Below are 72089 nucleotides of genomic sequence, written 5' to 3' on the forward strand. Positions count from 1 at the left end.
TTTCCCTGGTGTTGGGTCAGCAACAAATATCGTGGTGGGTTCAGATTTAATGGTGAGAGCCTCATCTATGAACGACAAAGTGGCGAAGCCGACGGAGGCCTTCGGGCCATGGATGCTTGTTGAATGAAAATCTTGGCATAACTCAAAAAAATGATAATAGCCGAAATTGATGCCTTGAACTCTAATGGAAATAAAATCCCCATAAATGAAGCCAAGATAATGGATTTAGTAGGAGTGAGATTTAAAAGGGTGATTTATTAAAGGAGAAAAGTCAGGGTTTCCTTAAAGAGAGAAAAATATTAATGGGGCAACAACATGGGTCTTCAATGTTTTAGCATTTTGAGAAAAGAAAATTTGACCAAGGTAGGGCCTTTAACTAGGGCTGACAACATGGCTGAATTTGGGTCTGGTTCAAATTTTAATGAAAAATAGATTGGCTCATCGATGGAAGACTTAAATAGGGTCGAGAATATGGCTCACTTTGGGCTTGGTTTTAATTTTAAAGAAAAGTAGATTGGGCCATCAATGGAAGCTCCAAATTCAGGGATTGTAGTCGCTGGGAATATTAGAAATGTTGTTTTAATTAGGTTTGAAATTTTAGTTCCAGGAGATAGGGTTTTAAAGGCTTCGAGTGTTTTGGTTAATACAGTACAAGGGGATACCATAACTAATTCTTCCAACTTGGGGACGTTGGCCAATAAGGAGGATTTATCCATCTTAGGTGTTAATGCCCATTTTAATCCAACTTTCAATGACCCAGTGGAGTCTATGGTGGAACTTAATAGTGTGGTTCTTGATCCTGAGAGGCATTCAGTTGTTATTTTCAAAGAGAATAAGGTCCCCAAACTTGCTAAGTCCAATAGTGGTGTTGACTCATGTGGACGAGGTAAAGGGATCCTAGTCTCGAGAGGAAGGGGATCAGGGGTTAAGGGTGGTAATGCCTGTTGTGGCAGCACTTTAGAAAAATAATAAAGGGTTGCAGGGGACGTTTTAAGAACCCTGGTAATGTAAGGGTTCCTTTGTTAAATTCCATAATTCCATGGCCAAGCTTATCAATTCATAGATTGATAATGAGGCTGAAAAGGGAATAATGAAAAGCAGTGATAGTAACTATGAAGGAGGTTGTTGAGCATTTTTTTACGGTATGTTTTTTGCTTATCTCTGTTATTTATTTTTTATGAATTTATTTATTTTTTCCTAGAATTTTTAAGGGTATGCTAGTAGCAAGTTTCCGTAGATTTTTCAGAAGTATAATCGGGAATATAAATCAAATATTGCTGGGCTCTTAGAAATAAGAGTTAGTGGTGGTAAAGTTGATTTGATTATCGCTAGCCTTGGTTTCCAACACTCCTATCGGGTAAAAGTAATTGGTTTCTCTAGAGGTATTTGGGTTGGACGGAAGGAGTCGGTTCAGGTTAAAATTCTTCAAAGTCATTCATAATTTGTTTTGACACGGATCTTTAATAGTTCTTTACAACAATCTATTCTCATCATCTTTGTTTATGGTAGCCTTGATAGTTGTAAACAGAAGTGGCTCTAGGATGCTCTAAAGACCACTATTCTGGTTAATAAATCCCCTTTGGGTGGCAGTTGGTGATTTCAATGCATTTTAAGCCTCCAACGAGAAGAAGGGTGGGAGAGCTAGAGGCAAAAGATGTCATTTCTTTAGGGACTTTATGGATTTGGCTGAGGTTCATGATTTAGGGTTCCGATGTGCTCCCTTCACATGGCGTAGAGGCGGAGTTTATGAGCAACTTAATAGAGTTATTGGGAATGATAAGTGGCTTGTGTCTTTTCTAAATTTTTCAGTGACTCATCTTTCGAGGCTCAAATCTGGTCACAAGCCTCTTTTAATGTCTCTACGACCTACGTTTCATACTATTTTAGGTCGACCTTTTCATTTTCTAGCAGGATGGGTACACAGATTTCTCTGACTTCTTTACGGAGAATTGGAAATTTAATGGTTCTATGTCCAATACAGTGTCCAACTTTATGAGTCAACTCAAAGAGTGGAACAAGAAGGTGTATGGTCATATTGGATTTCGTAAAAAAAAAGGCTACTACAGAAGCTTGATATTGTTCATAGAAGTTTGGATTATTCTTAGTCAAACTCTTTACTAACGTTGGATTTGGAGGTTAGCGAGGAGTTGGAGCAGGTTCTCTTTCATGAAGAACTCTTGTGATTAGCTTTCTTTGGGAGACTAAAACACTAAATTTTTTTCATATGCGTACACTTAAAAAGATAAAGTAGGATTGGATTACTACAATGAAAAATGAGGTAGGGGAGTAGATTTTTTATGATGAAAATTTAAAGCATGAGGCGATTCATTTCTTCAAGAATCTATATAGTGAAGACCCGAGGCCGATGAGAGGACTTCCCATTAGCTCATTCCCGCATCTAAAGGATGACGAGATCCAGTTTCTAAGCAAGCCTGTATCTGATAAGGATATTAAGTCTGTTATGTTTAATATGAGACCTATATAGGCTTTGGGGAGTGACGACTTCCATGCCCTCTTTTATCAAAGTTAGTGGGATCATATTGGGGATTCGGTTTGTGCATGGGTCAAAAGTATTTTTGCAGGTGGAAAAATCGACCCAGAATTAAATAACACTTTAATTGTTCTCATTCCAAAGATTTTGAGCCCTGAATGCTTTTCTCAGTTTTGTCCCATTAATCTGTGTTCGGTTCTTTACAAGTTGGTGATAAAGATCATTGCTAATTGATTCAAGATGGTCTTTCCTCAAATTATTGGCCAACAGTAGACTGGGTTTATTGCGGGGAGAAACACTACTGATAACATTATTATTGCTCAGGAAGTGTTTCATTCCATGAGAATTAAGCGGAAGTCTAGCAATTGGATAGCTGCCAAAATTGATCTGGAGAAAGCATATGATTGAGTACGATGGGATTTTATCAAGGCATCTTTTCATGTTATAGGTATTCCAAACTTTATTAATAATATTATTTTCTGCTATAAAAAATTTCACTATGTAGATTCTTTGGAATGACACACTTACCCAAAAGTTTCAATCGACTAGAGGTGTTCGTCAAGGTAGCCCTCTATCTCCCTATCTTTCATCTTGTGCATGGAATGGCTCGATCACAGTATCCATTCTAATAACAAGTTTGGGTATTAAAGTCCTATTCACTTGTCTTGTTCAACTCCTCCACTTTCTTATCTTTTTTTTTACAGATGATTTGATTTTGTTTGGTCAAGAAGAAGAGGGTCAAGCCACAATTATGAAGAAAGTGTTGGATAGTTTCTGTGAGCATTCTGGACTCAAGATTAATGCTAATAAAACTAATATTTACTTCTCAGAAAGAGTAAATAAGACCTTTGGAAGGTAGCTTATGTAGCTTCTTTGGATTTCGAAGAGTTCAGAATCTTAGGAGCTATCTAGGGGTGCCTTTGTTTCATGAAAAAATAGCTAATAACACATTGTGGTTTATAGTGGATAAGGTTTTAAACAAATTACAGAGTTGGGATGCTAGGTCGTTGTCATTAGCTAGCAGGGCTACTTTGGCCCAGTCAGTCTTGTTGGCAATTCTCAGTTATTTTATGCAGTCAATGATGAAACCCAGAGGCCTTTGTGAGGAAATTGAATGCATGGTGCGTCAGTTTGTGTGGGGATATTCGAGCAGTAGGTAAAAAGTGGCTTTGGTTAGTTGGGAAGATTTTTGCCAGCCTAGGGATCATGGAGGTCTCAGGTTTCGGAAGTTGCAGACCATAACACTTCCTTCATGATGAAACTAGGCTTCAAACTTGTAGTTGATGCTAAACTTCTTTGAACTCAAGTTCTCCGAGCTAAGTATGGGGTTGCAAAAGGTTTGCCCGATACCCTATTGCATAGTAAATATCTGTTCTTGTGGAGAGCCCTCTCAAAGGTTTGGCCACTTGTTCGGGAAAATCTGTTTTGGTCAGTAGGGGATGGGAGAAGTGTCAGATGTTGGTGTGATCCTTGGGTACCAGAGGTAGGGCCTCTCGTTAGTATAATTCCTGGTTATTCAAATCTTGATTTAGGGTGTGTTCTGAGTGATATGGTTTTAGACGATGGCACTTAGAATCTTGAACTATTCCATTTGGTTACCTGAGGTGGTTATTGGTAAGATTATAGGGGTACCCCCACCACATTCAGCCGCTGGTGTCGATAGAATTATCTGGAGAGGTACCTCGACAGGATCCTTCTATTTTAAAAGTGCATATGGGAAACTTTGTGAAACATCTCGGAAGTCGAATGAGGATATGTGGCAGTTTCTTTGGAAGTTTCAATGTCCTCAACGGATTAGATTTTTTATTTGGCTCGCGTTCAAGCACAGGTTGTTGATTAACATGAGAGAGTACGTCGAAGCTTTGGGTACAATTTGGTGTGTAGAGTCTGTGGGCATAATTTTGAAAATGTGTTGTATGCTTTTAGGGATAGCGCTCCAGCGAGAAGCATTTGGAATATTTTAATCCATATGGATCGACATGATAGGTTATATTCGGATAATCTGCAAGATTGGCTCATTTCAAACCTACAAAATTGTCATGATTTTTGCTTCAACGAGGTTAATTGGAAATGTCTTTTTAGGATCATTATTTGGCGTATTTGGAAAAATCAAAATCTCTTCATCTTTCAAGGTACTTCATGGAGTAATGAGGATACTATTAAAGTGTCCTATAGCTGGCCCAAGCAATTTGTTTTGTCTAGACGAGGCAAATTGAGGATGTCTCAGATCCCTTATCTTTGCACACACCTATTTGGAAATTTGGCTTGTTTGAATACTGATGGCTTTGTTAGACACGAAGATGGTCCCGCTGTTGCAGGAGGAATTGTGAGAAACCGAAATAGGGAATAGATCATTGGGTATAATAGATTCTTGGGGAGTTGCTTAGTGTTTGAAGCTGAATTATGAGGTATCTTAAACATGTTAGGGATTTTAATTGATCAAGGCTATGGTGCTGTGGCAATCCAAACTGATAATCTTGAGGTGATTAAACCCATTCAGGATAAACCTATAGGAGGATCCAACTTGGCTTTGATTAGAAGGATTCATCATTTGCTGGCCCAACTTGATCATTGGAGTATTTCATATATTTCTAGAATGGATAATCAGGAGGCAGATACTTTGGCCAAGCTGGCACAAGAGGGAAGACATGGTTTGCAAGTTTTTTAAACATTCTCGATTAAGGGGCTTGGGCTAGCTTATGTAGTCTAGATGTATCTCTTCTTTCTTTTTCATAAAAAAAAAAGCAAACCTAATGACACTAGGAGTCTAAAATCAACTAGATATCAAAGAATTGTGTTGCACGGAGGAAGAAATGTACAACGTGCTTTAACCTACTAACACAAGAAACAATAAAGTATTAGAATGCATAAAGGAATAATGAAAAACAAAAACAAATGAAAACCTAAGGCTAATAGTTAATAAAAATTGCTAAAACCCAAAAATTACGAAGCAACTTGACAAATTTTGTTCGAGGTTTTCTTAATTTCCAAAAATTACAAAATTTAAACTGGAGCCTCCTTAAAAAATGTAGATCTTATCTGGAAAGTTTGACATAAAATTCAACCCACAATTTTTTTTAATTTTCTTTCTTTTTTATATTTCTATTTTTTATTTTTTTGATTACTTTTAAAAAAATATATATATTTTAATATTCTAGGAGAGTGCTAAGAAGCAGTATGTAAAATTTCAAATCACTTGGAAAATGCTTAGCCACTAATTTTTTTTTTCAAAAAAATTATGGGTAAAAAAATTATTTTGAGACTGTTTTGTTGGAAATCAATTTATAAAAACACAAAAAAGGCCCAAAACGCCTAAGAAACTAATACAAATTGATATGGATGCGTGCAAAATAGGATTTTAAGTTTGTCTAAGTCGCGGATTTGGCTTAGAGCTCTAGACGAATGAAGGAGAACTTGAAGCTTGACACAATCTAAAACGCAAAACAAATCCAAGTCAGATCTAAGAATTAAAAATGGAAACAATTAAAATAAGTAATAAAATATAGAAAAAGAACAAGGAATCCAAATTAAAATTAGAAACAATTAAACAAAAATAGAACAAAATAATAAAGAAACAGAACAAGATAGATGAAAAAGATGGAATGTGGCGTGTAAAAATCCTAAGGAGCCTTGGAAACAAGATGAGTCTACAACCCCCTTTAAATAACTTTAATTTCCCAAAAAAAAAAAACTTGGCAAGAAAAAACTTAAAATGATTCTCTCAATAAAAGATTATTAAAACTCTTTTAAAAGAAAACTTAAGAAAAATTCTTGAAGATAGAAACTCAAAGAGAATTTTATTAACTCAAAAGAGAAAAGTTGATGAATGAATATTGAATTATGCAAAATGAAGAGGCATTTGTATAGGCTAACTAAGTATATTGAAACTCTCAAGTATATTGAAACTCTAATTAATGTAAACAAGAATTAATTTTAAATTAAATTTTTTTGTTGACATAAAACTCCTAAATAACTTAAAATATCCAAAATTTGAAATAAATAAATAAATAAATAATAAAACTTAATCAATACAATATTGTGCTTACAAATAATAAAAATTAAGTCTAAAAATCAGAACCAATATGATTTAAACTCAAATTAAAGCTCAAAATTCATAAGTATTAACTCTGCTCGCGCGGTCTCACTAAAACGGTCATAACTTGAGTTCCCGAACTCATAATCGAATGATTTAAAGTGCGTTTTGAATCTAACCGATAGATCTTCAAACGCTGTACAAACATTTCAATCTAGAAATGTGTGGATCCCATCCAAAAAGCCATTGCAAGCCAATTTATTTTCTAAACTTGAAAATCAGTAGCTTCGGTGAATGAAATTTAATAAATTTATCTCATATGAAAAATGGGTCTTAAATTTTATCTAAACCCAATTTTTAATCCTCATATTTTATCCAAACCCTTTTATTTTTTAAGTAAATTTTCTACCCTGTACAGATCACCAACGAACACATTTACTTAAAAAGTAAACCTCTATATAATTATCATCGATCATATTGTTAACTTACGCTAGCATCTTCCCAGCCATCCCGCCTTTTACGATTGATCATGATGTTTTATTTATAATAATTGGTCATGGCAGATATTTTTTTGGAAACAAAGAAAATATGGTAATTTCATTAACCGATGAATTAAGGAGTGTAAAATAATAATCTAGAGAGTCTGTTTACATATACATTGGGTAAAGCTTTTATTTCCTATTGATTTCGTCTCCAACTTGGCAAGCAGTTTGTCCAAACCCTATACAATTCAAAACATGAATCTGGATAAAGGTTGATGAACAACAACAACAAATCACATTTCCAAATCCCAAGTACTCTCTGCAAATACTTTAGGAATCTTCGATTCTCCAACCATGTTGATGGTTGCTGATATCTGGAAAACAAAAAACACTAATCATGGTCAGAAATCATCTCACTCAAGGATTAAACTACCTTATATATAGTAGTTAGATCACTAAGAAAGCATCCATCATCTCAAAAACTCATATTAACTCTTCAAACCTACAAATTAACGTAGTAAGTTAAACAATTTTAACATGTGCCAACAATCCAATGTAAAACTATAGCTATTAGTTGAGGTGGTAGCGGCCTCACCCCTGTGATGGTGAGAACACAAGTTTGAACCTTGAGAAATGCATAACCAAATGTAAAGCAGTGAAAACCCGAGTTATCTAAAAGCTTTTCTTCCCCTTAATTGCTCCACTGTTTCTCTTTCTTCACAATAACCACATGGAGACATCAAATATACAGCTTTTCTCCCATTTGTATGGAAAGGAACAATTTTCCAAGCCTCTATCTGTTGAAGCAACCTGTCATTGCTATATCTAAAATTGCATAACGCCGAGCTATATGACAAATGCAAGTAAGAAAATGACTACGGTTTGATTCCGGAGCTGTTTTATTTAGAACATTGTTAAAGTAGGCAGAATTTGGTCCTGTCAGCATCTAATTTTGCTTCCAAAGCAAAGAGTATCCCATCACTGCAAAGGGTCCTCTTATATACTTCCATAATGGCACTGCCTTGAAGCAAAATCACCTATCTTCATCTTTGATATCATTACCTACTGAAAATTAATGAGACAACTGGCGTTTTATCTTATTCTACTCAGCTCATCCAATAAAAAGCCTTGTCTTAAACAAATAGAGATAACGTGCACATCAACAAAGATATCAAACAATTCAAAGCCTTGCTTGCTTCAAGCTCTCCTCAGCACTTCAAGCCTAACGCTTCAATCTTCTGAAAATATTGTCTCACTTCGATGGGCACCCGTACATGAATCCCGAGATACAACTTTTTAAAGGACCCTTCCAATACATCAAAGAACTTCAAAATATTGATTCTAGCTAACATAGTTTCAGCTTTCAAGCAGCAAGTTGCAATCGACACATTCAAACACTTAAAATTGAATAAAGAAAATAAAAAAAACAGATAAAAGGAAGGAATGTGGATGTGGGTTACCTTAAATGTCCCATTAAACTTGGAATTTCGGGACCACTCCAGGGCAAAGTCCCGACTCCATGACTCATAAGTCGCCTTAAAAACATCGTCATATAATCTCCTCGAAGCTGAAAAATCCCACGCATTCTTCCCCAAATCATAACATGGCTCGTAAGTCGTAACCCCTCCGTGCACGTAACTATATTTCAGCTTAAAGTTCCTCGTTCCGAACATGTAATTAACCGACACTTTGTTCGCCGAATCCAACACCAGTGACCCGTCCATCACCGTTCGGTTTTCCCCATGGCCGTGATTGTAAGTGAGCTTCAACGGTTTCTCCGCAACCTTGATTGAGTTCATAAACTGAAACCGAAAATCCTAATCCCCCAAAAGGAAAAAATAATTCAATCGGTGATTCATGAAAGGAAAAATGGTTTTCAAGTTAAAGTGTACCTTCTTGGGGACATCATAGTCGAAGATGAAGAAGGCTGGTTTTTCAACGGTTAAAGTAAGATTGTTGAGCCTGGGACCTTTGACGACGGTGACATCACTCATGGAGGCGAGTAACTTGACATCGCCGGCCTTGACGGCAAGAGTAACGACGGCGGTGCTCTTGTCGTTTGTGTATCGGCCTTTCAGAGACGCCTTCATTTCTCTCGGAAGATACAAGGAAGGGAGATAAAGAGGGAGAAGTTGGCGGAATTCGGTTTTGTATGTTTGCATGGAAAAGTTTTCAGATTTCAGGTGGACGACGAGCCTAGCTTACCCTCCACTCTTCAATTGAAATTTGGGCTTTCTCGCATATTATGGAACTTCGACCCCGAAATTCAAGCTTTAAAATCTTTTTGTCTTGTATTCAAATATAAATTATTGGTTTAAATTCTTCTATTACTCCTTGTGCTTTGCAAAAATTATAGTTTTAGTCTCTATACTTTTTGAATTAGTCAATTTTAGTGCTTGTGCTTTTTAAGTTTTGAAACTTCAGTCCTGACCCAATGTTTAAATTCAATCATTAGTCTTGTATTATATGTACAGTTGTAGATTTAATCCATAATTTTTAATTTTAGTTAAATCATTCTATCTTGACATGGCATTACACATATAATAATATTTTGGGTGCATCGATTTTGAAAATAACAAAATTTAACTTAATGAATTTAACAATTATCATGTGATGAAAACTAAAATTTTAAAAATTGAGAAGTACCGAGACTAAAAATAACCAAATTAAAATACAAATACTAAATCCACCTAACATAATTTAACCGAAGCTATTTCCTATATTTTCATCTATAAAATTAAATAATTACAGTAAGTATATTCAGGTAGAGTTTGAGAATTTAAATTTTAAAATAAATTTAAAAATGGTTGGATTCAAGAAATTCATATTTTATGCCAAAAGATTATTCACAATGCAATCTAAATTTAAATTCTGAGGTTGAGGTTGCCAAATATAACATAAGAATTGATAAATTAATATGATAAATGGTTATAATCTAATTTCCAATTTATTAAATACAATTTTAAACATAAGTTCTTAATTCTGGCATCATAAAATAGTAATTTTAATAATTTAAAAGGAATAATTAAGTTGGAAATAAATGTTTTGTTTAAACAAACCAATTAAAAAATTACGATTTAATAAAGTTAGATAAGAAAATTAAAAATTGACTATAAAATACGTTAATCAAAACTAATATTGTTCATACAATCAATGCTAGGAATTATTAAAACATTCCAATAATTCTGTTTAAATAATTTATGGTTTAATGGTGTAAAATCCTTTAATTTTTTAAGAGAAGCAATTAAGCCCCTTTTTTTTCACTCAATTGGATAGTTGAATTTTCAAAATGCATCAAAAAAGCTCTCAAACTTTTTCAAAAAAAAAACAATTAAGCCTTTATTTTTTTTTACACTCAATTAGGTACTTGAACTGTCAAAATGCATAAAAAAAGTTCTCAAAGTTTTTCAAAAAAACAATTAAGCTCATGCTTTGTTTTTTGCACTCAATTGCTAAAATGCATCAAGAATGCCCTTTGATCATTAAAGCTAATCGCCCCTAATTTTTTTCCAGTTAAAGCCATCACATGTCACAACCACAGCTGACATGTGGCAAAAATGATAAAAATAAAAATCAAGAAAATTTGTAAAAATTAATAAATTTTAATAAAATTAGAAAAATTTATAAAAATCATAAAAAATATTAAATTTTATAAAAATCATAAAATATATAGAAATGTATAGAAATATAGAAAAGAATATATAAAATTTTATAAAGTCGTAAGAAAATGATAAAAAAATGTAAAAAAATATAAAATACGTAAAAAAATTATAAAAATTATCATACCAAAAGAAGATTATAAATTTTTCATAACTTTTATTGATTTTTATTTTTTATCATTTTTTGCCACATGTTACGCTGCGTTGCGACACGTAATAGCTTTAACTGAGAAAAGAACTGGGGATCGTTAACTTTAACAATCAATGGTTAAAGTTAATGGTTAAAGGTCTTTTTGATGCATTCTATAATTTTTTATGATTTTCATAAAATTTTACAACTTTTTATATATTTTTACAATTGATATATATTCTAATTTTTTAATTTTTTATTAAAATTTAATAATTTTTATAAATTTTATTGATTATTATTATTTTTTATAATTTTTGTTACACGTGACATAGAGGTCATGACATGTGGTGACTTTAATTTTAAAAAATAGGGATAGTTAATTTTAACACCAATTGTTAAAGTTTACGATCAAATGACATTTTGGCAATTGAGTGTAAAAAAAGTAGGGGTTTAATTGTTTTTTTTAAATTTGAGAATTTTTTGATACATTTTAACCGTTCAAAATTTAAATACCTAATTGAGTGAAGAAAATGTGGGCACTTAATTATTTTTTTTGAAAAAGTTTGAGAGAATTTTATTTTATATATTTTGAAAGTTTAAATACATAGTAGCTTCAAATAAAATCCAAAGACTTAAATTTTATTTTATTTTTTTAAAGTTTGAGCTTTTTGCACCCGTCATAATTTATTCCTCTAGCACATTTCGAAAATAGAAAAGAATATCAACGGTACTTCACAATATCACACGCGCGCGTCGAACGCAAACTCAGCTCTTTTCCGCTTCCTTTGAGTTCCCGCCACAAACGCGCGAGTTCCTAAAACCCCCAATTTTTCATCAGCAAGCCCTAAATCATCCCCCGCATTCCTAATACAGACCTGGAATTCCTCGACCTTATCGTCATTTTCCCTGTTGCAGATAGCTCTTCAATCTTCAGGCGAGTTCCACTTTCAAATTTGTTCTTTTTTAGTTTTGGGTAGGATTGGAGAAATGGGAGTTTCTAGTTTCATGCGCTGATGTTAAACTAGTTACTTCTAAACTTAGTGTTTTTGCTTAATAGTGAATAGTTTCTCAGACACTGAAAATTCAAGCCTCGTTTTGAATTTATGTTAGTTACTATCTAATGTAGCTGGAGAGGCTTGACCCATTTGCACTGTCCAGGAATGTGGACACTTGTGGGCGATTGGCACTCAAGTTCCTAAAATTTATCTGAGGGATAATTAGAAGAGCTCGCCTATCCAAATATCATGTTATTGGAGTAGAGATCTCAGATTCTTTCATGAACGTAATGAAAGTTAAGAGTGAAACTGAAGATTTTGACTGCAACAGTGATGATTTTGGCTTAGACAATGTGGTGTTGAAATGGATTAAGGATAGATGCGAAACAAAGAAAAGGAAACGCTTCAACTTTGTTGGTTTAAATAAAGAAACGCTGGAAACCTGCTCTTCTGTGAAACTCGAGTCTCCAAACTTTCAGCACAATGGCGACATACACGATGAACTTGAAGATCCTCTTATCGGTTGGAAATCTGAACTTTTCAAGAATATCAAGAGTAGCGATGAAGATTTGCTTGAACTAAATCGGGATTGGCCTGCGCCTATTGATGTTAAAGTTGAGGTTCCTGAAAGTGAAACCGCTAATGTAAATATTTTGAAGACTGACGTGCCTTATCCTACAACGGAACCCCAATACTGTTCTCTTAATGAAGTGTCCTATGAATACACGGAAGATTCTGAGACCAGGCTTGACGTGGGGCTTTCTGGTTGTGAAACAAAGGAACCTCAGTATTGTTCTCTTAATGAAGTGTCCTATGAATACACGGAAGATTCTGAGACCAGGCTTGACATGGGGCTTTCTGGTTGTGAAACAAAGGAACCTCAGTATTGTTCTCTTAATGAAGTGTCCTATGAATACATGGAAGATTCTGAGACCAGGCTTGACGTGGGGCTTTCTGGCGCTGAAACAAAGGAACGTCAGTATTGTTCTCTTAATGAAGTGTCCTATGAATATAGGGAAAATTTTGAGACCAAGTTTGATGTAGGGGTTTCTAGTTGGGAGATTGTTCAGGTACACAGTCCAGAAAATAATGCGTATTTTGGCTTGTCTGGATATAGGAAAGAAGATTATACCATCCATCCTCTTTCCTATGATGTCTCCTCGGAACAGATGTCTCCAATAAAGGATTATAGCTGTGATGTTTGTGATAGCTGCCAAAATGAGTCTCCCAAGCCAGAGATGCCATGGCAGACAAGCAGGGACAGTTTAATTCTAATTCTTGAGACAAATATTGCTTCTGATACAGAAACGGGGGTCTCATTGTCCCCCATAAAATGCAGTGTTTCAAATGGGGTGTCTTTTGAATCTACTGAAGATGTTGCTCCTAAATCTGGTGCTAGTTTTTCTAGTTGTGAGACTGTAAAGGTAGATAGGCCGGAAATGATCAGCTATCTATGTTCAGACTTGCAAGAATTTGGGAAAGACAGTTATACTGTAGATCCGCTAACCTATGCTGTTCCCTCTGAATTAGTATCTCCTACCAAGGATCATTGTACTGATTTGCATGATAGCTTTAATTTTTCAGAGCACAAGATGTCTTCACAGACCAGCAATCGTGGCCGAGCTGAAATGCCTGAGATGGACACTGATAATTGCTTCCAATGCTTGGAAACTAACAATGAAGATAGTGCGTGCTCCTTTGAGAGCAGAAGTACACATTACTGGTCTTCTAATATTAGAAACATTGTGGTCAGTCCTTCCACTGACAATGGCTTGTATTGGAGTTCATCATGCTTGAAACATGAGAAACATTCAGGCCTTGTTTCTGCTGATTCTTCTTCATCAAAGAAGCAACCCCAGTCACCAGCGCTTATAGCTCGTAATTACTTTGATGCTTCTGGTAAGCCTTTAGCATCACCAGCACCTCAGGATTATCATCAAATGAAGCATCAGCATAGTGCTGAAAGGGTTCTCTCAGGCAGAAAGGTCTGTCAAAATAAGTTGCATGTTGTTTAAGTGACACTAGTTTTGTTCTATTGAAGTGTTTTCTAACTAAATGCTTTGACTTTCAGGCCATTTCTCCAACTTCTCGAGAGAGACTTTGTCGGGCTATGAGATTAACTGGGTTGGATGAAAACGAGTGTCATCGTAAGTTAAAACAGTTATTACACTTGGGTGTTAACTTACTTTTATGCACTGCCTTTTAAATTGGTTTTTATGATATTGAAACTTTCTTATTACTATTATTTGATTGCTTCATCAAAATATATTGAACATGTAAGTGGTAGCCTGGTAGAATTCCAGGAGAATCATATGTTATTTGAGCAAAAATTGAGCTGGGAAAAAGTATTATCAGAATGAAATTGGTCTAATAAAACTGAAATTTCTATGTCTCTTCCATGGTTTATGCAATCAACTTGCAAGTGTTTGGAGCAAAAAAAGTTATTGTGGCTAATAGACAGAATGATATTTTCTTGATATTATGTCCAATTAGTTCTTTCCATATAATGCATGTTGATTCTCGAACAGCTAACATCTCTTTGGTTTAAAATTATAAAAGCATCTGAAAGTGCTAGAAAGTTTCTAGTTGAAGCTTTTCATGATTTGCAACGTGACCTTAGCTAAAGTAAGTATTTTGCGTTAAAATGCTGTAGATATATTATGGATCACCAATCTTGTTTACGGAGACATGTCAGTTTTTTCCTTGTGCATTCCAATCTACTTGATACTCATTGGGTTGTTATACTATCAGAATATAAAGGAAAGCAGAGCCATCATAGGACTTTAAGAGCTCAAGGGCTTGACCATATCTGGAAGGATGGAGTAGCTATCAAGCCAACGTCAACCATGAGAAAAGCAAAACAAGATAAGAAAGAGTCCCCAATGAAGGGCAGTCTAAAGGGTACTTATCCTCCCCAGTGTCGTTCACAAAGCGTGATAGCATTTACACAGCGACAAATGCAGGATTTCCAATCTTTAGCTATGAAACTCACGACAGAGTTGAAGTCAATGAAAAACCTTGTTAAGGGAAAATTTCAGTCGGAGTCGGAGGCCTCTGTAGCTACATCTGCAAATGAAAATGCTGATGAAGTAAGTTATTTTACAACATTCTTGGTTATCACTGAACTAGTTTTAACACATAATTTGTCACGGTTCTCTTTTTAGAGGCTTCTTTCTTTTTGAAGTTCATACATATAATGTATATGTATATTTAGATGGATGGAGTTTATACATCTAATACACTTTACTACCATGGCAGGTCAGGGTAGCCATTGAAAACGCAACAAGAGCTGAAGAATATGCAAGAAGATGGCTTTCTATTTTGACAAGAGATTGCAACCGCTTTTGTAAAATCATGGTATGTTTAGTTTTCTTGATTCTATTGAATTGAAAGCAGAACAAAACTAAAAGGAACAGTCAGTGGATTGGGATTAGGAAATGGAGAGGAAGCAGGAAGAGAGTATGCTTACGAGTTTGCTGATTACTTAGATGGTTTCATTGCAGAGTTTGACGGAGGATAACACTGCTGCATCTGACCGTGAAATCAAAAAAGAAAGGAAGGTTTCTTTTGCTGATGAAGCTGGTGGCATGCCAATGTATTTTAAGAATGACAGGCACAGCCCTTGGAATTAGCTCACATTTTTTGAGAGGTTTAAAAACGTAGATTACCGGTTGAGTAGGCTCAATCATCTTTTACTTGTATATTTACATCTTCAAATTAAATCACCATGGCCAGGTAAATTACTCACAGAACTTCCACTTTTCCACAATCAAGATTCCTAGAAGCGCCATTGATTGAACTATAGATGAAGTGGTAAAAGAATTTTCTTCAAATCTTAAATGGACATCAATATCTACATAATCCTAGTTGAAATAATTGACCAAGTAAAGGAAATTCATACTCAATATCTGAATTTTTGGTAAATAAGATCATTTCGATCAATTCTTTTTATCAACCATAAGCACGAAAATGAAAAATATAAGTATCCAATACATCATAACTCATCGTCAAAATATTGTTTCATCGTAAAGAAAAACAACAAAAACTAAAGCAAATATATAATAATCAAACAGTTTTATTATCCCTTCATATAATAACATATTTGACCCCGGTAGTTGACCTGTAATCATGTCAGCAATTAATTATTTTTAAAATTAAAAAAAGAATTAATTTTTATAATATTTATATTTTTTAATAATTTTTAAAATTTTAAAAATTAATTAATTGATGACATGCATTCACATAATAATCTACGTCAACAAAGTTAAAAACTAAAAAGCCGAACAAAATTAAATAGAAAATTAAAATAAATTTTTTTTGTAAAAATTAAAAATGTCAAATAAATCATTATGTCTAATTCATGAATAGAAAGTTTTACCGGACCTAGAAGGTCCATGAACGTCGAAGGGTTTGAGGCCCGTCATTAAAATTGTGAAATTTTGAGCTATTTGGTCCTGTTATCGAATATATAATTGGCCCTTTATTTGATCAAAGCCCTCGAAAGGCCCAAATTCAAGGCGCCGCTCCCGCTAACTCAGACATTACGCACTTTCCCCACTAAAATAGAATGCCGCCAACTACTAAACCCTAATTCCTTTACTCCCTATTTAAACCACTCAACTCCTCTTCTCTTCCTCAGATTTCCGCCTCCAAAGCTTTCCTTATCATCTGTCCCTGGTTTTCCGCTTCTCTTCTCCTTCTATACTAATACATTTTTAATTTGCTGCGCCTGTTCAATTGATTCTTTTGATCATCTCTAAATAGCTCCTGCAAATTTCCATGTTATGTTATGCTTTTATTTTGGTTGCATCTGTTTACCCTCTCCTTTTGTAGCAAAAATAGGAAAAAATGCCAAAGGAGATATAACAGATGCAAACAATAAAAGGTTAGCTTACCAGCCCGTTGCATTTCATTTCTTTGCCTTGGTGTTAAATGGACTTACCGACATATTTTTTCATTTCGCTGAAAAAAAATTGTTGATTTTTGCTATGTTTATAGATTCTACAACTAAAAGCTTTTTAATGATGGCAAAGGATGAATGTTTATCTTATCCTACACTCTGATGAACCGTGTAGATTCTAATTTTCGCTTATTGATATTCTGATGCTTTTTTTTGTTTTAATTTATTTTTAAAGTGAAGGCAAATGATGTGAAAGTTTCTTATCCTACACACTGAATTATGTATGTAGACTATTAAACTCCGCTTATTATCTGATGCCTTTGCTTTTTTGCCCTTTTTTTGTTTACGAAGTCTTTGAAAAGTGAAGAGTTGTTTGAAATTTTCTATGATGAGAAGAAGCAGACGGGCGGTCTGAATCTGATGCCATGTTGTATGTCTGCAATTATCCACTTGTGGATTTTCTCTGAGCTTTTCATTATTTCAAACTTTCTCTGATTTCTAGCATATTTTTTAAGTTCATGGTTTGAAACTGAAATAAAATATTAACTTTCAATGCAGTGATGAAGTTGCTTCAATTATGTCTGGACATATGAACTCAGCTTATGATTAGCTACGCATCTTCTGAGCATTACTGTATATTTGTCAATAAACTGTATATTCAAATGTATGAAATATTGAGAGTATACCCACCTGTATCAAGAAATTCATACAATATTATTATCCACGGGTTTGAAAGGAGAACGGCAGTTTGGGCAGATGTTTCTCCTTAGAAACCAAAGATCAATACATTGTGTATGGAATATGTGACTACAAACAGGCAAAATCCTTCATCGTTCCCCGACCTGAAAACCATTCAGGCAGACGCCGCACATCATTGTCGTTGCTGAAGCTTAATTTTCTTGAGAATAATAGAACCTAGGGAGTTGCTCTATCTCTTCCATGGACAAACCTGATTCATTGTCTTCTTTGCTGCTTTCTTTGTCATTGGAGAGTAGGTAAAATATTACTAGATAAATCATAACAAGGATCGTAATTCCCAGAAAGGGAGATGGGAGAGAAGGAAGCATTTCCAGGGATGAATAAGTTTTGGAGAGGATTTAAAGCCTGAAATTGGCATGTAAAACGTTGATTGGGTTTTTATGCCTTAAGCTAAGTTTGACTTGAAATTGAATAAGAATAATCACGTTCCTTTGCCTTGAGATTTACTTAAGAGAGAAGCTTATGTAGTCTCTTCTATGGATTCTAAGGAACAAGCCAGTAGGTAAACAGCTTTGCCAGTCCTTTCATAATATTGAAGCAATTCCAGTATCGTAAGTGGCATATCTAAAATAACAAGTGGACATATGACATTTGACTTAGAATTAAAAATGCTCTCGTAATGCAATTCTAGTGTAATATGGAAGAAAAGAAAGCGAGGAAGAAGAGCTCTATTGGAGCACTAAGAAGTTGAAGGACATGGGGACGAACCGAGCAGAAGGCTTGTCTCTTATAAGGATTTGTTTCTAGGTCTAGGATAATGTAGCAGCAGACTGAACAGTTTGCTTGAGAAAGGGATAAAACAAATGGACATGGATTTGATAGATGATGAATCTGAGACAGAAAATGAAGCTGAGGGTGAAATCAAGATTTGCCACTATCTCTAAAGATGAGAAGGAAACTATCAAAGGGAGATGGTGAAGCACTCTCATTGATAAGGTTTTCGACAACCGGAAAGGGGAGATGAAACTCATTGATTTAGGGCATGATTTTTTCCTTGCGAAGTTTGAAAATAGAGGGGACCATGATCAAGATATAGAAGTTGGATAGAATCATTTGAAAATGTAATGCTAATGGGAATTTCTTCGTTAATTCACCCTATAATCTTTTACAGAAGTTCGGTTCAAAAGAGAATTCTACTTGAAATCCACAAAGTAGTGTTTGGGTTAATTTTTGGAAGCTTAAATTCTCGCATAAGCTTATTATTCCTTCCTATGGGAAGTGTGCCATAAGAGGATCTCGGTCAAAGAGATCCTTAGATGTGACAATGATGGAGAAACTGAGAGCCATCTCGTTTTGGAGGACCATTGTCGTTGAGAATTCATGCTTTTAGCTATGATTTGTTCTCGAATTGAATCTTTTAATGGTTGCAAAGAGATAATTTAAAATGTGAAGAGGCAATAAGCTTTTACGCATTATTTATTTGTATTTTGTGAATACTATACTTAGAGCTCATCATGGGTTGGGCCATTCGGCCTAGCTCGAAGGTCCGTCTAAAATGTGAGAAGATTTGGACAAAAATATAAACTTGAAAAATAGGTTTAGATAAAAAAATAAAACTCGTTTAAAAAACAGGTTGGGCTTTGGGTAAGGCATTTTTTGCCTGAGTTTGGCTTGGCCCGAATTCACTAAATGACAAAAAAGTTTGCTTTTTTTAAATATTATTTTCTTGTTGTTTTCTTCCTATTTTGTTATCATTTTATTATTATGTTGTTATTGTTTGGATATTATATAAAACTTATTTTATTATTAATTTTGTTATTATTTTAAAGACATTTGTTAATTTTGTTATTATTTTAGAGACATTTGCTTGTTAAGTTGCATCTATCTTAGTGTTATTTAAGTATACATATTTTTTAAAATTTATTTTCAATTTGTTGGGAAATATTTATTTTGATGTTTTTAGTATTTTTGATATATTATATATATATTTTTAAATTATATAAAAATAATATAAAAATTAATATGGGCAGGTCGGGTCAAGCCCAAGTTTTAGCATTTTTATTCAGGTCAGGCTTGGGCAAAATTTTAGGCCCATTTTTCAGGCCAGGCTCGGGCCTAACAAATGGGTTTGGATTTTTAGTTGAACCTAACTCAGCCCGGCCCATGCACACCTCTAACTATACTTGATCAAGAGTTTGTTTTCTTCTATCATTGAAGTCTGACAATAAAGAAATGTTAACCTTCCAATGTAGGAATCAAAGAGCTAGTGATTGTAGGTTACATTGAATTGAAGGAGGTTTGAATGTCATTTGGACTGTGTCTTTGGAAGAGCGATTTTGGAAACCGATTGTATAAGTGAATGTATCTTACAATTGAACTTTCACTTGGTGAATACATGTTAAAGTTAATTGAAATTGCATGGTAGATTATGCTTTGAATCAACTTTTGTATTTGATTAACTAAATACATATCACACAATGATTTCAATACCAATCAATGCAGAGTTTCTAGGAATTCTATTATGATCATGTGTCTATAGCCTCTTTTCATGAGTATTGTTAGAGTCAAGCTCTTGAGCTCTTAGAAGGTACCACACTTCCACTCATATAGGTAGATCTCATCAAGATTTCCCCCTAATTTTAACACTAACATGTTTATGTTATGAGTCTATCAATAGCGTAATACTCACCACTCCTCTTATCATTACGGGTATCTAGCACTTTTCACTTTGGAATGATATATTATATAATATTTTAAAGTGCTATCAGTCACATACTAATGATGTACTTTGTCTCACTGAATTTAAACTTGATGTAATAGCAAGCGTTAAGTCGAGTTTTCATCATGGGTGACTCAAATAGTATGAGCTTGTAATCGTCCCTAAATTTCCAAATTTTCAACATAACTATGTTAATTTTTTTTATCACATGGTGAAACTATATATTTATTTATCTTGAAAGTTCATAAGCAACATCCTCACCATGTTCAATTACTTATTCTTTCAAAAGAATGTTATCAAGAATATTCTTTATATGATTATTAATTTACAATGATCATTTTATTATTATTATTATTATCATGTCCTTTTACCTAGTAAGATGTTGTAAAGAGGCCTTAAGTCCCTTGATGAAACATGACAACATGTTTGCTACTTCTTATCATAGTCAATACAACATGACATTAAAAAAACACATACATATAAAAGTATTTCATATGTTTTTAGAACATAATCATATTAGAGGATCACCAATTGTTCAATCTTTTGACTATAACATCACGTTATACACCCTTTATCATGAACCTTGTTAGTCATTTTTTGACTATGATCAAAATCATGTCCATCACCTAAATGGGTCAATTCACATTTATATTGTTATCTCCATACTAGAGGTGCTCATTGGTAGGACTGACGACTGACCTACCGACAAACTCACCTGAAATATGGGAGGGTTCGAGTAAAAATATAGGCCCGAAATATGAGTTTGGACAAAAAAATAGGCCCATTTAGAAAACGGGTCGGGCCTCGGGCACCACTTTTTTGGCCTGGGCCCGGCTCGAATATATAATAAATATATATTTTTATTTTTTTAATTTTAAAATATTTTTAAAATACTTTTTTTATTTTTTTATTTTTAAAATAAATTTTTGGTGCTTATTAAAAAAATGGGTCGGGTCGTGCCTAGCTCGGGCTTAGGAATTTTTTCTAAGCCGGGCCTAGACAAAACTTCAGGCCCATATTTTGGGCCGGGCCAGGGCCTAGGACGCGGGCTGAATTTTTTCTGGGCCCGGCCCGGCCTATGAGCACCTCTACTCCATACTCCTAAGATCATTTGATTCATGACTTCTAAAATAATTTTTAAAATTTACTAAATCTCAAAATTTTATAGAACCATGAGATTATAGATTATATTTAAGCTATAAAACTATTTACACCATCATAAATATGCACAATATTATCTCAATTTCAAATACATGATTATCATGTCCTCATTCTCACTAGAAGATTTCATATCGAATAATGATCTTATTATATAAGTCAATGGTTTCTACTATTTTACTTTGACAAGAAAAATTAACCATGCAAGTTGCATATGACTAGTTTCATTTCTTGTCAAAACCACTTCTAGCCCAAACTTTATTACACTAAAAAATGTGTGATCATATATAAAACCATTTAGATTATGATTATTTTATATTAACCAAGATGATTCACATTATATGATCATTTATATGATAAACTTTGATTTAGTGTACCAATTATTGATTAATACACTTAAATAATGTCTCGTAAATAGCATCTAAATGTTAGTTACTAATATCATGATTTGAGAAACAAATCAATAAATATCTCAAGTTCATGAGAAGTAAAGAAAATATTTGTAGTGAAAAATTCACTCAAAATTTGGATGGAATGAATTAATTATTTCAATTCAACCAAACATCTATTTATAATGTATCAATAAGTACATAAATGCCTTTTTGAAAAGTCAGAATTTTTTATTTTTGAAAATTTACCAAATAAATATGATTATTTCGATTTGAAATCACCGAATATGTTTGTGCGATGATTTCAAATCCAAATAAAGGCACCAACTGAAACATCATTTTCTTGCATTGCTTAAAAATTTCATCAACTTCCTTTCTCTCTCCTTTCACGTTTTTAAAATATATGCATATTATATATATTATAATAATGTATCAATCATAACTATGCTTGTAAAATATCTTGTATGTAATAAACTAGCATTTGACTTTATCAAAAATTAATCCATGAAATACTTATACTTTTTGCATAATATAATTAATCTTAATAAAACATAACCATGAAATCCAATTCATGCAATAATAGTAAACCAAAAATTTGACGTACCTCTTATTGCTACAAAGATTTCTTCTAAATCAATAGTTAGATAACTGATCTCAATATTGTCCCATTACTAATAGTTACCCTTGTAGTACCATGATTATAATGGCATGTGAATGCACGGTAAACTAACACACCTTTAATTTATCATAAATTGCGAAAATAAAATCTTAAAATTGTTGGCGCATGGAGATAAAAATAAATTTATAAGAAATTAGTGAAGTGTAACACCCCTAACCTGTGTCCGTCGCCGGACTAGAGTTACGAGGCATTACCGTACAAGACACAGTTCAGTATGGTCATTTATGACCTTTCATGCATCAAAGAATAACGATTCATTTATAACATTATCAAACTCGAATATCCACAATTCACTTGTACTAAATTCGATTACATGAATCATAAAGCCAATCCAATTTAGTTGTACTTTACTAATCATGAATCACAATTAAGCATACTTCAAAATTCAACCAATACAATTCGGTTACCAATTCTAAATTTTGAATCAAGCTAACATACATCAAAAACTCAATTGAACATGTTCCATAATTATTAATTTCGAACTAAAATTGTATACATCAAAGCCATGTTCACATACTTACTAATTAAATTATATTCAAGCATATATCCTTACTTTTCATATACGAAAATATATCAATACATAATTTTATTAGTTAAATATCAAATGTTTCATTTCATTACTTCAGATATGCACATAATGAAACCAATCGAACCAATATATACAAATAATGTCCATTCACATATACTACATTAGCAACTTTACAATATAACCGAACATACTTTTGATGACATTATAATATACGTATTTTACCCTAAATACAAAACCATTTCTATGTATATCTACCAAATCAATATTAACCTAATTCATTAAATATTTCATAACCATACCAATTTCACATGTTATACATATTAATCTATATTTAAACTTCCACACGACATAATAGGTATGCGTATATAATACACATAAACAAGCATCTCCATTTAACACATTCAATTATGATTATTACCAATTTTAAACACTAGTGCCAAACAATTCATACTAAAGTACCTATATGTCATATACCAAGTTATTTAACCTCATATATGGCACATTTTAAAACTCAAATATTAAACCTAACCTTTTGATCTTTCATTATCGAATCTCAAACAAAGCATATCAACCAAAATAATCATATAACATATTCGATATTTACTTCCACCAACCGTACCTAACTAGCCAACCATTCAAGCATAATATATGTACATACTTTGCCATTATAATTGAATCAAAACAAACAATACACAATTGAATATTTAACCATCATTTTACCTCATTACTAAGCCGAATTATAAAATCATCCACAAAGACATGACACACCATGTATCAAGCTTACCAAAGATGAACTAATCATAAGCTTTTCATAACATTACTCAATCAAGACATATAACCAAAACACTATACTTACAAGCCATTAAACATACTAACCAAAATGAGTTTATACCATGATCGAATATACACAACACTAGCATCATGATCAAGCCATTTTCGCATGGCTATATGTATATACCATTATCAAAACCAAACACAATAAAACTAGTCTATACCTGCCATATGTTCAAAGTTCTAAGCTTTCAAAATACCGAGATTTAGATCGATAGTGTGACAGACTTCCTTGACGATCCCCGAGCTCGTAACTAGCTTCCAAAATCTAATAAACAATGAATGAACAAATACACAGTAAGCTTAAATAGCTTAGTAAGTTGTAAGTAAATAATTTTCAAAGTACACAAACAAACTATACAAGTAGGCTGACTTTTACGAATCTTGTACACATACATATATACTCATATATAAGTAATTCATTCATATTTTCATGCTATACATAATACTTACCTTTATTTTCAACTTCATATAATTCAAACATACCTGAAATTTTTCAATTCAAACACACATTCGATTTTTCCATATAATTTCCCGATATACCATTCGGATTCAAGGAAAAGATGCTCGGATTGCTCAAAAGCTCGTACAACACCAACGTCCCAGACGTGGTCTTACATGTAATCAAATAACGATGCCACTGTCCCAAACAGGGTCTTACACGTAATCATATACGGCGCCAATGTCCCAGACATGGTCTTACAAGTAAATCTCAAATTGATGCCAACGTCCCAGACGTGGTCTTACACGATATCACATTTCAGCATTCCTGTGATTCGTATGGTTATCGGATGTCGTAAATCAATCGAATTAAAATCGTAATTAATTTTCCTATGCTATATACAATTTGGCATTGTAGTATACATATATACATTTCGATTCAGCTATGAATAAATTAAATACATTAAATTAACATCAATTATTGACTTACGAACTTACCTCGGACAAAGACGAACAATACGAAACGACTACTCGACCACTTTTGATTACCCCCGTTCCAAATCTGATTTCTTCTTTTCTTGATCTAATTCAATACAAATTTGGCTTGTTTGTTCACATATTCATTCAAATTCATATAAAAACACATAAATGAGAAAATTATATTTTAGCCCCTAACATTTCACATTTTCTCAATTTAGTCCCTATTTCAAAACAACTCAAAATATTCAAAATTTCAATACACCCTAGTTAGGCCGAATCTACCTTAGGTATCTGGCAACCCAATTTTATCATTTATTTCACATTTTGACCCCTCAATTTACAAAATTCACAATTTAATCCTTAATACATATTTTTACTAAAAATCACTTAATTAAATATAATAATCTATCAACCAAGATTTATTTTTCATCATCAAACAAAAAATTCATCACATTATCAACAATGACAATTCTCAAATTCATCATCAACTCCAACAATTGATACATGGGCTAGGTAATATACTAAGCAACGATCACAAAAACGTAAAAATTATCAAAAACTAAGTAAAACACATACCAAATTTTAGCTTCCAAAGTGCCGAATACTTAAAACACAAAAATGTCTTCTTTGTTATTCAAGTTTCGGCAAAAACAAAGCCAAATGCATGACATTTTGTGTTTTATTTTATTTAATATCATGTTATTTACTTTTTACTATTTTAACCTTAATAAAAGCTTAATATAAATTACTTGATTCATGGACATAAATGTCCACTAACCTTATAATTTTATATTAACCTTTTAAGGACTTCCCATAAATCAAATCATAACAAATTAGCATATTAACAATGAGAATGTCACTTTTACTTTTTATGCGATTTAGCTCTTTTCACAAATTAAGCACACAAACGGATAAATTAATTCACGGAAATTTCACACATGTTAATTCACATACTATAAGCAATGAAAATAATATTAAAATATTTTTCTGACTCGGATTCGTGGTCTCGAAACCACTATCCGACTAAGGTCTAAACCAGGCTGTTACACGAAGGCTTCAAGGTATGCATCAATGCTTCTTTTTTTAAGGTTCTATTAGCCCCGCTTATATTTTGGTGTGCAAAAGAGTTACTAGCAAATAAGCCTCGAGGGTACAATGAAACTTAATGATTGTCGATATTTTGCACTAACGGAAACGATCTACTGATCTTTAAGCGGAGCATAGCAAGAGTATCAATTTTTATAAAGAACTTCTATAGTAATTCTTTATAGAACAATTTAGGAACAATAAACATAATTATTCAATAAATATCTACTTAAATAATTATGACTCTTTAATAATAATTAAATGACATAACTTTTGGTAACAAGAGACATAACTCATTACTATAAATAGTAGTAACTTTTGGTTAATAACCAAGTGGCATAACATTTGATATTCAAGATACCTAACTTATCACTACCATAGTGACAACTCTTAACTAAAAGTTACAATTTTGATTTCTTACAACATTTTGTTTGCAACTATTAAAACATTAAGAATATTTTGAAAGAAATTCGGAAGTGTAGATTGATAAACGTGGAGAAGAAATGGAGAAATATTGTCAGAGGAAAATAAAAGAGGAGCCGGAAGATTACCCCAATGTACAATGATATTTAGGTTTTGATGCAGGAGTTTATTATAGTCAGAACACAACATGGCAACAGATTTGCAATAAAAGAAGTAAAGGTGTGGGAAAGGAATGCTGTGGACATGATGAACTCCTTTAGTAGGCCTATGGAATTGATTTATGTGCAAAAAACAAAAAAAATCTTTTAAGTTGATCCATTCATCAAATTAATGTCCATCTTTATATGTATTAACATGGGTTTAGAATTTTTATATAAATTATTTTAAAAAATCAATTATAATCATTTTAAAATATATTATACAAATTATATATATATATATATATATATATATATATATATATTGAAAGTAGGGGACACTTCAATAATTCAAACGCAATAGTTCCCTTTAAAACTTCTCCTAATCTTGTAGTTATGCTCATTAGGTTCTTAACCAGACACACAGAAAGAAATAATAATTGTTATCAAAGTCCCTTCCAGTTTCATATCCAGTAAGTCCCTGCGTTCCTATCTTTTAAAGTTACCATGATGGTTTGGGATTTCACATTATCTTTCTTTTCAAGTGTTACAGTTACCCTTTCATATATGCGCATTTCGTTCAATAAGATGAACTAATCCCCTGAACATGGACTCTCTTTTTCTTTCAATCAATAGAGAAATTGGAAATATACAAAAAGAAACAGTTTTAGGCACTTTACAGGTTGAAAAATCTATGGGAAACTCATGCTTAAATAGATTCGGGTTTTCTTCCCCTAAGCTGAAACACTTATGGGTGTGAAAAGATCTCTGGTAATGCCAACTAGTAGTCCATTAAGCACGTACTTCTCAACATCCCTTACAGTATCATCTTTCTCTAATGCAAACATCATGCAGTTCCATCCCAACTCCCACATACAATTCAAATCTGCTTCCTTGTTGTTGACATCGACCTCAATCATCTTCGATAGGTAGTCTTCAAAGGAACAATCTTCCTTACCCTCCCTTCCATATGACTTCAACTTATCAAAATCTTTACACATTGGCTTCACCAAGTCATACAAGGATTTTGCTTTGTTTGAAGTACTGCTGCTGATGGATACTTGCAGAAATGGATGAGCACTTAGTTCCTGCCTTCTTCCTCTCCTTTTCATTACTTCGTAGCCACAGTCCAAAAGGAGCTTGCTTTCTTGCTCATTATAGTTGTGGACATTTCCATGAAGAATTCCGATAGGAATGTCCAGCTTGAAAAGCGCCTCTGTTGTGTTCGTAAATAGTTGGCTTTTCATAAGTATCTGCTTGAGGTGATTTTCACTCTCTGTCAATGGCTGTGGCATCTTTGATGCATAAGTGCTTTGATTATGTGGCTTTTCATAAGTATTTGCTTCATCGGTTCCTAAGAGACAAGAACTTTTTATGGTTCAGTCTCTATATATTAAAACCAAACATAATATGCATGTTTTCTTATATGTGTTCGTTTGTGTGCGCGCGTGCGTAAATTTCTACTTACCATGTAGTGGATCAGATGCAACGCTCTTAAACTCGCGTTCTTCTGATCTTTCGAAATCAGGTTCTCGGTCTTGCTGTTCATTTGTAACCATTGACACTGAAATTTGGTCCTGCATGAGATCAAAAGAGCTAATTGGTGGATTCATTTGTTTCATATAATAGATTAATGACTTTAGTTTGGTGATCTTACGCTATCTTCAACTAAAGCTTGTGGTTTATTGCAGTTTTCGCTTTCATCTTCTACATGACAGCACAAAACTGAACCTTGCTTTGCTGCTTTCTGCATCTCTTGCGGTACACTTGATGATTGCACGCGTGCTATGTACTTGTTGGATCTAATGACCTTTGGTTCTACTTCTTCGAATCTGCTGCCTTTTGTTTGAACTGGTTGTCTGGGGACAGCAAGTTTCTCCAGCCTTGTCTGTTTCCTCTCTTGCAAAATGGAACTCAGAGTCTTCGGAGTCCTTGACAAATTATAAACGCTTGCACCTTTTTCTGTTATTACTTCATTGGTTCGAGGGACCTCAAGTTTATACCCTTTTGTGCTTCCAGCCTAATATCGTTTGAGCCAAAAAGTTTGTTGAGCTCCTACTTTTGGCTTGATTTTTATGGTGCTTACCATCTTGGAATCCATTGAAATGTGTTGCATCAATATGATCCTTGGAGCTTTTCCTACTAGCCGTTGCTTGGTTTATTCGTGGCTGCTTCTTTCGCGAATTGGTTGCAGTTGCACCAGACATTGGTTCATTTAGCTTTTGTTTCCCCTGCAATTTCTGTTTCTTGCTTCGTTCTTTCCTCTCTTCCGATTGTCGCCTTCTCTCTTGAAGCTCGGAATTTTGGAGCATGCCCACCTGTTCAAATCCATGATTAATTTGCAACTTTTGTTGATCACCTCCGAGAAGCTTGTTAGCATATCTGTTTCCCCTGTGAAGCGTGTTTTGATTCAGTGGGATGATGTCACTTTGTTGTTTGCCCATCTTGATGAAGGCCTTTCTCGAACTCATCATCGATTTTATGTCTTCCAAGTTCTTTCGAGGTGGTAATTTGTCATGAACAGCAACCCTTGTGCTTCCATTCCTATTTGGCAAAACTTTTCCTGGTTGATTTCCAGACTCCTTTGTGGTGGTGACCTTTGAATCTACACTTGCCGGAAGTTGATCGAGCCCCATCAACTTCGCGATTACATTTGGAATCCTCAACTTTTCTTGTTTGCACTGCAAGGAACTCAAGTTATTTTGTTCTGAGAATGTAATGAGAGTTTTAGTGTCTGTAACCGAGCCAACCGAGGCAGTTACAACTTTTTTCCCATGCTTGGAATCAGTAACCTGAGAAGAAGAATAGGTAGGATGCTTGAGCCTCAGCTTGAGGTCAGTCCTTGCAGCACCTTGAATGTCATTATAATTTCTTGAGTGTATGCCAAGAAATCTTGGCATAATATCCAATTGCTTCTCGTCATGCCCATCTTCTTCCTCCTCCAGCAATGTTATCCGACTTCTTCTCCGTTGTGTTATCGAGTATTTTGAATCTTCCTGCAGGTTGACAAGCATCCTCAGAGATTCCTCCAAGTCCATTGCCACTTTCAACAGTTCCTGCCCAATTTGTATTGAGTATGTGTCGAATTTGAGGCCATTAGAGGAGGCTCTGAGGATCTGATTTAATTTTTGTACACCCCTCGATATGTCTTCGATACGCAGGTGGGAGATATCAGGGAGTTTGCTATCTCTTCTTGCCATCTTCCCATAGTCCATCTGTTTCCTGCCAATCTTATGCAGAAAATTGAACATTGAACTATTGCTTGTAGAATCTCCTCTTCCTCCATTTTCAAGTGCAAAATCCAGGACCACTGATTTTTGGCCTCTCCCAAAAGGAACAATCTGATTCGATACCGGTCTCCTGCCTCCTTCAGGCCTGTTTTGTGAGTTTCCAGCTCTAGAACCAATCTGAATGAAGCCAAAACATGAAACTAAATGAAACTGCAATATCTAATCGTCTCTTATATGTTACTGATAGCTTGTGTGTATTTCAGTTTTCAACTATGGAAACTTACAGTTTTGAGCGTGTTTGGTTCCCTGGATGATTTATAGCCTGTTTTGGAGTAAGCATATGCATGATCTGCTCAATCATGCAACAAAAGCCAAGTTAGGCATACGTTGATGTAAACTATGCATTTAAGGTTGGTGCTGAATTTTACAAGCTAGCTGGTGACCTGCAGCCATGGGATTAGTGGCCTTTGAGGCAGCCATTCGTTCCTTGCGCAACCGAAGCTCATCTAACAGCTTCTGAACAAAATCTGATGTGTTGGCCATGTCGGAACTCTCTGTTAGAAGCAGAACAAGCATATAGAAATTCCATTACATACAAAGATAGGAGGTGAAGACAAGAACGTCTCTTTTCTTCTTTTGTTTTTTCCATTGTGTAGTTGGGATGGTTCTGTCGGAGTTGGATGGGTTGGGAAGTCCAGCCTCGTAGGTAATAATAAAATGGAGTTTGACCTGAAGTTAGTATTATTAATTTTGTAGTGTTTAATTGTCATTAAAATAATCTTAAAATTTAAATAAATTTACAATTAATACTAAATTTTATTCTATTAACAAAATCATAAAAATTCAAATCTAATAATATTAATAATTAATTTTCATCAAATAACTCTAAAATGTAAATTAAATACTACAATATATATAATTTTGTGAGATACATATACCAAATTAGACCGGAATATTTAAATATGAGTTACATCACCAGGATTCCTCCTTTTGATTCCATTTCAACCAATGGCAGCAACTTCCATTCAATTTGATGGATGATTGGCGGTTGGGGGCAACTACCAACCTTTGACCCATACCCACTTTTCATTAGGGATGAGCATTGAAGCATTATTTATTATATTTCTTCTGTTAATTATATTTAAAAATGTGTATGATTAAAGTTAAACTTAAATATTAGTTAATATATAATTCTAGCACTAGTTAAGTGATAATTAAAAGATAAATTTAAATATAATTTTTTGATGTCTTCTTTCTGTGAAAATTCTGGTTCTGATATTTCCAATGTGGAGGAACTGATTCCTAAAAAGGTTCGATTCAGAGACAAAGATGAAGATGTGCGCAACGACATGATGATTGATCTGACTTCTAGCTAACTTATATATTGGAAGGATAAGCTTGTCGGCCATTCTGCCAAGGTCGCCCTTAATGGCCCGGAAGAAAAGGAAGATTTTGACATACTAGAAGGGGACATTCAGAAATCATTTGTGAATGGCATACCGTCTATCTCCTTTACGAATAGGATCCACCAAATTCTCATTCAAGGTATGGATAACACTGTGATTTTAAAACTTCTAGGTCGTAACATTGGCTTTTCGATTTTGCAGAATAAGATATATAGTCTATGGAAACCCTCGGTGCCTGTTCACATGATGGATATTGAGAATGGGTACTTCTTGGTCCAATTTCAAAACAAATTGGACTGCAAGAGGCCTCTTTCTGAAGGTCCTTGGACCATATTTGGTCAATATTTGACTATACAACCTTAGTCGATAGCTTTTGACCCTTCACAGGCTTATCCAAATGTAGTGGTGGCGTGGGTCAAATTTCTTGGTTTACCTGGATATTTGTATAAAAATAAAATTCTTACAGAGATAGGGGAAATAGTTAGAAAGGTGGTCAAGTTAGATATGAATACTGACAGTAGGGTGAGGGGATGCTTTGCGAGAATGGCGATTTATGTTAATTTTGAGAAGCCTTTGGTTTCCAAAATTTTAATTAATGGACGATCACAAAAAGTAGAGTATGAATCTTTACCTACAATTTGCTTTCATTGTGGGAGGTATGGTCATGTGGAAGGGATTTGTACCTTTAGGAAGCCTGGTCCCACTGTTGAAAAGGAAATTGATTAGTCTGAAATGTCACCGAAAAATCGAAGTATGGTTGTGGATGGATTGGTGAAGAAGGACAAGAATTACGGGCTGTGGATGATTGTTGAAAGAAAACCAAGCAAAAATTTAGGGATAATGTGCAGAAATCTTTGGGAAATCATGAAAGGGAGAATGAATGGTCTCAATTTAGGGCCCTGGATAATAGGGATTTGAATCAAGAAAGCAGTAACGGGGATTTGGATGTTCTCGACGAGCTAAAGGGAAGGAAATTATAAATGGAAATCAATTTAAGAAGGAATCTGGTTCTTACTTTAACGGTCAGATGGAATTGAACAAAATAATAAAGGAAAGCTCAAGGAAATGGGATATAAAACTAGCCTAGGCCCGGTCGTAAAAGAGAATTTGAATATCGGGCTAAGTGTTGGGCCCAATTCGGGAATTAATAAAAAACATGCAATTGTTCAACCTTCTAAAGAGGTGCTTGACAGTGTGGGCCTAGGGGACACTTTGACTTTTCAGGCCCGAGGTATGTTAGATCCGCAAGTGCAGGAACCAATGGTCCAACAAAGTTTTGCTATTGCTTGCAGCAGTAGTCAAACCCTAGTGGCGACAGCAATGCAGAATGGTTCTAATGTCGGGATGGCTCTTCAAATCAAAAGCGGATCTTTAACTTATTACTCAGTTCTAACCTCTAATGGGCGTTAAAGGGAAGAAGTGGTGGTGGAAGTGGGAAGTCTTGACTCCGGTAAACACTCGACGATGGTCTTTGCTGAAAATAAAAATGACAATAATAAAATCACTTTTCCTTCTTCAAAAAATGCTTTGACCTTGAACCATGGGGTGGTTATCGGTTCGGCAAAAGGGATAAAAACAGAGGCATAGTTATTACAAAAAAAAAAGCTCAACAAAATTCAACATGACAGTAATACCTAATTCAAAAACTTTAGTAATTAACGAGTTTTGTTGAAGGATTCCATGGAGCATCTACCTGAGAGCATTTTGGCCTTATATAAAGCCAAAATTGATTCAAGAAACCTTACCAGAATAGATGAACAACAGGAGGGAATTAATTTCCCTGGACAATAAGGATGGAGTTCCCCAAATTTAAAAATTTTTACGTGGAATTGTCAAGGGTGTGTTAGCAAGAATTTTTTTCGAGTTTTTCGGGAATACAATACGGAACACCGATCGAACATTGTTTGTTTAGTTGCACCGAGAGTAAGCGATAAAAAAGATAATTTTATTATTGAGCAATTGGGTTTTAATTATTCTTATCGAGTTGAGGCTATTGGAATTTCATGTGGTATATGGGTCGGCTGGAAGGATTCTGTTCGGATACAAATCCTTAGAAATCACCCCAAATTTATTCTACCTCGTGTTAATGATTATATTCCCAATAATTTTGCTCTTATTTCTTTTGTGTATGGTAGCCCAGATAGGGCAAAATGAAAGCTTCTTTGGGAGGGGTTAAAATCTACAATTCCAAGTCTTCACATTCCTTGGTTAATAATGGGAGATTTTAATGCCATTTTATCACCTGAGGATAAGAAAATCCCTTTCACCGTAGGTAAGCGATGTGATTTATTTAGTTATTTTGTTCACTATTGTGAACTACAGGATTTGGGCTTTTGCGGACCTTCTTTCACTTGGCAAAGAGGTGGTACCTTTGTCAGACTAGATCGGGCCTTAGCAAATGATGCTTGGATGTCAACTTTTCTGTAGTGTTTAGTACGTCATCCCCCTCGCATTAAATCTGATCATCAACCTCTCTTATTAACTACAAGACTGAACCTCAGTTTGGCTAAAGGAAGACCGTTTAGATGTTTAGCAGGATGGACACAACATAATAATTTCCCTACCTTTTTCAGAGAAAAGTGAAATTTTAACTTTACTTCTTCTGTTAAAGATTGGAACATGAATGTGTATGGCTTTTTAGGGTCCTGCAAGTGACATCTCATGAAATCACTCAACAATATTCAAAAGGCCTTAGATGACCCTACCTCCACTCACTTGGCTAAGAAAGAGTTAGAAGTTCGAGATGAATTAGAAAACGTACTTGACCATGAAGATTTACTTTGGAGACAAAAGACTTGGTGTGACTAGCTTCAATTGGGGGATTGTAACACTAAATTTTTTCATAGTCATACGATTAAGAGAAGAAAATTTAACCGTATTACAGCCTTACGTATTGGTAATAAGGATTGATGTTCTGATCAAGATAATTTGCAAAATGAGGCGGTGATCTTCTTTGAAAGGCTTTATGGTGAGGCTCCCTTAGTATTAGGAAATACCCCACTGTTTGGTTTTCATCGCCTTAATCCCTCGGAGGTTACTTTTTTGGAGGATGCTGTAAAAAATGAAGAGATTAAGAGGGCTTTATTTGACATGGTGACTCTGAAGGCTCTTGGAAGCGATGGGTACCATGTACATTTCTTCCAAAGTCAGCAAGATATCATTGGTAAGGATATTTTTCAGTAGGTTAAAAATGTATTTGCTGGGAGAATAATCGAGCAAGAGTTGAATAATACTTTGGTTGTTCTTATCCCATAAAAAAGAGAGTCCCGAGGATTTCAGTCAATTTCGGGCCATTTGTCTCTGTTATGTACTGTATAAGTTAGTGATGAAAGTGATTGCAAACTGCTTCAAGGTGATCTTCCCTAAGCTTATCTGTTAGGAATAAGTTGGTTTCATATTTGGTAGAAACATATCTGACAACATTACCTTAGTGTAAGAAGTCATACATTCCATGCAGTGCAAGCGGAAAGGGAAAAACTGGATGTCTATTAAGTTGGACTTGGAGAAAGCATATGACAAAGTTAGTCGGGATTTTATTAGTGCGTCTCTGAAGGCTGCTGGGATCAATGTTTTTCTTGCAGGAAGTGATTATGTCAGCCATATCTTCCTTTTCTTCGCAAATCCTTTGGAAGGGCGTGCCTACTCAGAAGTTTAAACTAGTTAGAGGAATCCGTCAGAGATGTCCTTTATTGACGTATCTCTGTGTGCTTTGCATGGAATGGTTGGGGCATATTATTCGGGGTGAAATTGAAAACAGTAGATGGGAACCTATTCTTCTCTCTTGTACAAGCCCAACAATCTCTCACTTATTCTTTACTGACGAGTTGGTGATCTTTTGCAAAGCTTAGCTTGATCAAACGCATTTATGGGAAAACATTTTTAATCATTTTTGCAAGTCTTTGGGGCACAGAATCAGTGCTAGGAAAATTAATTTTTACTTTTCTAAAGCTATTGATTTTGAGGTTCGCAATCAGATTACTCAAATGTTCAGCTTTTAGGAAGTTTAAAATCTCGGTACTTATTTAGGTGTCCTTCTTCTCCATTATAGGGTAACCAATAGTACTTTGAGTTTTGTTGTTGAAAAGGTCAGGCGAAAATTGCAAAATTGAGATGTAAGGAAGTTATCGATAGCAGGATGAATAACCTTGGCTCAATTAGTACTTCTCTCCATTATTAATTATTTTATATAGTTCATGATGATTCTGAAAGGTGTTTGCATAGAAATTGAAAGATTGGTTCAACAATTTATTTGGGGCTATACAGATAGGCACCCCAAAATGTCTTTAGTGGGTTGGGAATCTATTTGTCAGCCATGGTCTTGAGGTGGGCTTGGATTTAGACACTTGAATGACCAACGTCTTTTCTTATGAAGATTGGGTTCAAGATTGTTTCTAAGAGTAATGCGCTTTGGGTTCGTGTCCTTCGTTCCAAGTATGGTTGGAAAGAGCAACTTTCAAATTCTATTAGCAGGAACCAGTGCTCTCATTTATGGAGGTCACTCTCTAAGGTATGGTCGTTACCCTGTGAGAACTTAGCTTGGTCTATTGGAGATGGCACAAGAGCCTGGTGTTGGAAAGATCCTTGGATCTTAGGTATGGGAAATTTAATCTAAAAAATTCCATCTTTTGCTAACCTTGATTTGGATTGTTCTGTTAGGGAGTTGGTTAGTTCAGATGGAAGCTGGAATTGGACTTGTTTCACATTAGGTAACCTGAAGATGTGATAAGCAGGATTATCAGTATCCCTCCTCCCCATCTTGATTCTTGTTCGGATAAGGTGATTTGGGCTAGATCAAAGTCAGGGGTTTGCTCGGTTCGGAGTGCTTTTTGGTCCTTAAAGGAGGAAACTTGGAACCCCCAAGAAGGGTCTTAGAAGATCATTTAGAAATATCCAAGACCACAGAGAATGAAAGCTTTTCTTGGTTAGCCTTTAAGTAAAGACCACAGAGAATGAAAGCTTTTCTTGGTAAGCCTTTAAGTAAAGACTTCTTACAAATTCAGAACGTACAAGACGGGGAATCAACCACAGTAACTCTTGCACTATGTGTGGTCATGATTTTGAGGATTTGGCGCATGTGCTACGAGACTATACTTCTGCGAAGAATGTGTGGATGCATGTGCTTCCAAAGCAGCTACAACAAAGGTTCTTTTCTGTCTCATTTTAGGATTGGCTTTCTTCTAACCTTTGTTTACATATGAGATTGCAGGATATTGGCGTTACTTGGTCATGCCTTTTAGGATTAATCGATTGGTGTATTTGGAAGAATAGAAATCTTTCATCTTTCAAAATATTTCATGGGCAGCAACTAAAGTGGTGAAAGTCTCTAATAGTTGGGCTCGACAGTATGAATCAAACCTTGGTGGGTGTAAACTAAAAAATATATAGGATTTTTCCTATATAATTCATCACATTTTTACTTAAATTTGTTGTTAAAACCTAGTAATTGTTTAATAAATTAATGAAATATGTGAAAATATGAAATTAGGACATAGAAATTATTAAAATGTAATTTTATACTTTATTATATAGTTTTCATGCATAAAATGGTTTATTTTATATTAATTTGAGCATATTATATTTTTAAGCTATAAAGTGGGCCATGCATGATTAAATTAAATAATAAAATATAAATTTATATTTAATAATTCATTTTAAATATTTCATTAATAAATTAGGTTTTAATTAATTAAGTAAATTGATTAATTAAAGTGGTTAAATTATATTATTTGGTCCTCTAAACTATCTACTATGTAACACCCCTTACCCGTATTCGACGCCGGAATATGGTACGAGGCATTACTAGAACACATACATTTGCATACGTATTAAACCGAGTTACAAAATTTCATTCAAATTAAGGTTTTCCAAATTATTAACATGCTTTTATAAATCATTACATTATAACTTCAAAATACTATAATTATAACAAATAGGGCCTACGAGACCTGATACTTACTCATGTAATTCAATGCTTCATTTTTATTTCATTCAATTCACAATTTCTTATGTTCAAAATTCAAATAAATTTCTCAATCCAATATACATTTCAGTACCACCATAATTCTTTTAATTCAAAACATATCACTAGAAACTTCCATTTAATTCACATACAATTCAATATCATTAAGTTCAATACTAATACGTATTCACTATTTAACTCAACGTTTATCGATTTTACCCTTCATTAACACATTTATAAAATTCTTAGTATTGCAATGCAAACATCACTTAAGCTTAAATAACAACATCGAATCAACTCATCATCCTCTTTTTTGTCATTTTATTCTTCAAGTATGAACTTAGTATTTCATTTCCTTTCCACACCCATTTCCTACGAATATCACACAAAACAATAACATATCATTCAACCATAGTCGCAAGCTAGTGCATTTAATCCATATACCATTCGTGGCCTTACTTCATACCAAATCATATACCAAATATACCATACATACATACTATGAAACTTTATTTTCTAATATGAGCTTAAACCATGATCAATAATATACAAATGTAAGCATCATTTCTATTTCCACGTTTATCGATTATAATCGATCATATAACCAATTATACAGAAATCATTCATATATATATAATTTTCCTCCTCCTCCTCTCCATTCCACATCCTTAGTGTACTTAACACTCTTAGAAATAACATTTTCTATAGTTTCTTTATTCACCCTTATGAATATATTCAAAGCTGTCTATTCGAGTCAGTATCACTAAATTATTTTTATCTGGAGATATAGAAGTCCAAAATAAGAACCGTTAATTTTACCTGAAACTAGACTCACATATATTCTTACCATTAAATTTTAAGAATTTTTTATTTAGCCAAATAGTACAGTTTATTCTTTAAAGTTTACACTGTTTCGCAGTCTAACAGTTCTGACCACTCTTCACTAAAAATGAATTATCTCATTGTACAGAATTAAAATGGTGTTCTCGTTTCTCTATATTGGAAATAGAATCATTATCTAATTATATAAATTATAACTCATAATTATTTTTTTAAAATTTTTAATTATTTTCCAAAATCAGAACAGGGGATTCCGAAATCAATCCGTCCCTGTCTCACTAAAATTCAAATATCTCAAAATATATAACTCTTTTCCTTGCTTTGTTTCATTTATGTAAAAATAGACTCGCTAAGATTTCATTTCATATCTTATTCACTCTCTAATTCTATTTCCACTATTTTTGGTGATTTTTCAAAGTCACATGATTGTTGCTGTCCAAAACTGTTTTGTTGCTAATTCTACTTTTTCATAATTTCACTTTTTCACATTCAATCACTATTCAATTCAAAATTCACTTTGCCATTTTCAAGTCAATATTCAATTCAATTCCACACATATATTCATTATTCAATTACACTTAATCATTACATGATCTCATGTATTTTCACTTAGTCAATTTCCCGATGAACACTTCGGAATAATAACAGATACACAGTGGATTCAGCACACAGCAACCACCCTTTGTAATCAATGATATCCGATGGGATCAGCACATAGCAACCACCTTATAATTAGTGATACCGGTTCACATAGTAGCCTACACATAGTACTACACATGTGACCATCACTATCTGATACACGTAGTAGCCTGCACATAGTACTACACATGCGACCTATCATTTTGGTACACGTAGTAGCCTGCACATGTACTACACACGTAACCATCACTTTCACTTTCACATAGTGGCCTACACACAGTCCGTGCCACACATGTGATCATTTCTATCACTTCATTTGTATCCCTGTTTATTCTGAAGGTTCAACTAGGAATTTCTCACTTTTTCTCACTTTTTTTCACTAATCAAAGTCAATTATTTGTCTTTCTTGACTTATAATGACACATTTAACTTATTTAACACTCACATTCATCAAAACATTCCTTGACTCGAAGTTTGGAAAAATTACGATTTTGCCCCTAAACTTTTGCATATTTACACTTTTGCCCCAAAGCTCGGAAATTAAACTTCATCTCTTATTCTTATGTTTTATGACATGTTGAACATTTTTCCCTTCTATGGCAACATCAAATTCCCACTCTAACACTTATGAACATTAGGTATTTTTACTGATTATGTCGTTTTACTCGTTTTCACTTAAAATCGCTTAGTAAAAGTTGTTTAACATAATTTATAGATTCATATTCTACCATAAAACATCAAGATAAACACATTTCACCTATGGGTATTTTTCCAAATATAAATCCTAGGTTAAATTATTGCTAGAATAAGCTAAATCAAGTTACCGGGACTCTAAAAACATAAGGAACATTAAAAACAGGGTTAGAACGGACTTACAATTGAGCTTGGAAGCTTGAAAACCTTAACCATGGCTTCCCCCTTGCTAATTTCGGCCATGAGGTTGGAGATGATGATTTTTGGCCTATTTTGTCTTTTTAATACTTTTTAATTACCAAATTACCAAAATGCCCCTAACTTAAAATTTTCCTATTTCACTTATCTCATGACCATTTTTGTCCACAATTTAACCAATGGTCTAATTACCATTTAAGGACCTCCAATTTAAAATTTCATAACAATTGGACACTTCTAACATGTAGAACTCAACCTTTGCACTTTTTACAATTTAGTCCTTTTGGCTAAATTGAGTGCCCAAACATCGAAAATTTTTTTTTGAACGAAATTTTCATGAAATCATTCCGTGAAATTGTAGACCATAAAAATATAACAAAAATAATTTTTTTCGTCGGATTTGTGGTCCTAAAACCACTGTTCTGACTAGGCCTAAAATCAGGCTGTTGCATACTATTTTTGGACAGGTCTGAGAGTTTTCTTCTAATTGCAACATCGTCCAAATTGGGGACCAAGTCAACCCAATTTTTGGTTGCACATGGCTTACCATAAATCAATTTTTGGTTTAATTACACAAGGTCTTTGAAGATTTAAAGAAATCAGAGATTTTCCCCAAGTTTTGCTGGTGACCGAGTCTTAGTCCTGAGTTGTGGTGGCACTCAAATTGACCAAGAATCAAGCACAATTAGCCACATTTCCTAAATTCATGGCCGACCACCCTTGGAAGAAGCTGCAAAAGATGGACACTCCTATTTTTAGCAGACTAGCTCCATTGCCTCACCTATAAATAAGAGCTCATTTCTTACTTTTTTAATCATCCCTCACTCATTCATCATTCTCTATTCTCTCAACTCTTTTAGCTATCCTTTCCCCTCATGCCTATCATCATCATTGCATAAGGATTTTTAGGAAATTAGCTTCTTAAGGAACCTTTGGTTGGCCACCTTGGAGAGCCATCAGCAAATGAGCAAAGCAAAGGAACGAAGGAGCCTCGTCAGTCAGAGTCTTGGGTGATAGCCACTCTGAATTGGGTTTAATCTTTCTTTTCTTTAATTTAATATAAATATGTTTGCTATGTGTTCTTTGTTCTTGTTTACAACAATGATGCTTAATTTTATTTAAGCTAGGATGATTACTTTGCTTAAATAAATATTTATTTGATTCATGCTTATAATGTTTGTGCCTCAATCGATCATTTTTTTAATTAAAATCAAGCCTGTATTTCATTCATACGTGATTGAAATGCACCTGAATTAGCTGAGTGATCTTGATCAAACGACGACTAATGGACACATAATTGAAATGTGCATGCTCAATTTAGATCCTGACCCGATTATATTTTAGGTTACATAACAACTCTGACCAAGCTCTGTTATCTGCATAGTTTTTAGATTTGTGTGATTAAATTGTTTCAAACCTGACACGTCCCTGTTACCTCACATGAATGCTAAAAAACCCTTAGTAAATAAGGATCAGTAAAATGCGTATTTACTAAGTAAAGGATTCCGAAAGGACCTAATGTGGTTTCCAAACTCATGAAAGATCGAGTTGCCATGGAATGTTTTTCCGAATTTTATTAAGCATGTTGATAATAAATTGAGTTTAATTAAAGTAATTGGCCTAGTTTATTTATGTTATAATTGTTGCAAATTGTGTTTAATTTTACTAAAATCTATTTCATTCATATAGTTTGCACACTTAGGATAATATGCATTAGGGATCATTGCATTTAGTTTAATATATTTTAATCACCACTTCTAAACTATATTGTGTTTTTATTTACCAAATTGTTAATATAATTTTACAAATTAAGTGACTTAGCACAAATGCAATCCCTGTGGAGACGATAACTCAATACTTACTTATTACTTGATAACGATTGTGTACACTTGCACAAACCTGCGCGTTATGAGTTTTTGGCGCCGTTGCCGGGGATTGTCAACTGTTGCCATAGTCATTTTTTTCGTGAATTTATTTATTTTCAACTTGATTTATTTCTAACATTACTAACTTATTCTTTTTAATTTTTGTGATTTTCTTTACAGGTGTTTATGAGCATAGATGAAATTATCAATTTACTCCCTGTAGACCCTGAAATTGAGTGAACTTTCAGACAAAAAGACGTGAACGAACAACTCAAAGACAAGTCGAGATGGACCTTGGAAATCAGAATCAAGACCAAGGTAATGAAGCCGATCATGTACGAAATCCCATCCTCATTGTCGATAATAGGGATCGATGCATCAGACAATATGCTGTGCCACTTTTCGAGTTAAACCCAAGAATTAGAAGGCCAGATATTGATGCAACCCAGTTTGAATTGAAACCAGTGATATTTAAAATGCTACAAACGGTGGGCCAATTTAGTGGTATGCCTAGGGAAGATCAACATCTCCACCTTCGATTGTTTATGAAGGTGAGTGATTCATTCAAGATAGCCGGTGTGACTGAAGACGCACTGAGGTTGAATTTGTTTCCGTACTCGTTGCGAGATCGAGCACGAGCATAGCTCAATTCATTGCCACCAATTTCCATATCTATATGGCAAGAATTAGCAGAGAGATTTTTGGTTAAGTATTTCCCACCTAGCAAAAACACTAAGTTAAGGAACGAGATCACAACTTTCCAAAGTGGATGACGAGTCTTTATATGAGGCTTAGGAGCGATTCAAGGAGGTACTTCGTAAGTGTCCTCATCATGGGACTCCTTATTGTATCCAGTTGGAGAAATTCTATAATGTCTCAATGCAAATACAAGATTAATGGTAGATGCTTTCGCGAATGGTGCAATTTTGTCTAAGTCTTATAATGAGGCTTATGAGATCATCGAGAGGATCGCGAGTGATAACTGTCAATGGCCAACAAATCGAACAGCTTCAGGAAGACGTGTAGCTGGAGTTCATAAAGTTGATGCCCTCACTTCGTTATCAGCTCAGGTATCGTATATTTCCTCTATGTTAATAGAATTAACCGCTAATAGTACTAATAATTCTGCAGCTCAGCCACCAAGTCCGTTTGAAGTGGTTTTCTGTGTGTACTGTGGGGAAGATCATTCTTTTGAGAATTGTCCATCAAATCATGAGTCAGTGTACTATGTGGGGATCCAATATCAAAATAGGAGTGGACAAGGACCCTAGTCCAACTTCTACAATGCTTCATGGCGTAATCATCCTAACTTTTCTTGGAGCAACCAAGGAAATGGACCAAACAACAACTTATTGCAGAAAAGACCCAACCAATCTCAAGGGTTTAATCAGCAAGCTCCAAAACCACCTCAAGTTGAAGCATCAAACAGTTTGGAGAACTTATTGAAATTGTAATGGAAAAGAATGACGCTTTGATCCAAAGCCAAGCAGCAACACTGAAAAATTTGGAAAACCAAATGGGTCAATTAGTTACGGCGCTACGTAATAAACCGCAAGGAACCTTGCCGAGCGATACTGAGAATCCAAAAAATTTGGGTAAAGAACATATTAAGGCAGTGGCATTGCGAAGTGGTAAAATTCTAGAACCCCGATTGATTGATGTCGAAGATAGGCCCGTTGAGAAGAATCAACCAGCTATTGAAGTTCCTACACCAAAGGAATCAAAATCTACAAAGTCTGATAAGGAAAACCTTGACTTAGTGAATTCAGATATTTTAACATCTTCTTTGGATGCAAATTTACCAACTCAGAAAAGTTATCCGGTTTAATCGAAAGTTCCACCACCTCCATTCCGCAAAGATTGCAGCAAAACAAGTAGAAACATGAAGTGCAATTCAAGAAGTTTTTGGATGTTCTGAAGCAGTTACACATCAATATTCCGTTGGTGGAGGCTTTAGAACAAATGCTGAATTATGTGAAGTTTATGAAGGATATACTGTCCAAGAAGAAATGACTGAGTGAGTATGATACTGTTGCCTTGATAAAGGAGTGCAGTGCATTCCTGCAGGACAAACTACCACCGAAATTGAAAGACCCAGGAAGCTTTACTATACCCCGTAACATTGGTGAATCTTACTATAGTAAAGCTTTGTGTGACTTAGGAGCGAATATCAACTTGATGCCTAAGTCTATTTTCAAGATGTTAGGGATAGGTGAAGTAAGACCTACAACTGTGACGCTTCAGCTAGCGGATCGATCGGTAGCATATCCCGAAAGAAAGATCGAGGATATTTTGGTAAGAGTCCATAAGTTTATTTTTCCTGCTGGTTTCATTATTTTAGATTTTGAAGCAGATAAGAAAGTGCTAATTATCCTTGGGAAACCTTTCTTAGCCACGAGAAGAACGTTAATTGATGTACAGAAAGGCAAAATCACCATGCAAGTTCAAGATGACCAGGTAACTTTTAACATTCTTAAAGCGGTGAAATTTCCCGACCCGACAGAAGAGTGTTCAGTTTTGGAAGAAATAGAAACCTTGGTTTCTATGGAAATCAATTTTGAGGAAGATCCATTGGAGAAAGCCTTAGAGTTTGACCCTTTGGAGGATGAAGAAGGTGAAGAAAACATGGTTTTGATGGAAGCGAATCCGAGAAATTTTATTCAATCCACATGATTTGAACCGTTGGAGTTAGAAGTCAGAGAATTTGTGCAACCCAAGTTGTCAATCGAAGAACCACCTACACTCGAAATAAAGGTACTTCCTTCCCATTTGAAATATGTTTATTTAGGTGACTGTTCTACTTTGCCTGTGATTATTTCAGCAGAACTAACAAAAGATCAAAAGGAACACATGATTGTTGGTTTAAACAAATTTAAGAAAGCAATTGGTTGGACTATAACTGACATTCGAGGTATAAGCCCTTCATTTTGCATGCACAAAATTATTTTAGAGGAAGGTGAAAGAGCTCGAATTGATGGGAAAATAAGGCTCAATCCTATTATGAAAGAAGTTGTGAGAAAGAAAGTGATCAAATGGTTAGATACATGAATCATCTATCCTATTTTAGATAGTTCGTGGGTAAGTCCAGTGCAGTGTGTGCCGAAAAAAGGTGGAATCACGATTGTTGAAAATGAGCGTAACGAGTTAATTCCAACAACAACTGTTACTGGTTGGAGAATCTGTATTGACTACAGAAAGTTGAATAAAGCCACTCGGAAGGACAATTTTCAGTTACCTTTTATGGATCAGTTGTTAGACCGACTGATAGGTAATGAATTCTATTATATTTTAGATGGCTATTCGGGATATAAACAAATAGTTGTAGCCCTGAAGGACCAACATAAAACAACCTTTACTTGTCCATACGGTACATTTACTTTTAGGCGAATGCCTTTTGGTTTATGCAATGCACCTGCAACTTTTCAACGATGCATGATGGCAATATTTACTGATATGGTTGAAAATTTTGTTGAGGTTTTTATGGATGATTTTTCTATTTTTGGTAACACTTATGATATCTGTTTGAGTAATTTGGCTTTGGTACTGAAGAGATGCGAAGAGACGAATCTTGTCCTTAACTAGGAGAAATGTCATTTTATGGTTAAGGAAGGGATTGTATTAGGCCATAGAATTTCAAAGAAAGTAATTGAAGTCGACAAAGCAAAGGTGGACGTAATTGAAAGATTTTCAGCCCCAATTAATGTGAAAAGAGTCAGAAGTTTCTTAGGCCATGCCAGTTTTTACCGAAGGTTTATCAAGGATTTTTCAAAAATTTCTAAGCCGCTGTGTTTGTTGTTAGAGAAAGATACAGTGTTCAATTTCAACAAAGCATGTTTAGAAGCTTTTGAAGAGCTGAAAAACTGGTTAATCTCACCCCTAAAAATCATTACAGCCAATTGGAGCACACCTTTTGAGTTGATGTGCGATGCAAGTGATTATGCTGTTGGAGCTGTGATGGGTCAAAGAAAAAATAAACTGTTCCACCCCATTTACTATGCAAGTAGAACCTTGACGGGGCCTAACTCAATTATACGGTAACTGAAAATGAATTATTTCCTATAGTTTTTGCTTTTGACAAATTCCGTTCATATCTTATAGGTACCAAAGTTACAGTATTTACTGACCATGTGGTTATTAAATACTTGCTCATGAAGAAAGATGCGAAACCGAGGCTAATTCGTTGGATACTTTTACTCCAAGAATTTGACCTTGAGATCCAAGACAGAAAAGGTGTTGAAAATCAAGTAGCTGATCATCTGTGGAGGTTGGAGCAAGATGAGGTAACTTGATCACGTGTGCCTATCAATGAGAATTTCCCAGATGAGCACTTATTTAAGGTGAGTCAAATTCATGAAACACCTTGGTTTGCTGATTTTGCCAATTATCTTGCATGTGGAATAATTCTTCTAGAAATGACATACCAACAAAGAAAAAAATTCCTTCATGATAGTCGATATTATTTTTGGGAGGATCCATTTTTGTTTAAACAGTGTGCAGATAATATAATCTGAAAGTGTGTAGTTGAAAGTAAGATTGCTGAGATCTTATATCATTGCCATTCATCTCCAAGTGGGGGACACTTTGGTGGTTCACGTACTGCAGCAAAAATTTTGCAAGTAGGTTTCTTTTGGCCTACACTATTTAAAGATATTTATGCTTATGTGAAGAACTGTGATAAATGCCAAAGGACTGGAAATATATCAAGAAGGAATGAGATGCCCTTGACAAACATTTTGGAGATTGAATTGTTCAACGTATAGGGCATTGACTTCTTAGGCCTGTTTCCTTCTTCGTATGGGAACAAATACATCTTAGTTGCTGTGGACTATGTATCCAAATGGGTTGAAGCTGAAGCATACCCTACAAATGATGCTAAGATAGTCATGCGATTCCTACATAAACATGTGTTTACACGATTTAGGACACCAAGAGCTATTATTAGTGATGAAGGTTCTCATTTTGTGAACAAATGGCTTAAGTGGTTGCTTGGCAAATATGATGTGAAGCACAAGATTGCTACTGCCTATCACCCCCAGTCTAATGGGCAAGTTGAAAGAGTGAACCGTGAAATCAAAGGTATCCTTGAAAAGGTAGTACGCCCTAGCAGAAAAGATTGGTCTCGAAGGCTCGATGATGTGTTATGGGCCTATCAAACAGCATTTAAGACACCGTTAGGAATGACTCCTTAGCGGTTAGATTTTGGGAAGACATGTCATTTGCCATTAGAATTGGAGAATAAAGCTCACTGGGCTTTGAAGCAGTTGAACTTTGATCTTAAGCAAGCCGGTGAGAAAAGGATGTTACAACTGGATGAGTTGGAAGAGCTGAGGTTGTTTTCCTATGAGAATGCTAAAATGTGCAAAGAAAGATCAAGGAGATGACATGATACTCATATACAACCTCGCGAGTTTAAAGAAGGTCAGAAGGTGTTGTTGTTTAATTCAAGGCTGAAGTTATTTTTTGGGAAGCTGAAATCCCAATGGAAAGGACCCTATACCATCTATTGAGATTATCCTTATGGAGCTATTGAATTATACAACAATGATGGAGGTACATTTAAAGTTAATGGTCAATGTCTCAAACAGTATTGGGATAGTGAAGTTGAGCGAGTTGAATCATCGTTCAAATTAACAGATCCTTGATTTTTCATGAACTCGTCTTGTAAATAAGTAAATAATTAGAATTTATTTTCTTAATTAAGTACATTTAATTAATTCTGTCTAAGGAGATTGGAACTTAAGCGGGACCACTGTGACCCCTCCAACCTTTCCTTGGAATTAAATTAATGTAATTTGTTAAGAAGACATTTTCTAATTAGGTTTTAAAATGTTTTTTTTCTATTTTAATTTATTTTGTTTAATTTTAAATTTTTATATTAATAGAGGGGATCAAATTTGGCCCAAGTACTAATCAGTTTTTTTAGTAAGATACAGTCTGAGTTTGAGGCCCAAGAGAGTAAAAAGGAGGGAAAAATTCATGCCTTGCCGTCACACCCATTTCTTGCCGCCCAAGTAACCCTAATGTAGCTAATTTTTTGCTACATGTCACCCTAATTTTTCCCCATATAAGCCCCTCCCCATTCTACTAATTTTCATATCCCTCAAAGTAATTTGCTTACACCTTAAAAATCTGTAAATCTCCCTTTTGTGCCGTCAACCTCAAATCCCGAAAGAATCCCTAGTCCTTTTCTTTTCTTTTGCCGAGATCATCTAGTGCTGCCGCAAGAGAATAGCCGGAGCATCGATGTTGCTACCGCACGTAGCTGTTACCGCTGTCGCACACCACCATTGCTACCGCACATTGCCATCACCGTCGTAACTCCTTCGCCATCGCAAGGTTTGTCAAAAGAAGTTCTACCCTCTTTTGTTGATTTCTCTTTTCCATGTAAGCAGAAACTTTGCTGAATTTTTGGGAAAATACCATGTCTCGTAAAAGAACTAGATCGTCAAAGACTACTCCTGAAAACCCGATTGTGATTGATGAAGAAGTGAAAGAGCGATTTGATTGAATTTTCAAGCATAAACCTATGATGCCGAAAAAAGAGCAATGATATGATGGTTGTTCCTATGCCGATTAGAAAGATAATTAATGTTCTCAAGTGGGAACGATTCTGTGATGCTCGTTCACTTCTTGATGATGAACTAGTTCGAGAATTCTATGCTAGTTTGACTACACAAGATGCTACTGAAGTCATCGTTCGAAAGAAAAAAGGTACTTCTTACTTTTAAGTCCATCAATGATTTGTTTAATTTACCTGATGTTGAAGAAGATGAGTACTAACCTATGATGAACAATATCAATTGGGATTTTCTTCAACAAGTGCTTGATGTTGTGACAAATCTGGGATCCCAATGGATTATAAGAAAGTATGGGAGCCATTCTTGTCGAAGAGAATACTTAAAACCAGTAGCAAATGTATGGTTTTATTTTGTTTGCTACAGTTTTATGCCTATGTCACAACGTTTCACCATCTCGATGGAACAGATGCTCTTGTTATATGCAATCTTGACAGAAAAATCTATTAATGTTAGGAAAATTATCCTTAAGGAGATTCACGACTGTGCTAAAAAGAAGACAGGAAGTGTTTATTTCCCATCATTAATCACTTCACTTTGCTTAAGGGCCCGTGTTAAAACACAAGCAAATCTGAAGAGGCAGTATGTCCAAGGGTGCATTACAAGTCATGATCTTGAAAGGTTAGTAGAGAGTGCATGAGCTAAACCAAGGCGAGCAAGAGGAACCAACTGAGCCAGAAATCGAAGAGTCAACAAATAAAACTGAAACTGAAGTTGATTTAGTTACAGACACTGAAGAAGAAGAATCTGATAAGGAACCAAATAGTCCTCAACCAGCTAAAGGAGCTGGAAACCCTGAACCTAGGGTTGAGCCAGAAAAAGAACCAGTCAAGCTAAGTGTTGAACCAGAATTTACAACTCCAATGCCGACTCCTGCAAGTACTTCAAGGAAATCGGAGCTGTCAATTATGATGGACACGTGCAAGTTCATGCACAAACAACAACAAACTTATTGGAAATATGCAAAAATTAAGGATGATTCAATTCGAAATACTTTTAAGAATATTTCTAACATTTTTATTCCTAAGTCCCAGATGCTATCTTTGAGACATGGACGGAAGATACTGGAGATGCAAACTGACAAGGAGAATGAGTCAGAAAAATAAAAGGGGGGATTCTTGTCTTGTTATTTATTTAATTATTTTAAGGTCTTTAGGAATTTATTTCTTTAGTAATTAGGATTTAATTTTTGCAAAATAAAACATAGCAAGCATGAATAAATACTTCTTTAGAAAGAAAAAGACTAAGTGATGTGGCAATGGGAATGAACATGTTTAGGATTGGGTTATGAGGAAAGACTTGGTATTTAAGCAGTCTTATTGACTCACCTCTCTTTCTTTACAACCCTACCTGGTGTTCATTTTTCATTTATTACTTTGTTCTTGCAATGAGAACATTGCTTCTTTTTAAAGAGGTGGGGGGGAGGCAAATAATTGCTCAAATTTTTATAAGTTTTCAAGTATGTTGCAAATCATTTCTTTCATAAGTATGTTTTAATAAATGAATGTTTAGAGAATTTTTTTTTAATAAGATAGCTTGTATGCAAGCATGAACGATGATTTTATCTGAGTGATTGTATGTTATCATGAAAAATGGAATGTTTTTATGATCTTAGTCTTAGGTAATGTTTGCCATGAAAACTTAGTTTCTCTTGAGATTAGACATGCATGAAGGTTTATATCTTTAGAATTGACTTAGTAACTTTCTTGAGGTGAAATTCTAGGAGACATAAAAATCTAAAATGATATAGGCACCATTTTACTTTGGATCGTTTGAGCCTTTTCAGGCCCACCTTATGATATTAGACCCTTGAAACTATAATTTTGAGCTAAAAGGCATGTTCATTATAATAAACCTACATTACAAGCCATATCTCTATTTTTTTCGAAGCTATCCTAATTTTGTGCACCGTATTAACTAAAGTTGTGTTGGTAATTAACATTTGAGGGAAATTTTCAGAAGATGTATGTGCTCATGCTAAAAAAAACAATAACAAAGACAAAGAAAGAGTGTAGAAAAGTTTGCTCAGTCTCCAAAAAGAAAATGTATGAGTATGAGTTCAAAATAAGTTTGGGGGAGTTCCATAGGTTCACTTAAAGAAAAAGGTTGAATTTCGAGAAATCCAAGGCAAGTTAAAGGTTAAGACTTTGAAACCGAAATGTTCCATCTCTTAAAATCCCCACCTTTAACCGAGCCCCATTACAACCTTATAAAAGACCTATTGTTTTGATGATTATGTCACCTACATTAGTGGAGAGGAAGTATTAAGTTCAACATATGAAGATCATAAATAAGGCTAATGATTGTTTTGCTTGATTGATGAGAAATTGTGTTGAATGAACATTATTATCTATGGCTGTGACATACATGCAAACTGTGATTCATGTTGGCATATCTTGAAACTTAGAATAAAATTTTCAAAATGTTTATATATAAGTTACTTGTTAATAAAGAAGATCTATGAGCATGAATTTATTGATGCATGATTATGAGACGAAGATTGATGCTACTTACACTCTTAGCAAAATGTGCCTTAGCAAGACCTTGTGTTGTGCATGAACATTACTCGGGACAAGCAATGATTTAAGTTCGGGGGTGTGTAAACTGAAAAATATATAGGATTTTTCCTATATAATTCATCACCTTTTTACTTAAATTTGTTGTTAAAACCAAGTAATTATTTAATAAATTAATGAAATATGCGAAAATATGAAATTAAGACATAGAAATTATTAAAATGTGATTTGATACTTTATTATATAGTTTTCCTGTATAAAATGATTTATTTTATATTAATTTGAGCATATTATATTTTTAAGCTATAAAGTGGCCCATGCATGATTAAATTAAATAATAAAATATAAAGTTATATTTAATAATTTATTTTAAATATTTCATTAATAAATTTAGTTTTAATTAATTAAGTAAATTGATTAATTAAAGTGGTTAAATTATATTATTTGGTCTTCTAAACTATCTACTATTGTTGGACAGGTCTGAGAGTTTTCTTCTAATTGCAAAATTGTCCAAATTGGGGACCAAATCAACCCAATTTTCAGCTGCACATGGTTGACCATAAATCAATTTTTGGTTTAATTACACAAGGTCCTTGAAGATTTAAAGAAATAAGAGATTTTCCCCAAGATTTGCTGGTGACCGAGTCTTAGTCCTGAGTTGTGGTGGCACTCAAATTACCAAGAATCAAGCGCAATCAGCCACATTTCCTCAATTCATGGCCGGCCACCCTTAGAAGAAGTTTCAAAATATGGACACTCATATTTTTAGCAAACTAGCTCCCTTACCTCACCAATAAATAAGAGCTCATTTCTTACTTTTTCAATCATCCCTCACTCATTCATCATTCTCTCTTCTCTCAACTCTCTTAGCTATCTTTTCCTCTCACGCCTATCATCATCATTGCATAAGGATTTTTAGCAAATTATCTTTTTAAAGAACCCTTGGTAGGGCCACCTTGGAGAGCCATAAGCAAAGGAGCAAAGAAAAGGAACGAAGGAGCCTCGTCAGTCAGAGTCTTAGGTGACAGTCACTCTGAATTGGGTTTAATCTTTCTTTTCTTTAATTTAATATAAATATGTTTGCTATGTGTTCTTTGTTCTTGTTTACAACAATGATAGATTAATTTTATTTAAGCTAGGATGATTGCTTTGATTAAATAAATATTTATTTGATTCATGCTTATAATGTTTGTGCCTCAATCGATCATGTTTTCAATTAAAATCAAGTCTCTATTTCGTTCATATGTGATTGAAATGCACCTGAATTAGCTGAGCGATCCTGACCAGAAAACGACTAATGGACACATAATTGAAATGTGCATGCTGAATTTAGATCCTGACCCGATTAAATTTTAGGTTGCATAACAACTCTGACCAAGCTCTATTATCTGCATAGTTTTTAGATTTGTGTGATTAAATTGTTTCAAACCTGACACGTCCTTCTTACCTCACACAAATACGAAGAAACCCTTAGTAAATAAGGATCAGTAAAATGCATGTTTACTAAGTAAAGGATTTCGAAAGGACCTAATGTGGTTTCCAAACTCATGAAAGATCGAGTTGCCATGGAATGTTTTTTCGAATGTTATTAAGCATGTTGATAATAAATTGAGTTTAATTAAAGTAATTGTCCTAGTTTATTTATGTTATAATTGTTGCAAATCGTGTTTAATTTTACTAAAATATATTTCATTCATATAGTTTGCATACTTAGGATAATTTGCATTAGGGATCCTTGCATTTAGTTTAATATATTTTAATCACCACTTCTCAACTATATTGTGTTTTTATTTACCAAATTTTTAATATAATTTTACAAATTAAGTGATTTAGCACAAATACAATCCCTGTGGAGACAATAACTCAATACTTACTTAGTACTTGATAACGACTGTGTCCACTTGCACAAATCTGTACGTTACAGTGGGCATAAAAGCAATATTCCTAGTCGGAATCCTGTGGATAGTTCTAATGATACATGAGTATATTTATCCATTGATGGTGCGGTGGTTAGGTTATGCTGCAACAGGAGGTGTGGTATAATACCAAGATAAAAATTTCATAGTTGGATTTAATCGCTTTTTAGGTGTGTGTTCTCCGTTTGAGGCTAAATTTTGACATATCCTTGATAGGATCTTTATTCTACTAAATAATGGATTTAGACGGGCCATCATTCAAACCTACAACTTTAAAGTAGCCCAAATCTTGTTTGATTTGGGTTTGGAGGATTTAGGTATTACTGTGCTTAGAAGGACTCAATGCATCATGAGGTAGGAAGGACAATGGAAAATCAATCACATACCAAGAAATCGGAACTCGATTGTGGATCATCTTGCTAAACTTAGCTTGAACTGGAAATCAACCTTACAAGTTTTTAATGAGTTTCCTAAGGAAATTTTAGATCTTTTATAAGAAGATAAAGATAATGGTGTTTTTTTTTATGTAGTTGATGTAATTCATCTTCTCTTTTCACCAAAAACAATAATTGTATAATTAACTACAATCAAAATTTTATGTGTATGATTGAACCGCAATCAAAGTTTATCCTATGGTTCTCATATTATGTTTTTTAATATCACATTTAGAATTTTAGGCAGATAAATGTAAGGGTTGAAAAAGAAAATAGTAAAAAACAAAAGAGAGTAGGTAGCATTGGGTTATATAAAGGAACATTTTATGATGTGCGTAGTATAGTCTTTGTCTTGGACCTAACTACTTTAGGGTGGTGGACAAGCATGTACCACATCCTGATTTTAGTGAAGAGAAGGAACTACTCTGATATATATCCATATTTTAATACGACAATAGTATCGATTATGAATAAAAATTAAAATATTGACATTTATTTCTTTATTTAACAATGTGGGTAATAAAAATCATACTAAATCAAAATTCAATTTACAAAACTTTAACATTTGGTTGGGGATTTCCCTCTTAGTCATTGAATGGTAAACTATTCCTTTGTTTGGTTGAATGTAATACTCATTCAATGGAATGACCGTTACTTCCCTATTACTTGTCTTCCCATAATAGCTATTCTTTGGTATCACCAAAGAATGGCTATTCCATCAACATTGAATAACAAAAAAAAAAATTAGATTAGTCTTTTAAAACTAGGACTTAGAAAATATAAAAATAAAATATTTGAAATATTTTAATATAAAATATTTAATTTCAAAATATAATTTAAAATAAAATATTTTAATTAATTTAATATAAAAATAATTATATTAACAATATTATTAAATTATATATTATTATTTTATTAAATTATATTTAATAATTATATTAAAATATGATTAAATTGTTTTTATTAAATTATTTTAATAATAATCCTATTAAAATTTAATAGCAATAACAACAATCATCTACCTAAAAAAATTACGCTAAGGGTACTCTGGTCATTTCAATTTTTTCCTTATGCTATTACAACATCATTCTATTCAACCAAACACAAGAATACTACTACAATTCTATTCTATTCCATTCAACTAAACAATTGAATTACTAATTACGACTCTATTCTATTACAACGAACCAAACGTAATATAAATCTCCATAAATTCTAGTTACTACTTAATCCAAATTATAACAATATTTTATCTAACCAATATATGGACTAAATTTGACATTATCTTATTCACATTCCAAGAATAATAAGCTTGAAACCAATGGATCTTCTCAAACCAAAATCCACAATAAACATATCAAAATCTAAAAAGTAGAAGAAAATTAAAGATGAGTAGAATTACAGTTAGGCCCAAATAATTATTAATTACTCGAAAAACATAATTAAGTAATCTCATATTTAATAAAATTATATATTTGAAACTTAATATTATCAAATAATAAAGGTTTAAATATAAAATTAGTTCCTAAACTTGTCCACCTCTCTTAGATTGGTATTTGAACTTTTTTCCCGTCAACTAAATCAGTATCTGAGTCTAACGCCGTTAAGTCTAGGACACGTGGCGAAATAAGATAATGACACGTGGCATAAATGATGTCACACTGATTTCATAATATAAAAAAATTAAAAAACTTTTTTCTTTTGACTTTTCTCCCTCCAATTTTTCTGTCGTTCCTTTTTTTTCCTTCCTCCTCCTCCTTCTTCTCGTAAAGGGTTTTTCTTGGATTTGTTTCACTAGGTAGAATTGCTCCACACTAAATGTGAATCAGTGGAAGAAGACGACCACTATTCATCTTTAGGACGAGTTTTAAAAGCATTGAGTAAAGCAATATCTTCATTTGAATTCCAGTTACCCTTTATCACAGCTTCATTTTCATAATTGATCCTTATATCAACTAGTTTCCTATTCTTCAAAAATTGAGCATATGAATCACTATCATCCATTTTTTTCCTCACCTAATTCCTTTGCTTTAGATGCTGAAGCTATAGCTTCCCATCTACCTAGTTTCCCCATTGGGTTTTTCACCATTTGTTTCTTTAAAAGCTCAATTTCAGCTTCATTCCATTCCTTTCCTTCTCCATCAAAATTGCTCCCAAAATCTTCTTTTTTCTTTGAATCTTTGCATTTCACCTTTGAATCTGAAAACCCATTTCCGTTTTCAATTAAATCCCCATGATTTCCAATTGGTTCATCGATTTTATCAGGCTTTGAACATTTTTGAGATGATTTTTTCTTAGATTCAGTCTCGGGTTGTGGGCTTGTTCGATGGGATCAGGGATAGTGGGGCCAATGCCAACATGGATGTCATCGCCAGTGAGGGAATGAGGGGCGAATGGGCCGAGGAAAAAGGAGAAAGAGAGCCAAAAGAGGAGGGATTTGAAGGGTTTGGATTCAACGAAGAAGAGGGACAGGGAGAGGATAATGAAAGAGATTGAAAGGGAAATGAAAAGGAAAAAAATCCAAGAAAAAATCTATACGAGAAGAAGAAGCGACAGAAAAACTGGGGGGAGAAAAGTCAAAAGAAAAAAAAGGTTTTTTTAATGCTTTTAAGATTATGACATCATCGTGACGTCATTTATGCCACGTGTCACCATATTATTCTGTCACATGTACTAGACTTAATGGCATTAGACTTTGGTATCGATTTAGTTGACAAAAAAAAGTTTGGGTACCAATCTGGGACAAAAAAAACCCATAAGTACCAATCTAGCAGACAAGTTTGGGTACTAATTTTATATTTAACCCAATAACAAAACTAAATAAAATTTGAGGAACCAAATATTTTAATTAGCCTTTTCTAATATGCTAAGATTAGCTTTAACCTTGATGTCTAAAGTTGAAAATCATGAATAACCTACATGGCATGAGTGGAAAATCACAACTAACCCCAGTAATAATGGGTCACAAAACCATTATTATAAAATAGTGACAAGTTGAAATCAATTTCTAACACAACGTACATGTCAATATAACCAATGTTTAACCTCTTCGTTGACAGAGTTAGAGCACAATCATACTAGGAGACAAAATAAAACATATATGCTTGACTTACCTAATTGTACGAAGTAGTTGTTGGAGTACGCCCAAACACCAATCATAAGATGATTGTGTTGGGGATCGACCCATATAAACAATGAAATACAAAAATAGAGAAGATCGAACACACAAATTTTACATGGAAAAAATCCTCTCCAATGGAGAGGATAAAAACCGCGAGCAAAAGAAAACTTTACTAATGAGCAAATAATCGAATAGTACAAGATGATGATAATAATAAAAAAACCTTGAACCTTTAATACAAAGCCCTCCAACTAAAACACAAAATTCTCTTAAAGCTCTATTAAAGCTATTTCTTAATTGTGCTATCTTGTGTATATATTCTAGGGTTCTAAATACCTTTTATAGGCCAAATTCAGAGGTCAAATATGACTAAATTATCCTAGATTAATCAAATTTCAATTGGGAAGAATAATAAGAGTTTAACTAGGAGAAGAAAATCGATTTATGTGGGAACATGTTGCCACATCGTGATGTCGTATGACGTCTCGTCTGGACATCAAATGTCGCGTCATCAGCTCTTCATCGTAGTGATGTCGACTTTGTTTCGTCTGAAATACAAGGCACACTCTACAAATCTCCACCTTGACTTGTATTTTCATATGTCTTCCTTTGTCGTGCCCCGTTACGGATCTAACTCGATCTTTGCAGGATACTAACCAAGTCCAAACAATATTTAAACTTGGAAACTAAAAGGCTTTTGGTAATCATATCAGCTATATTATTTTCTATGCCAATATTATGAATATGGGCATCTCCTTAAGCAACCACCTCTCGAACAAAGTGATATCGAATATCTATGTGCTCCATTCTTTCGTGATGTATCTGATCCTTAGTGAGATGTATGCCATTTTAACTATCGCAACAGACAATAGTCGCGTCATGTTTATTAACTAGCTCCTCGAATAGACCTCTTAACCAAATGGCTTCCTTCACAACATCTATGATTGACATATATTCTACTTCTGTAGTTGATAATGCCAAAATGGCCAGTAGCATGACTTTTCAATTAATAGTGCATTTGCCGAAAGCAAACAAATATCTCGTGAGAGATCTTCTTTGATCTAAGTCTCCTGCATAGTCTGAGCCCACATAGCCAACTAGATCATCTGAACTTCCCTCGAACACCAAACAAATGTTAGATGTGCCCAACAAATATCTGAGAACCCACTTAACTGTTTGCCAATGTAATTTGTTAGGTCTAGCCATGTATCTATTTACAACACTAACATGTGAAATATCGAGATGAATGCCAAACATTGTGTACATCAAACTTTTGACTGCACTAGAGTAGGGAACCAAGGACATGTACTTTTCTTCGTCTTTGGTTTGTGGTGACTCTAAAGCTGAAAGTCTGAAGTGTGTAGCTAAGGGAGTACTAACTAGTTTTGAATTTTTCATCCCACACCGTCAAAGAATTCTTTCGATGTACCAATGCTGAGATAAAATTATTTTCTCAGAGCTTCTATCTTTGGAAATTTCCATCCCTAAAATTTTCTTAGTCGCACCACAATCCTTTATCTTGAACTTAGAGTTAAGCATGGTTTTTGACTGATCAATTTTAAATGGATCCTTATTCGTAATTAGCATATCATTGATCTACCACAAATTGATGAAACAAATTAGTCTCTTTCGGCATACTTAAGGAGCTTATTTTTTTTAGCAAAATTGCATCTTTTGCATAGTTTTTTTTTGAGATTTTTAGATTTTAAGTTAATAAGAGAAAATGTCTCATTTTTGCCCATTTTATGACCCAATTTGGCCAATGGTGCCATTGGGAGGCCTAACGTGTGGTTAAGTGGTGTAGAGACCTATTGGAGGTTGAAAACAAGTGAGAACGACACCGAAAGAAAGAGTATCCTGATATCAACACCTTGGAATTGCGATACCTTTAATAGTATTGAAGAATGGAGACATCTTTAGTGGTATCGCGATATCCACACTTTGGAATCGTGATACCTCTAACAGTATTGAAGAATGGGGACACCCTTCAATGGTATCGCGATATCCACCTTTCCAAAAAGATCCTAAGGTTCAACACTGCCTAAGGTATCGTGATATCCTCTTATGAAAATTGCGATATCTTCTTATGGGTATCGCGATGTAACAACCCGAATTTTGGGCTAGTTAGAATAGTGGTTTTGGGACCACAAATTCGACGAGAAAAAAATTATTTTCATTATATTTTTATGGTCTACGATTTCACAAAATGATTTCGTGAAAATTTCGTTTGAAAATTTTGACGTTTGGGCACTCAATTTAGTCAAAAGGACTAAATTGTAAAAAGTGAAAAGTTTAGTTCTACATGTTAGAAGTGTCCAATTGTTATGAAATTTTAAATTGGAGGTCCTTAAATGTTAATTAGACCATTGGTTAACTTGTTGGACAAAAATGGACAAGAGATAAGTGAAATAAAAAATCACTTAGTAAAACATGATAATCTAGCATCAAATATTTATTTTTCATCATCAAACAACAAAAAGCTTGAATATTTGTCAATGGGATTTCACAAAATCATCATCAAATTCAAAAATTCAAGCATGGGCTAGCTAGAATACAAAGCAACGATCTCAAAAACATAGAAATGATCAAAAACGAAACAAAAATCACATACCAATTGAAGCTCCAAGTGAACGAACCCTAAATAGTCATGGATGAATTCTTTCTTTCTCAATTTTCGGCAAAAAAAAAGATGAACCTCTACTAATATTTTGTTTTGTTTTAATTTATAAACATTAATTCACAAATTACTATATTAACCATTATTAATACATTTAAAATCCACTAACATATGTCTATCCATGTCCATTTACTAAAATTATGGTCTAATTACATAATAAGGGCTTTAAATTTAATAAGCCATAGCAATTTAACACCTTTAACAATTAATAGACAACTTTTACATTTTACGTGATTAGGTCTTTTTATCAAATTAAACACTCGATCAGTAAAATTAAATCACAAAAATTTAATACCCTTAAATTCACATGTTGTAAATGCCAAAAATAATATTAAAATAATTTTACGACCTTGGATTTGTGGTTCTGAAACCACTGTTCTGATTTAGCTAAAATCGAGATATTACACCATCACTAACACATGCATAAGCAGGCCAACCGAATACTCTAAGATTAGAGCAATTTGGAAGGTAACCGACCATATCTCTTCAAGAGCCTTTGCATCCAATGCTCGACGTGGAGATCGGTTCACCAAATTTCTTGCCAAGTTGGCAGCTTCTGCCCAAAACTCATTTTCTAAGCCTACGTTCCAAAGCATACACCAAGCTCTCTCAAGTAAATTTTTGTTCATCCTTTCAGCAACACCATTCTGTTGTGGGGTACCAACAACTATGCGATGTCTTTCAATTCCTTCCCATTTGCATTAGTTATTAAACTCAACTGAATAGAACTTGTGTCCATTATTCGTTCTTAACCGCTTTACGGACTTGCCAATCTATTTTTCTCATAAGGTCTTCCACCTTCCTCTGCTTAAATGTCACACCCTTTACCCGACCCGAATCACTGGGTCCGGATATCAGTTGTACAATAAAAAACACTTAGTAGACATTTAAAATAATCGATGTATAACCCTTTTTAAAACATATTTCTTATTATTTTATTAAGTGTCTTGATAATAAAGAAATAAAGAAAAATACTTAAGAATACATCAGACTTTTAAAGACATTTCAATTTTAAAGTTTGTTAAAAATAAACTCAAATGGGTAAAGTACTAGCACTATGTCCTATAGAGCCCCTGTATGCACAATATCACCACACGGCCTACTTCTTTGGCTTACTGTTGGCTTGATTCCATCTGACGAACTCAAACGTACAACAAAACATGTGATAAGAACACACACTTGTAAGTTCACATGAACTTAGTGAATTTTAACATAGAATACCTTGGAGCTTATCTAGTTAAACTCATCATCTTGAAGATTTTTGGATTACATCTATTTCTTTGGTGGTTGCTTTCATAATATCAAATATATACTTATGCGCTAGCTTTCATACTTAATGTATCAACTCTCACTTAAAACAAATATATATCTTATTCCTTCTTAAAAAAAATATTGAATATCTTTCCCCATGATGGTTATTCACATATACTATTCTTTGGCGGATAATTTAACTAACTGATCTTGTATGAAAAACTCCCTACTAATATTACATTTGGCAGACTCTTTTTAACACCCAGTTTTGGCGAGTAATTGAAGTGATCAGGGTGGCATAGTGTTCCCTACTAATATATTTGACGTAAAGATCGGGTGCATAATAGGCACTAGATTATTATGTAAGGATTGTTCTTAGAGGAGTTAAGTTGTCAAGAAGAGAAATTTAGTAAGATTATTGAGGATTTTTGGGAAATTTAGGGTCATTGCTGGAGGTACGAAACGCCAAGTTGGTTAGTCACTATATTGGTCACGTTCTAACGAGGTGGTTAGTGACTACCTCCGGACATACTAACGTCCAAAGTGTGAATACTGTACACAAATATAGAACTACAAGGCGGTATCCGCAAGTATACGGGTCTAGTTCTAATATAGTTTTATAACAGAGTGGGTGAGTACTCTGAGGATCGTACCCAAGGGAGGCAGTTACTAGATCGATTCTAACCTAAGCACTAAAAGACCCTAGCCGGACAGTGGTTTCGGGACCACAAATCTGAGTCAGAAAAATATTTTAATATTATTTTTGGTGTCTACAGCATGTTAACTTATATGTGTGAAAATTTCGTGTGAAAATTTTATCGTTTTTATGCTCTATTTTATAAAAGGACTTAATCACGTAAAATGCAAAAGTGGCTAGCTATTTGTTAAAGTGTTATATTGCTATGGCTTTTCTAATGTGGGGTCCTTATGTTGATATTATACCATTGAAATTATGAGTGAACTTTTATGGACATGGTTAGTTAATTATTAAAGTAATTTCATTAAGGTGAATATGGTAAATGTATAATAAAATGTAATTAAATAAAAATAAAACACAAAAATGGCCATGCATTTGTTCATCTTTGGCCGAAACTTCAAAATAAAAAAAGAAAGAAAAGAAAAAGCTAGGTTCGGCACCTTGGAAGCTTGAATTAGGTATGTGTTTTGCTCGGTTTTTGATAATTTTTACGTTTTTGAGATCATTGCTTCGAATACTAGCTACTTGAATTTTTGAATTGGTTGTGGATTTATGATTTGCCATTGATGATAGCTTGTGGTTTTTGTTGCTTGATGATGAAAAATAAATATATGTTGTTAGATTGTCAAGTTTAATTAAGTGATTTTTAGTAAAAATGCCTATTTAGGATTAAATTGTGAATTTCAAAAATTTAAGGGTCAAAATGGGAAATAAATGAAAGAAATGGGCTGCTAGGGACCCTATTGAAATTCTGCCAAGCTTGGGTGTGGTGAAATTTTGAATATTTTGTGTTTTGTGAAATAGGGACTAAATTGTGAAAAATGTGAAATGTTACGGGCTAAAATGTAATTTTCCCATTTATGTGTTTTTGGATTAATTTGAATAAATATATGATTAAACAAGCCAAATTTGTATTAATTTAGATCAAGAAAAGAGGAAATCAGATTTGGATCGGGGGAAATCAAAAGTTGTCGAATACTCGTCCCGGTCTGTTCGTCTTCGTCCAAGGTAAGTTCATCAGCAAATAATTGTTGTTAAATTCACATAAAAATGCATTTAATTGTGTCGAATTGAATTTTAGTAAATATATATGTGTATGCCAATTTTATATAAGTATGAGAGAAGTAACTACGAGCTTGAATCGATTGAATTACGACGTCCGAAAGCCCCGTATGAACCATAAGAATAGTTGGGATATATATGTCATGACATAGGACTCCGATATGAGTTATCGTGTAAGACCACGTCTGGGATGTTGGCATGGAATTGAGATTTACGTGTAAGACCCTGTCTGGGGCAGTGGCATTGATATTTGATTACATGTAAGACCACGTCTGGGACATTGGCATTGTACGAGCTTCTCGAGTTATCCCAGTATCCTTGTTGATTCCGAACGGTTCAACGGGCAATATCGAGAAATGAATGATTATGCAAAAATTATATCCGATTCAGGTAGGTATGGTTTGTTTATGTAATTCAGAAATGAAAAGTGAGTATGTTTCAAACGAATATATTGAATTACATGACAATGAATGATGCTTATGGAGCAAGTTGAATTATATGAGAAAAGTGAATGTATATATGTTTGAAATTGTTGGTATTCGGCCTAATGGAATTGAATTGTTAATAATCTTATAATGATTTATTTTTTATGACTTACTAAGCTTTCTAAGCTTACTTTGTGTGTTCATTCGGTGTTTTTTTTAGATTTTGGAAGCAAGTTACGAGCTCGGGGATCGTCGAGGAAATCCATCACACTATCGAACACTATTTTGGTATTTTAAAAGCTTGAATTATGAACTTATGGCATGTATAGGCTAGCGTTTGTTTTGGTTGGTTTTGAATTTGTTTATAAGCTATGCGAAAATGGCTAGAGATGATGCTTATATTTATGCATTTTCGGTTATGGTATATGTGTATGGTGTGTTTGGTATTTGATTTTGGTATGAAGTAATGATATATATATGGCTTATGATTAGTTCACTTTGGTAAGCTTGATATATGATTGATAGATGTGTTTTGGTTGTGGTTTGTTAATAATGCTAATAATAGTGATTTTCGGTCATGTATTAGCTTAATTTGTAAATATAAATGATGGTTTTAATCTAATTAGTGGTTCAGCAATGGTGATTTAATCATGTAGTTAACTGTTTAGTTATATGTTAATATTGAAATTGGCTATATAGGTTTGGTTGTTAAATGATATTCGAGGAAAGTGTTTCCGGCTAATTTTGCTAACCAAATTGATAAGAAACAAGTTGGTCTTGTGTGATATTTTGGTACAATGCATAATATGTGTAATAAACATGACTTGATTTAGCATTTGTACTTATGAATTAAGATGATTTTACTTGATTTCATGATTGTATTATAAACATGTTGTATTGGTTATATGATTTGTTAATAAGTGAATTAAATGCAGGTTTATATTCGACTTGTTATAGTTTTAATTAATAATTTATGCATATGAAGCCATTGGTTGTGAAATGATCAACTTTGTTATGATTAGGAAATGGCATATTTTAGCTTATGATTGAATGGCATAACTTGTACTATCTATGTGGCTAACCTTGATAGCCGAGTAAGCAATGAATGAATTTGCTAAGTGTGTATAAATTTTGGAGATGTTGATTAGCCTATAAAGTATATGTAAAGTGATTTGATTAGTATGGGTGTTCGGAAATGGCTCAATTGATGTATACATATATGCATAAACTTGTAATGAGAAAATATGTATGTTTTAGTATTATAAATTGATTTATAGTTGTCTTGGAAATAGGTTTAGAGTTAGTAAATGATGTACATGCAAAATTGCCTAAAGTTAGGTAAATTGAATGTATATATATATATATATATGCACATATGTCATGGTTGCTAATGTTTGGATTATTGGCTAAGCATATGTGAGTTGACTTGATTAATGAAATTGCAAGTTGAGTATACTATGATTTGAGTTATGCATTTTCTTTAAATGGTTCATATTGATTATTAAGTTTAATATACATGTGTATTAAATTGATATGTTTGATATTCATTTAGGAAATGTATGTTTTGTGATATGCTCGATGTATGTTTTGTAATGTTAAAAGCTTGAAAGAAAATTTTAATATACGAACGATAAGAATATAGTAGATTAAGCTTCGAAAATTGAATAGGATAAGTGTATTGATGTGATTGATTTATGAAGCATTAAATGCAATTAATACATTTTTTGAGTTGTGTTATGTTCGGTAATGCCTCGTAACTCTAATCTGCCAACAGATACGGGTTAGGGCTGTTACATCTGATTGGTATCAGAGCCAGGTTTAGTCGATTCTAGGACTAACATAGCGTGTGTGAGTCTAGCTATACATGCCATAATCTTATAGTATGATAGTGTGATGATTCCTGACATTTGAAAATGTGTTTTCGTATAGTAAATAGATCCCAATCGAGCCGTAACAGATGACGTGGAAAGTAATGCACCCGCTCCCGTTCAAGAGGCAGTGCAATCTGATTTTAGACCTATTTCGAGTAGCCATAAGAATCGTAACTATAACCTACAAATTTCCTAATTATTCTTTTAAAGTGCAAAAATAAAAAATCTATCTATTGACGTTATCTCCCTGACAATGACAATAACAACTTGACTGCCTCCGAACGTACTAATGTCCAAAGTGTGAATACTGCACAAAAATATAGAATTACAATATGGTATCCGCAAGTATACAGGTCTAGTTGTAATATAGTTTTACAACAAAGTGGGTGAGTACTCTAAGGATCGTACTTTAGGGAGGCAGTTGCTAGATCGATTCTAACCTAAGCACTAAAAGATCTAATTAATACTTTAAAGTTAGTTATAGTACGAAGAATATAAAATAAAAGATTTTTGGGATTTTATAACAATAAAACTAAAACAACATAAAAAGATAAAATTCAAGATGTTAAAAAGGAAGAATAAATCAAATTTGGTTATGGATGATTAGCTCACTTCAGAAATCTCCATTAACTTCTATTTCGGGTTCCTCATCGATCAACTAGTCGTTACCCTAACAAAATCTTCTGATCTTCCACTGACATAAGGAGTCAACAAGAACTACTTATCTTCCGGCCTCATTGTCCAGACTAGTTTGGGTTTAAGGTGTTCACAGATAGGCAATACCAATTTTGGGTTAATTTCCACATTGATGACTTCCCGAGGTTGTCAGGCCTAGGGTTTGTTTCACGTTCTCCCTTTCCTAAATAGTTGATTCGTTGAGTAACCCTACAAAACAGTTAACTGATCATACGTCCACTCGCTAATCCTCCATAGAAGGATTAGTTTCTCATGGCATTCATAAACAATATATGATCGATGTAAAGAGAAAGTATGCAAATTAAATCGACAAGATAGAGTAAATGAAAGAGCCTGATTGTGTTGATATTAAGCGTAAATCCACAGAGTTGAATGATTCCACAATCTAGATCTCTTGAATGAAAACAAGGAACAAATAAACTAAACTCTAGAAACCTAAGAAAGAAAATGAAACTAAATCTAAAGAAAGAAGTTAGGTTGATGAAAAAGTTGTCTTTAACATGTTCCAAAGAAGCCTTTTTTATAGCCTTTAGGTGGCCATCGTCCTTAACCCTAGGTCAGCTTACATTCTCATGCTTTAAGTTTGATTGTGTCAACCAAAACGCCCTTGATTCATGTTTAATTTTCGTCCCAAAGTTGATGTCACGACACACTAGGACTTGTGTCGTGACAGAGCAACCAGTATGCTCATTTGTAGCCATTTGCAGGGGTATGTCGCGACACGCTCAGTCTGTGTCGCGACATCGAAGGCAGACTTGAGTTTTCTTTATTTTGTTCCCTATGTTGCGACATCAGACTTCCCATGTTGTGACATAGCATCCAGTATTGACATAAAATGCTTTCTAATGGTCTCCTAGAGACTTATAAAGTACGTTAGCTCTCCTTTGGGCCTCATTCGGCCCTTAAGGTCAATAAAAGACTCAATTTGCACATTTTATTGAATGTAAGTAAAACTAAAGAAACTGGACTAAAATGTAATGAAAATCCTTGTATTCAGGCTCCTTAAGTGTGAAAACTAGTTTAATCTGCTACATCAAATTACAACATATCAGTTAGCTATGAACGAAGGGATGAACTATATATAAAAAATAATATTGGATTTCTACAATTGTCAACCATTTTTGAAGGTAGTCCTTGAAGTTGTGTCACGTGTCAAGTCCCAATAGGGACATAGAATATATGTAAACATTTAGGTTAATATAATAGGGAGTTTTTCTTCTTCCTTGTTCAAGAAGTACACCTCTCCCTTTCAAGCTAGAGTTGTAGATCTGGATTTTTACCAGTGATTTTACCATGTCAGGGTATGATTTATGAATCGGTATGTTATGTTATGAAGATTCACACTATAGGAGTACTTGTATAATAAAAGAATGAGGAAGTAAGGCTTTGTATGAGGGTTTTCTAATTTGAGACTAGAGTAAGGTAATGTGGACTCGGTATGTTATGTTATGAAGATTTGTATGAGGGTAATCTTATGGTATTTTTTTATCCTAAAAATAGTAATTTTTGTAGTTTCTTGTTAGATCTGGAGTTCAAGCTACCATCTATGGTTGTTAGGTGAGTCTCTAAGCCGACTCTTGTATGAATACTATTCATATGAGTATTTCAATAGAAAATGATCAAACTATGAAACTGAGGTTAGGGAAATGTAATATAAATGTTTGTTGTGGTTATCCTGTAATGTTTAAATATGATGGTATGGATGCAACTGAAGTATATGTGTAGTGATAAGTATGAGTTTGGGCATGATAGGGAATTAAAGTGTCAAGTTTTGGGATGATGTCATTGCATGAAAGCTCTATTAAGTGAGTCTGTGTCTGTTCACCGCGGTAGAGTCTAAAGGGGTCCGTTGGGACTAAAAACATGATCTCTGATATGAATCTCTAAATAAAAGCCCATGGCTATGGCACCCTTTGGAAAAAAAACTAAAGGAATGGTGATTACATAATGGGGTTCTCTACGTGTCCTAGGAAGATGATGGGCAAACCCCACGTAAGTGAGTTAAAGGCAAATCCATATCGTAAACACGATAGGATAGAATAACCTTTGTGAAAAATTTTGAAAAAATGGCCTTTGTGGCAGACCCAAGAAGGAGTAGCATTGGTGGCAATCTTTGGACGAATAACCTTTGTGGCAATCTTACCAGAGGCATGACCATGAGTATTTTCGTAGTTATATAATACCATAGGTTTTCGCCACATGGTTTCACACATATTTTCATATCGTGATCTTCCAGTCCAGTCCATATCTTACTAGAGGCATCACCATAAATGTTATCTTTTGAACGTGATCTGCCTGCCTGGTTAGTAATTTACCTGGCTTACTAAAGTCATCACAAATGGATGTTGGCTTGTCTAATGCAAATTACACTTACCCAAATTCATTTTCTAACTTGACTTATTCATGTTCTATTATCAGAATCCATTTATGTAGCACCCCAAACCCAATATGATGAACCGAATCCAAATCTTGGGTGTTACCAAAAAATACAAAAAAAGGACTTAGCCTATTTATACAAATTTCCCAACATTGGTTATCGACTTAATTATAAAACTCCAAACCAAATTACATAAGTACATACAATGAAAGAATACAAGTACAACGCACAGTAATTTAATTATAATAACATCTAAAATAAAATCCTGATCTAACGCGAACATTCTAAGATACTAATTTACAGGCACTAGATCAGGCTTGAACATGGCACCCATCTTGCTTTGTATGCATAATACATCAATACGCCACTTTTGGTGCAACCCTGGCCTTGTTCCTCCTAGTGCAATCTTACATTCTACCTGTAACTTACAGAATAACCCATGTAAGTTCATGAGAACTTAGTGAGGGATAGTCATTTGTACCTTAGTCATTGTTTTTCATAATCGATGGATAGACCATATCTGCCCATTTTTCCTTTTGATAATCTTTAACTATCCCATTTTTGTGAGTAATCTGCCAATTTGTGGAACGCCACCCTTCTTACCATTCACTAAGTCATGGTCAATACCCATTATCATCGCTTTACCGATAACTTTATCCTCGAGGATTTCTTTCTACTTATCTTGATCATGGTTTTCCCTTACTTACACTCTTCACAAAAACAATGTCTGAAGTAACTTTCCTTTCTCGATCTATCATCAACTATCATTTCTTTCTAATAGTTTCAGATAGATGTCCTTCTTCGAACTTACCAGACACTATTTCACAGATTCGCTCTTCAACTTTACTTGGTTATTACTTTGGATCCACTAATTGGTCTGGCACATACTCGCCACAAAAGAAACTCATTAAAATACCTTGTTTAGGGTTTAATATGATACTCCACCTGGGCATTCCTTCGGATATCGTCTTGAATATCATTCCTTCAAAGTTCACAGTACATAATGATCCTTCAAAATTCATCACAAGCATCATTCTTCCAGTGTTTGATTCACAGAGTTGTTTCATTCAGATTATTGCCACAAGGGTTATCCTTTCAAAATTTTCCACAAAGGTTGTTACATAAGATTTCGCCAAGAAAAAGGGGCATCTTTAAGAGTGCACCACGAGGGTATTCTTTGCGAATCTTGCCACAAAGGCATTCCCCTTTAATCATGTGCCATAAAGGCTTTCTTTTCTTATTATGCCACAAGGTCTTTCTTTTCTCACGTGTTTACGATATGGATTCACCTAAACTCACATTCCGTGAGGTTTGACCACTATTTTCCTGCGACACGCAAGAAACCCCATTAGGTAATAACCTTCCTTTAATTTTTCCATATGATGTCATAGTCCAACTATGGTCTTACACAATATGGTGCCATGGACAAGGACTTTTCCTTTCATAATTCATGTTTAAAGTCTCGACAGACCCCTTTAGACAACTCTGCAGACACAGACATAGACTCAATGGATAAAATTTTCATGCATTGACCCAATTTCAATTCATCTTTAAGACCATAACTTACTTTTAATGAACACATTCATAGCATACATCTAATACATACATAATTGACCAAGCTACTTCTCAGATCCATGCCATAACATGCATTCTGTCATTAGCAGTCATTCATACATCGTATGACCATCATATTATACTCATCTAGCTTCAATTTTATCATTCAATCATTTTTCACAAGAGCATCATAAGTAAACAACACAAGCAAAAGTCATCTTAGGGATTCACCTGACAACCCTGAATGACAGCTTGAACTCCATATCCAAATCCTACAGAAAATCGTAGTACCCGCTGCTTGTAAGATATAGGAATACCATTAAAACTCATTCATATGATCTCTATCATCATTTCAAACCCATAGAATCGACATAAAAAGCCTTACCTTACGATACTATTTACACTCATAACAGATCTACCTTTCAGAAGTCAACAGAGAAAACCATAATAATTACCCAAGATGTGTCACACTTTTCTCAAATCCTTAGTTATAGCTCAATAAGGAATATCTATACTTAGCGCCAAGGCAATTCAAATCCTAGTATTTTGAATGGAAGGAAGAAGGAGAAAATCCTCTCTCTTTTTTCCATCCTAGATCAAGATATTTTTATAGAACTCGTGTTCTCTTAATAGGACCGCACATGTGTCATAGTCCTATTTAACCTGCTTTATAAATGGTTTACAATTGTAAGAAAATGTATGCAAGAATCCATCTTTTAATATATTTAATTCTTCCTTTCGTTCATTCCTGACCATTTTGTTAGAATTTAACTAGCACAGTAACTCAATAAACTTGGTGTACAATCCCTTTGGCGATATTCACAATACTCAAAAGCCCTCAACAATATTACTAACCTCTTCTTCTTTACATTTTTACCATTCAGAGAAAAATCCTTACCTAGTAACCCAACATTAACTAGGTGCTCGACATATACACCAAGAGCATCAATTGGGCGAGTAGGATTGCGCCACTTAGACTTTTTCAAGTTATCCATGAAACTCAAAACCCACCAAAGTTGGGTGTTACAATTTAACCCTACTTGATCTCACATGCGTTTACATCACACATCATTTTATTCATATAATGACTCATTTACCTCAATTGTGAACATGAAACAACAATACGATGTTGCACACACTTTTCAGTTAACCATGACAATAAAAACATGCAAATTTTCAATATAATTTAACTTTCATGACTCAAGATGAAGACTCACCTAGTACTCACTTTTACGTAGCTTGGAGTTCCAAAATCGAACATCATTTTTGAACCAAGAGCAACAACTACTTCAAGGACATGGAACCATCATTAAAAACCCATTTGCAGAGAACATGCTATCATTTTAACTATAGAAAACCCTTATGCAGGGTGTCTTATTCACAACTTACTATTTATATGCTTCTTAACATCCTTATTCTTTCAAAAACTTAACATGCAGAGCTATCAAACTTACCAGGAGGTTGAAACATTCACTGTTTATCCCAAAATCCTTAGTTTCTAGTTTAACTAATAAAAGAACATTTAAGTTTCAAAAAAAAAAAGAACCATAGAGTAGTATTGAAGGAAGGAAAACCATCCCAATGTTCTCTTCTCACCATATATATACTCATTTTCTCTTAGTGGACCTTGACAAGTGTTGGTTGTATATAGTAATTGTCCTTTAAATAGCCTACAAGGACCGAGAGAAATATAAAAGAGAATCTTATTTTAATGTTATTTTACCAATCAATTCAATTGATTCCTAACCAGATCTCGTTACCAAAACTTGTTTGACCCAGTGTTTAAACAAACTAGGTTTACTATACCTTTGGCGATAACCTGTACAAGGCTTACTATTCTTTTGTCAAATTCTTTCTTCAATTGAATAATACTACAAGAATTAAATCTCAAGGTACTTTTATGGTTGGATACTCTACTCGCCAAAACATTAGTTCACCGGAAGCTTATAAATTGGCGGACTAACTACTAGAGTGTGCCAAAACAAACAACTTGTGTCTACACACCTTCTACTCGGATCCATCAAATTTAGGGTGTGACATTAAAGATCTCGAAGACTTCATTATTGTGCTTCAAGAAATAAACTCAAATTTTCCTGGAGTGGTCATTAATAAAAGTTGGGAGATATCTGCTACCTCAGTTGGAGGTGACTTGAACCAGACCCCATAAATCAGAATGAATGTAGTCAAGGGTCCCTTTTGTCCTATGCACTATCGAATCAAAGATGACTTGTGTCAGTTTCCCGTAAATGCAATGCTCGCAGAAATCTAACTTTCCAACTCTAATGCCCATGAGAAGATCTCTTTTACTGAAAATGATCATTCCTATCTCACTCATATGATCGAGTCGTATGTGCCACAATCAACTTGATTCAAAATCGTTAAAGAATGGATTTTTTCGCTTCATCGCAATGTCACATGAGTACTTGTCACAATGTGGCGACTGTTTCAACTCTACTTCTATAATTGTTGTTGCACTAGTCACCATTGAACCTTTTAGAATGTATAGGCTACAACCATTTGCTCTAAGATACCTAAAGAGATGGGATTTTTCTTCAAATTAGGCACATGTCTAACATCTGACAGTGTCCTCATAATTTCCTCCTGCATCTTGATATACTTGTACAATACCAATTATCTTATAGGGTGAATTGTTCCCCATAAACACAACTCCACCTTCAATTGGAATATATGAGGAGAACTAGTCCTTGTTGGGAAACATATGATAAGAACACCTTGAATCCATAATCCACTTAGACATAAGCTTAGACCTTTCGGTCATAGACACCAACAACAAATCATATCCCTTATCTTTAACCACACTAGCATCGGCTAACTTAGCCTTCTATTTTCCCTTCTCATTATTTTCGGCAGCTTTTCTATTTTTTTTGGAGTTTATAAAAATTTTTTAAAGTGAGCTAACTTATTGCAGTAGCTACATTGTTTGTCTCGGTTTCTTGACTTTGATCTTGACCTAGGCCTGTTCTAATTTAACTTCTTGGACTGTTACCTGCCCCTTGCAACCAAAATTGAGGTTTGCTCATTTGACTTGATATTAGATCCTAACTTGTTGTTGAGTTTATCTTTGCTCAACAACTTTCCCTTCATTTCCTCGAACAAGAGTTTATCCCTTCCATAAATCAAGGTCTCCCTGAAAGTTTTATATGAAGGGGGCAAAGACCACAATAATAGCATAGCCTGATCTTCATCATCTATATTTGCCTCAACATTCTTCAGATCATTCAAGAGTGTTACAAAGTCACTGATGTGAGCCCTAATTGATGCACCTTCAGCTATACAAAACGTGTATAGGCTTTGTTTCAGCACCAGCCAATTCACAAGAGACTTTGTCATGTAAAGTGTTTCTAGTTTCTTCCACAAGGTTGATGTCATTTTGATATGCCAGAAATTGATGTGTGAAATTCGGCCTTGTTTGTCACTTAACGAGCTTATTTTCAAGTGTTTTTAGTGTCGTTTTAGTAGTTTTACGTAATTTTAGTTTTTACAAGTAGATTTATGGAATCGCCTATTTTTCCTTATTTTCAATCCAAAATGGCCAAATGCACCATCGAGAACTTAATGGTTGATTGAGTGTTATAAGAAGTCATCAAAGGCCCAAATGTGAGTAAAAATGTCGCCTAGAATGGGGGTATCACAACACCAAAGTGTAGAACTCACAACACCTCCGAAAGGCCCAAAATGACATTTTCTTAGTTTAGGTTTAAAAAGCTCTTTAGTTTAGGTTTAGGGTAGTTTTCTTTTCCATAACTTAAGGTTTACTTTTCCTGCACATTTTCTTATTCTTCTTAAAGTTAATGGTAGTTAGTTA

At 34.1% G+C, this 72089-nt stretch overlaps 4 protein-coding genes, 1 long non-coding RNA gene and 3 other non-coding genes across 9 annotated transcripts; 4 read left to right on the forward strand and 4 right to left on the reverse strand.

Moving 5' to 3' along the window:
- Nucleotides 1-7109: 7109 nt before the first annotated feature.
- LOC105793782 (outer envelope pore protein 24B, chloroplastic) lies at nt 7110-9259 on the reverse strand. Its single transcript, XM_012622629.2, has 3 exons — nt 8899-9259; nt 8467-8823; nt 7110-7380 (listed from the first exon to the last, which is right to left on the reverse strand). Exons 1-3 carry the CDS (start codon nt 9166-9168, stop codon nt 7300-7302), a joined length of 708 nt encoding a protein of 235 aa, XP_012478083.1. The 5' UTR covers nt 9169-9259; the 3' UTR covers nt 7110-7299.
- A 2264-nt stretch (nt 9260-11523) lies between these two features.
- LOC105793783 (uncharacterized) lies at nt 11524-15623 on the forward strand. Its single transcript, XM_012622630.2, has 5 exons — nt 11524-13775; nt 13862-13937; nt 14542-14879; nt 15049-15147; nt 15294-15623. The coding sequence occupies exons 1-5, from the start codon at nt 12072-12074 to the stop codon at nt 15420-15422; spliced, it is 2346 nt and encodes a 781-aa protein (XP_012478084.1). The 5' UTR covers nt 11524-12071; the 3' UTR covers nt 15423-15623.
- Nucleotides 15624-16366: 743 nt separating this feature from the next.
- LOC105793784 (uncharacterized) lies at nt 16367-17895 on the forward strand. Its single transcript, XR_001133574.2, has 2 exons — nt 16367-17120; nt 17249-17895. It is a non-coding gene; the product is annotated as an uncharacterized LOC105793784 (long non-coding RNA).
- LOC128040290 (small nucleolar RNA R16) lies at nt 16814-16901 on the forward strand. Its single transcript, XR_008194946.1, has one exon. It is a non-coding gene; the product is annotated as a small nucleolar RNA R16 (small nucleolar RNA).
- LOC128040289 (small nucleolar RNA R16) lies at nt 16927-17012 on the forward strand. Its single transcript, XR_008194945.1, has one exon. It is a non-coding gene; the product is annotated as a small nucleolar RNA R16 (small nucleolar RNA).
- Nucleotides 17896-26863: 8968 nt separating the features above from the next.
- LOC105793787 (uncharacterized) lies at nt 26864-28251 on the reverse strand. Its single transcript, XM_012622632.2, has 3 exons — nt 27919-28251; nt 27730-27838; nt 26864-27615 (listed from the first exon to the last, which is right to left on the reverse strand). The coding sequence occupies exons 1-3, from the start codon at nt 28012-28014 to the stop codon at nt 26996-26998; spliced, it is 825 nt and encodes a 274-aa protein (XP_012478086.1). The 5' UTR covers nt 28015-28251; the 3' UTR covers nt 26864-26995.
- Nucleotides 28251-30177, reverse strand: LOC105793786 (uncharacterized). 2 transcript variants are annotated; one of them, XM_052628173.1, is made up of 3 exons: nt 29920-30177; nt 29776-29840; nt 28251-29668 (listed from the first exon to the last, which is right to left on the reverse strand). In XM_052628173.1, the coding sequence occupies exons 1-3, from the start codon at nt 30065-30067 to the stop codon at nt 28259-28261; spliced, it is 1623 nt and encodes a 540-aa protein (XP_052484133.1). In that variant the 5' UTR covers nt 30068-30177; the 3' UTR covers nt 28251-28258. The 2 variants fall into 2 exon arrangements, with proteins under 2 accessions (XP_052484133.1, XP_012478085.1); XM_012622631.2 differs by having other exon boundaries at nt 29935-30176.
- An 11648-nt stretch (nt 30178-41825) lies between these two features.
- Nucleotides 41826-41930, reverse strand: LOC128040236 (small nucleolar RNA R71). The gene has a single exon (XR_008194894.1). It is a non-coding gene; the product is annotated as a small nucleolar RNA R71 (small nucleolar RNA).
- Nucleotides 41931-72089: the final 30159 nt, after the last annotated feature.

This window comes from Gossypium raimondii, chromosome 3 (assembly GCF_025698545.1).
Source record: "Gossypium raimondii isolate GPD5lz chromosome 3, ASM2569854v1, whole genome shotgun sequence".
NCBI classification, from domain to species: Eukaryota; Viridiplantae; Streptophyta; class Magnoliopsida; order Malvales; family Malvaceae; genus Gossypium; species Gossypium raimondii.

What these genes read in the sequence shown, in the direction of transcription:
- LOC105793782 (XM_012622629.2), bottom strand. Translation starts at nt 9,168, where the DNA reads ATGCAAACATACAAAACCGAATTCCGCCAACTTCTCCCTCTTTATCTC. An exon ending in ACTATGATGTCCCCAAGAAG is followed by an intron (nt 8,824 to 8,898) that starts GTACACTTTAAC and finishes TTGGGGGATTAG; the next exon opens with GATTTTCGGTTTCAGTTTAT. An exon ending in AGTTTAATGGGACATTTAAG is followed by an intron (nt 7,381 to 8,466) that starts GTAACCCACATC and finishes TTTGTTTTCCAG; the next exon opens with ATATCAGCAACCATCAACAT.
- LOC105793783 (XM_012622630.2), top strand. Translation starts at nt 12,072, where the DNA reads ATGAACGTAATGAAAGTTAAGAGTGAAACTGAAGATTTTGACTGCAAC. An exon ending in GGATGAAAACGAGTGTCATC is followed by an intron (nt 13,938 to 14,541) that starts GTAAGTTAAAAC and finishes TTATACTATCAG; the next exon opens with AATATAAAGGAAAGCAGAGC. An exon ending in CAAATGAAAATGCTGATGAA is followed by an intron (nt 14,880 to 15,048) that starts GTAAGTTATTTT and finishes CTACCATGGCAG; the next exon opens with GTCAGGGTAGCCATTGAAAA.
- LOC105793787 (XM_012622632.2), bottom strand. Translation starts at nt 28,014, where the DNA reads ATGCAGAAAGCAGCAAAGCAAGGTTCAGTTTTGTGCTGTCATGTAGAA. An exon ending in AAGCTTTAGTTGAAGATAGC is followed by an intron (nt 27,839 to 27,918) that starts GTAAGATCACCA and finishes GATCTCATGCAG; the next exon opens with GACCAAATTTCAGTGTCAAT. An exon ending in TGCATCTGATCCACTACATG is followed by an intron (nt 27,616 to 27,729) that starts GTAAGTAGAAAT and finishes CTTGTCTCTTAG; the next exon opens with GAACCGATGAAGCAAATACT.
- LOC105793786 (XM_052628173.1), bottom strand. Translation starts at nt 30,067, where the DNA reads ATGCTTGTTCTGCTTCTAACAGAGAGTTCCGACATGGCCAACACATCA. An exon ending in TGCAGGTCACCAGCTAGCTT is followed by an intron (nt 29,841 to 29,919) that starts GTAAAATTCAGC and finishes ATGATTGAGCAG; the next exon opens with ATCATGCATATGCTTACTCC. An exon ending in AACCAAACACGCTCAAAACT is followed by an intron (nt 29,669 to 29,775) that starts GTAAGTTTCCAT and finishes GGCTTCATTCAG; the next exon opens with ATTGGTTCTAGAGCTGGAAA.